At 37.1% G+C, this 72,089-nt stretch overlaps 3 pseudogenes; all 3 read left to right on the top strand.

The window, feature by feature from the left end:
* The first annotated feature begins 27,697 nt into the window (after positions 1–27,697).
* On the top strand, positions 27,698–61,536 carry LOC149252077 (putative galactinol--sucrose galactosyltransferase 1; annotated as a pseudogene).
* Positions 33,605–36,580, top strand: LOC149252079 (NF-X1-type zinc finger protein NFXL1 pseudogene; annotated as a pseudogene).
* Positions 49,243–55,501, top strand: LOC149252078 (uncharacterized; annotated as a pseudogene).
* Positions 61,537–72,089: the final 10,553 nt, after the last annotated feature.

The following is a 72,089-nucleotide window of genomic DNA, read 5'->3' as shown; positions in this document are numbered from 1 at the left end:
CTTGAGCAAAATTCACACTGAAAACGAGTGATAAGGGTGAAATGGGGCTTCTTCGGCCTTTTAACCGATAACGGTTACATTTTGGTGCAGAATTTACAAATGAACAGTGGATGGTTTTTGGTGTTGGCGGGGAGGTGCTTTTTGGGGCCATTGCACCGCTTTTGGAGGGAAGGCAGTATTTCCTTGTGAGCATGCAATCTATCCTGTGGCTACCACGTAGCAGAATAGTGCCCAGGTAAAACCGCGAATCTCACGTTCTCTTGGGCTGCTAACGATTGGAAGAAGAATTTGTGCGATATGGATTTCTGCCCTCAGATCTGGGGGTGGGAGATCGGATGGAAGCCGCGTGGTCAAGTTGCACAGAGGGAATCAAGACTGGGATTTGCAGGGTTCGGGGGTTTAATTACGAATAATTGAAATTAATTAATACATAAATTCAGGATTAAATATAAGCGCGGGTTTAATGGAATGGGACGAGGGGTTACTGTGGTGGGGTTTTTTAACTGCACCAAGGGTTGGTGGGTTAAAAGGGTTTTTTTTGGGGACATATGAATCAGGGAGTTAGTTAACTTATGTGGGGGGATAAAACTTAGGATAAGGGGGTTCTTATGGGTTTTGAAGGGAAATAGGGAAATTATTGAGGGGGAGGTAATATTTGCAATGGGGAATGGGTTGCACACTAGGGAAAAGTGGTTTTTAATAAGAAATGATGAGATAATGGGGAAATTAGTAAGTAAGTATTTGAGGGTGAAATGAAATGAGGGGGAATTAGTCAAACAATCTTGTGAATACCTTTTCACTCTCAAAAATGCTCCTGCACATGAAACATAGGATTAAGCATGATAAATGTGTTTTTGACTCAGCAACCTTTCTTCTACCTACCCTTTATTTATCCTAACATTTTTTCTTCACTTTATTGGGTGCATTTGAGCTTGCAGACCCTTTATTTCCTTTTATTTTGACAAGAAAAATATCTAACTCTAACCTTATAACTTCCAATGGCTAAGATTAAGCTAATGAGCACATTTTTATTCTCTACCTAACTATTGATCTGCCAAGGTTAAACAATTTGGCTACATCTTTATTCTCTATCTATCAACATAAAATTTAAAACATGAATGAGTCAACATTAAGTTGTTTGACCATAATGGATTGTGGCATTTCTAACAAGCTACACACACCCTTATTTTGCACAGTAGAGTAAAAAGTAGTGGCATTTGAATTTGCACACTTTCATGATCTGTTTTATTTCTTTTCTGGGGTTCATATTTTTCTCCTTTTTGATATTTTTGTATTTATTTTTGTCCTTTGATTATTATTTGAGGACATATCCTTTTTACATTTTTTAATTTTTAAATATGGAAAACATTTTGCAGAAAGCAAAAGTATGTACAATATTACAAGACTAACCATAGCCAATTCAAAATTATGAATCCTATTATTATAGCACCCTAATAGTGACTCCACATGGGGATGGAAATTCCTTGTGAAATGTCAAGAACTATAATATCAATAGCCTTTAAATCTATGACTGAAGTTACCTTGTAAACTGTTATTATGTGATTCTGCTTTATTCATACTTATGATGGTGAACCCTTCAAAGCTCAAGGCCTTCTCTCTGGGATTCAACTTCAAAAGATCACCATCCAATCCAATATAAACTCTGTACCGTTACATAAAATGAGTAAAGTAATGTGAACTATTGTTAATCTATGGAAAATTAATGCTTTAGCATTCTACCATTGATAGGTCCTCCTTGTAGATCTATGCCATCTAACTCTCTCAAGAAAAATGCATTGTTACCCATGTAACCATAAATGACATAAGGGCCTTCCCACAGGAAGTCAAATTAGCCATGTTTGCACTTATCTTCTCTTCTTGAATCCCATTCATGTACTTTTTCACCTATGTAAAAATCATCAACCTTACTCTTTTTATAAAAAAATCTTTTTGATTTTATCCTGGATTACTTGTGATTTGACATGGACTTCTTCTCTGGTTTGTTTCAAGTGTATTGCTTGATTTATCCTCCTCTGGATATCATTTGGTTCTACCTGCAACTCCTGGATGATCTTCATCATTGGGAATTCCAAAGAGGATGAAAAAAAAACATCCATTCCATATACTAACTGATAGGGAGATCTACCAATGGACTTTTTGGTAGTTAGTCTGTCTACCCATAAGGCATTGACCAACTTTTTGTTCCATGTCTTTTTGTTCTCTTCCAGTAATTTCTTAATGATCTTGACAAGGCTTTTGTTAGAGGATTCTGCAAGTCCATTACCTTGAGGGTAATAGGTAGTGGAATGGCCAAGGGTGATGTGATATTTTTTAAAAAGGTCTACCATTTTCTTGGATTTAAAAGTAGCTGCATTATTAGTAATTAGCTTTTCAGGGCATCCAAATCTTCACATGATATTATTTTCAAGGAATGAGATAATGAAAAAGTCTGTAGCTTGTCTAGAAGGGATGGCTTCTATCCATTTGGTAAAGTAATAAGTGGCTGTCAAAATCCATTTATGCTGGGCTGAGGAGGCTGGGTGAATTTTTCCAATTAAGTCTAAACCCCATTGTTGAAATGGCACTTCTGTAGAGATGGGTTTGACAAGTAAAGGTAAAAGCTTTCTTTTTCCCTCAAACATCTGACATTTATGACATGAGGTCACATGTTTCTTAACATTTGCAAAAAGAGTGGGACAGTAAAAACCAGCCCTCAAAATTTTTCTAGCCATAGTCTTCCAATACAAGTGTCATCCACAATCTCCTGCATGAAATTCTTGCATAATTTTATCAGCTTCATATTTCAGTAAATAATTCAATAGAATACCACCATTATCTTTCCAAAATAAAGCATTATCTATGATACAATATCTCATTGATTTCATTTTCAAAAATCTAGCTTTAGTTCTAGATAAATCAGGAGGAGCTTGTAAGTTTAGTAAGACAAATATGATATCTGCATACCAAGGTGAATCTGTAAAAGGTTCACTGATCTGTGGAGTCACCATCTCTTCTTGATCATCTAGGGCACTAATGAAATTTATATCTAGGGCCTGACAGTTCGATTCAACCATGATTTTGGCAAAACCTTTGCCTTTGATGAGTTTTGTAGGTTTTATTTCTATGTCATATTCCAAAATAGTGGCAATCCATTTTCCTCTCTTTCCTTCAGGCCCATTTTGTGTCAAAATGTCCTTTACTACCGAATTTGGAACATAAGCAATGATGTGCAAATACAAAATGTATACTCTAAAATCTTTAATAGATTTCATTAAAGCTAATGCCCGTTTTTCCATTACGTTGTATTTTAGTGTTGCATCTCTTAAAGATTTACTGAAAAATGCAACGGGTTGTTCATATCCTTGATCAATCTTTTGCAACAAGATTGCTGCAATAGTATGTTCTAAAGAAAAAGAAAAAATTATAAAATATTTTTGAAAGTCAAGACTTATAAGAACTGGAGTTTTGGTAAGGGACTGTTTGATGGCCTTAAGAGACTGTTTAACTTCCACTGTCCATTTAAGTGCTGAATATTTTCTTAACATGTTATTTAGTTCTCTAATCAATTCTACTAAATTTGAAATGAATCTCCCAAGAAAATTTATTTTGCCTAAAAATGACTGTAGTTCTTTGATGCTTCTAGGATGGGTGATGGTCAAGATTGCCTATATTCTAGCAGGATCTATACTAATTCCATATTTGGATATTATATGTCCCAAGAGTTTACCTTCTTCTAGACCAAATAGTGTCTTTTTGGGATTTAAGGAAATCCCAAATTTTCTGCATTTGATGAAATCTTTTCTCAAGTGACCTAGATGTTCATTATCAGATTTAGAAAGGAGTGCAATGTCATCTTGGTAAACAACTAGGAAATCATGGATTTCTTTAGCATAATCTATATCCATATCTCTTTGAAATTTTGCTCCTGGATTCATTAATCCAAAAGGCATTTTCAAATACATGAAAGTACCCCAAGGAGTAGTAAATGCAATTTTTTCCTGGTCCTTTGGTTAAACTGAGAATTGGTTATATCCATAAAATCCATCAAGCAATGAAATTCTGGATGAAACTACTACCCTCTAAAGAATATGGTCCATTTTTGGGGGAGGATAGTTATCTTTCAATGAGACTTTGTTCAGATTTCTGAAATCAACGCAGAGTTTGATTTCTCCTGTCTTTTTCCTCGTAGTGACTAAGTTTGAGACCTAATATGAATATCTAATGGGATCCATAATTTGGGCATCATACATTCTCTTTACTTCCTTCTCAATAGATGGCATAAGAACTGGATTAATTCTCCTAAGTTTATGTTTAAAAGTTTTATGATCTTCTTTGATAGGTATCTTGTGTTGAATTATGCTGGTGTCATAAGACTTCAGGTCTTCATAACTCCATGCAAATACATCTTGAAACTCTTTAAACATATTTATGTATTTAACCTTTTCATCTAGAGCTAAGGATTTTGATATTTTATGAACTGAGGTCTTTCTTCAGTTCCTATGTTACATTCTTCTATATCTGCTCTTAAAGGGTCCATTTTTGGTTTCCTATCTACATAGTTGGAATCAAACAAATCTTCTAAGGGGACTAATCCCTTAGGAAAAAAATTATTTTTAAGGTTTAGAATTTTAGGATCATCATTTATTATTTCTTCTATTTCTACATTTTCTATGTTATCTACTTTTAGTTTAGTGAAATTAGTGGGTTTACCTATATCTAAAATATTTACATCTATCCCACTATCTATGTCATTGTCTACTATACAATCTGTATCTATATTACAATTCTGAAACTCACCTTCAACATTCATGAAGTCATAAATTTAAGAATCCTTTGAGAAAATCTACCAATATTTCAATTTGTCAGGTATGACAGGCATATGTCTCACTTCTGCAGTGTACTGGTGGTTGGGCTGAAAAGGCAGTTTGCAGGTGCTAGCAAAAGTGGCCAGACTGTGGGCTTGCATATTTTGTTTCCTAGGAATGGCAGCAAAGTCTATTTCCAGAAGGTCTTTGATCAAATCTAGGATAGTCTCTCTATATTGGCTTAGTTTGGGATTATTTACAGAGTGTTCATCTTTGATTTGTTTAATAATCAATTATGAGTCTCCCAGTATAGAAACTCTCTTGGCTCCAAGTTTTCTAACCATTTGTAATCCTAAGATTAGAGCTTCATATTCTGCCATGTTATTTGTGCATTTAAAATTTAACCTAAATGCATGACCTTCATAATGATTATTCTCCATGTTGTGAATCCACACTCCTGCACCTACTCCTAGTCTATTCATAGATCCATGAAAATCCAAATGTCGTAGTGATTCATGAAAAATGTTTTCACTGTCAGGTGTTTTATATTTCTGTTTTACAGTTGTGATTTCCTTTTTGTCATGGTCTGAATTTTACAAGATGAAAGAGTCCATATTAGAATGCATAAAGTATATAGGGAAATTCTATGGTTTTTCTGCACTGCACACCATGTATTTCATCGAGGTCTCTATATAAAGTTTTCTTTGTTGACCAAAAACATAGATGGTGGCATATGACATATCTAATTGTAAATATCCCTGCAATTTTGATCCCCATGAGCGAGATAATAGCATTCCATATTTGGGTGGGATGTCCACAACTACTATGCCCATCAAAATACTCTTTGTTGGGCACTGGACTAGAGTTACACACAAATCATTGATCAAGCCGAGGCATTTAACTTGGCTAGAGTCAAAGGAAAATAAATCCTTATATGGTTTGGTGATATCTAAGTTTAGTCTCTCCATGATTGCCTTCGGCATTAAGTTATGGGATGCTCCTGAGTCTAGCATAGCATTATGTAATATTTTGTCATGAATGTTCAAACAAATGTGGAAAGGAGGGATACCCCCTTGCTAATGGGTGCCATTTACTTTAGGGCCAAACAATAACTAAGCCTGATCATCATTAATATTCACAACATCCTCCCCTTCACCTATATTCAATGTTTGAGTGATCTGTGGTCTATATGATTCATTTTTCACTAGCTCAGTCAAAGGGACTGATATTTCAATTTTTCTATCTCAATTTTAAGGTGGAAAGGCAATTTAGTTTTTCTTGATTGAATGAGATCTTCCTTAGCGAATGTGCTCTGTGTGTTTTTATCCTCTTTTTCAGTGTTAGGCACTTCGGTCTGTATTTCGGCCGTTTTGTTTTGAATTCTCTTATTTGGAATGTTTTGAGTAACAGTTTGAGTTTGAGTTTCAGATGAAGTTATATCTACAATTTTTGGGCTAGAATTCTCCTGAGTTCCCCTAGGGAGGATTTGTAGGATTTTGGTTACAGGAGCTTCTGTTCTCCTTTTAGTTTGGGTCTGGATTGATCTCTTAGTGGGACTTTCATTATTCTTTTTACTTCTTAAGATATACTGTTTGTGAACCTCATATATGGAAGATTCATAGCCCTGTTTAAAGTTGAAGGATTCCCCATATTCTAATTGTAATTGTTGCAACATGTACAATTCCTGTTCTTCCTGAGTAAGAAAAACAACATCTTCATTTTTTATTCCTAATAAGTTTATCTGGGTGTCATCCTCTCCTTCATGGCTTTGTGAACCCTCAGCATAGTTTTCCTGGAAGGGTGGTCTAATTTGCTGATCTAGTATTGCATTCTTTCCAGTGTTAGGATTCTTCCTGAAGTTGGGGTTTCTTATTGGGGGTGGTTGTTGATTCTCCCACTGAGTTTTTCTTTCCATGTTTTCTAATCTATCCATTATTCTCTCTACACTCTTTGCTAAACTATCTATTTTACCATCAGAAGTGGAAGTTTCCTCTTTAATGACAACTCTCTTTTCATTTCTCATTCTAGCTTTCTTAGCTAATAGATTGGCTTCTACACGGACAACATTACTTTTCATTTGTTCCAATGTTTCAAGGTTTCCTTCCCTTAACTGGTATGACATATCAGTGTCAAAACCATTAGGAAATTTGATTAATGCTAGGTCTAGTGGAGGCTTAATATTAGTAGGGATTGCATTGTAGATGTTATTGAACCTAGTACAATAATCTTGAACTGACTCATTAGGAGCTCTTCTAATGTTATCATATTCAGAAAGTATTTGCATAGGGCTTTTCTTTCTCTCACATCTATCAATAAACAATCCATGAAAAACATCTAAGTCTGCAATATGATTAGCAGGTAAAGATTTGAACCATTTCTTAACATCCCCAGTTAATGTTTGGGCAAACAACCTCATTTGGACATTAGACTCATCAATCTCATGCAACTCAAAATAGTCAGTCATTTTGTTCACATGTTGTTGGGAAGTATACTAACCAGTAGCATCAAACAAAACTCTTTTCTTTGATAATCTTGGGGCATGGCATGGAGTTGTGCTGGTAAAATCAAAGGTGCATATATGTTCGCCATGGCTGAGGTTCTGGCTTAACTAGGGGGTAAAGTGCTGGTACTTGAGGAAGGGCTTGAAATAGATGGAGATGAACTAGATGAGGATGAGGAGTTTGGTTGGATAGGAAACTGATGAATGACTCGTTTAGGGGAATGGACTGTGGTGGATACAATTGATGGGGTGGTAGTAAACAAAGGTGTATTTATAGTATTTGAAGATTGTGCAAAAATTTCAGAGGCAGCAGTAGTGAGGGCAGCTAGTTCAACTGATTGTTGAAGGTAAGCATCATCTATATGACTTATCAATGTGGAGGTTAAAGCTTCTAACTTGTCAAAAGTATCCAACACAAATTTATCTAAATCTAGATGTATAGGCACCTTTTTTGACTCAATGAATTGAATAAAATTAGGTCTAACACAGTTTCATGAATTGCATTCTTTGATTTAGTTCTAAACAATGAGAGATCAAATGACAAATCAAATGGAATTTCCTCTAAAGTTGATAATTCCTCAGGGAGTGAATTTGCTTTAACTAACTGGCTAATAGTTGCTTGAGTTTCTACCTTTTTTGGTTTTCTTAAAATCATGTCTGGGCCATCAACTATGGTAGTAGGGTTTGGATCTAGACTTTCCCTAGTATAGTGAGTCTTCTTGGGAGCCAGAGTTTTAACTTTTTAATTGTTTTTATGAAAACTTTTTTTAACAACACTCAAAAAATATGATCTTAAGGGGCAGAAGATAAAATTTATGGTTTCCTTAAAGTTTTATTACACCAAGGATCGAAGTCCCCAGTATGGTCACCAAATATGCTATCACTCCAATATTTCTCTGGAGTGTTGGAGAAAGAAATGATTAGAGGTAACCACAAACCAACTTTGGATATTAGGATCTAGCCTTCGTAATTCCCAGAGAGGGCTCTCTCTTTTTTATTTAACTTTGTTTAGTTATTTTATTTTAGGCTAGTTATGATTGTGCTTGGGTTTTGATTTAGTTTTGGTGGTGGGATCACTTACTTAGATGAAAAGAGGGGTTTCTTTGACCGTTGGGCTATGGGGTCAAATCTTAGACAAATAGGACTGGATCAAGTTCTAAAAACAGTGTCTACAGGGCAAGATAGTAGAGTTACTTCAGATCTCAAGGCTGGATGGTGAAGTGGTTTTCAATCAGATCCAAAGAGAAATTAAGGGTTCCTTAGGCCAGATTATGAAGAAAATGAAAGAGGTCAACCAGGATGGGAGAGAAATTAAGGATTCTCAGATCCGGATATCAGAAGAAAACATGTAAATGATTAACTGTTGAAAACAGAGTGTACTTAAACAAATTCTGAGATAAATTTCCAATTAATTCATTCAACTTTAGATAAAATTTAATTTTGTGAAAAACATAAGAAAATAATAGATTGAAAAAAAAAATACTTCACTGTAATAGCTCTACACATGAATCCTCTAATGCAATCTCTTTATTACTTGCTCCAGTATGATGACTTGAAAATTGGTACAACAACCCTTAGGTTTATGATCAAATTAACTTTACAAATGTATAGAAATCCACACTCAATACTTCGATTTATGAAGTATTTATACAAAAATAATTTACAAAATATCACAAAATGTCTTGGGAACTAATCTAGGAGAAAGAAAAATCTTCATGCAATAAGATAGAGAGAGCTATTGAACTGATGTTTGTTGTCCCTATTTATTAGGCTGTGTTGTCTTTGGTCTTTGATATTTTGCATTTTAATCTCTGCTTTGTTGTTTGATCTTCACGCTAGATGTTCTATTTCCTCTGACCTTTCAACTGATAAACTTTCACCTGATACTCTTTGACTTGGCTGACCTGTCATTATCCTTTTATTGTACCCTTTTACTCTTAATGTACATTTTTACCAATTGACTTTCTATAGTAAGTCATTTAATCTCTCCCATGTTTCGACATTTTGTAATTGGATATTCATCATCTTCCTGTAAATCTCATCTGCCTCTGTATACTTGGTAAAAGTAGGCTTATTCACAAAAAGGTGTTTTACCTCATGTTGGAGGTAAAACAAATTCTCAAAAGTTTGGTACAAGACCTTGCTAGTAGGTATGCCCTTCATGGATGAAATATTCACATGATCTCTGGCTACTTCTCTGATTTTTCTTATGTAGTCCTCCTGTGTCATTGACTTATCATTTATTACCAAGGGATATGGTAAGCTCTTTTGCCTCAAAATTTCAAATTTGACCATGAATCTGTCAATGGCCAGTTGCATGGTTTGGCACTTATCTTCCAGGTTTAACATTAAATTCCTCTTGGTGAGGACCCTTTTCACTTCCAAAATTGTACTTATTCTATCAGGTATCTCTAATTCCTGCAACTCATACGTGTTTTTGGAGTTGAGGAAGCGAATGATCCTTGTAGCTCCCTCTGGCATGTCTCTGAGTTCTGCTTTTACTCTCTCGATAGCCTCTGTAGCCTATTTTATTAAATCAATCTGCTCAAAATTTACTTGGATGGATGACAAAATATCATTGACAGAGTCAATGATATTGGCCCACAATTGTTCCTTTGCCTGACCTAGGGGTTCCTTCAATGTCAGTTCCTTCTCCACGCTTTCTATTCTTTGTTCATCCTAGTGGATTTCTGCACTTCTTCCTTGTGCATAATCTGGGCAAGCTTGTAACCAGTCTCTAGACTAGTCACCTTCTCCTTAATTTTGTTCATTTCATTGGTCTAAATGGACATGTCTTCCTTTGCCTTGACCAATCTACTTGCCTCATCTCCTATTGTTGTAAACTCTGTTGCTGATGTAGACGGTGTAGAAGCTGGTAGTGTTGTAGCCATTGGATCTGTAGGAGCTAAGGATTCTTCCAAAGTAGAAGGTACTGCAGTAGTTATTGTTGGGATAATAGTGGCAGGGGTAGTCTCAAGACTAGTTTGTTTCACCTATATCAAGCTATCCAACTCCTTCTCCATCTCTTTTAGCTAATCATTCAATTGAAGCACCAGGTCCATCATCTCCTCATGATTAGTTTGGCTCTCCAGGACTTATTTTGTTTGTGGGTGTTTTGAATGAGGCAGCTTTAATTGTTTCTTGAGAGTTGTTATATCCTCATTCTTCTTCTTGATCAACTTTTCAACAGCTTTAATGTCACTTGCATCATGGCCCATCTCAATGACCAAGTCCTCCAATGACTTGATCCTATTGTCTTTGGCCTGTGAGGAGGCCTTTTCCAATTTATATTGGGCTATGATATTGTCTAGTGAACCTTGCATCCTATGTGAAGCCATGGCCTTTCACGTTAGGGTGGAGTACATCATTTCTCCAGCCTGCTTGTATAATTATATCTGGTCAATGGGATGAACATCCCTAGACAACATCTCAAAATTGGTTTTTCTATAATCAGCTAAGGTCTTTGGTTGTTGGATAGTTGGCTGCATGAACGAGACTTGCATCTTTCCTGCTTTGATGTCAAAAGCTAGCATCACCCTGTTCTGGTTGGCTTGTGTGTGCTTGAAGTATTGGGCATATGTCTCGGCCTTTAATTTCTCATTTCTCATCTTTATTTCATTGTACCTATCTTTAATGTCTCTTTCTTTATCAGCCGGCCTATTGAAGGAGGAAACCTCAACACTTAGTTGTCTCTAAATCATTTGAGTGTTGGAGGTTGATGGATGTTGTGTTTTTGCTGAAGTAGTTGTGTCTTTTCTTCTTTGCCCCATTGTTTCAGTGTTAGTGATTTCCACTAATTCAATGTTTTCTTCGTGTTTAGACACAAGATTCAGCCTAGGCCTTTTTCTAAGTTCAAAGTACTCATATCTTGTCTACATTGTAGAACTGGAACCCTCCTCCCTATTTCTCTTTGGATTCCTCTCCTCATTGGCTGGGGTCTGTAAAACAGGAGGATTATTCATTAGTTCCCATAGTTTTGGAACCTGCAAGAAAGAATTCTGGTCAATTTTCTTTTCAACATCAATGAGTGTGTTCTATACATCCACTATTTTGTTATCCATGTCAATTAATGTATTTTCCAACCATTTTGATTGGTTGGCAAACTGCTTAATATCAGGTCTTGGGTGGTGGATGAGATGTCCTAATTTCAACTTAAGTCTTAACTTATGTATGACCCCATGAGGGTCATACTGCCACATGAAGCTGTTCATGAATTTCATGTCCTGCAACATTTTTTCAGCCTCAGGTCTAGCTTCTCTGTTATTACATATGAAGGGGCCCAATTGGTTTTTCATTTTAAATTGGGTCTTCTACCTAGCTGCTACGAAGTTTACTTCATTTGAATTGATGATTTGCCTAAAATACTCAAGTGCAAATATCCTCATAGGGAGGTATTTGGGCGGTTTATAAGGATCAAGTTGGCATCCATAAAATCTGATTTCATTGTGGTTCTGGTACAGATACTAGTCTCCCACCTTGCTATTCTTAACCAATTGTAACACCCTTTTTATTTCTTAACTGATTCTAGGCTGAGGGGTACTAGTCAGCATGTTCATGACTAGATGGATGAATGAGTCGATGAATTCCTTATAGGTGAATGCTATGGAGTATTTCTAGATCAAAGGTGTCTGAAAAATAACTGACCTCTCTTTCCCCTTGGTATCCAACTTTTAGATGCTGACAAGGAATTTATCTTCTTGATAATATAAAGACATGTGAAATAACACTGAAGAGTACTTGAAAACTCTTTCAGTTGGCAGTCTGGTGAACTATTCATGCATCATATCTGCAATGAACTGAGCATAGTTGTACATGATAGCAGGAGGCTTTCTTGGGGTGAAGATGGAGAGATAGGCAAGGATAACCTCATCCACATGCTCATCTGAGGCAAGAGAGCATGGTAATTATTTGTCTGCCTCTCTCTAAAAGAATGGTGGAAGCATAATGTGGACCATCTATGGGAGTATGGCAGTTTTCTATGATGAACGTCTATAAAATTTGTATTATTTTAGCCAGGTCTAATTTTACATAAAAGTCTAGCAAGTCACCAACAGACAGTGGGGTTTCATTTGGGCTGGGTTAGACCTGCAGCATTTGGTTGATGGATTTTGCAATGATGGTGAATAATAGCTGCTGGTTGGGTGTAACAATAGCCCTTTGGCTAGGGATATAGCAGGCATGACAGAAATGTATGATATCAGGGAATGGGTGCACTTCTGGGAATAAATACTTGGGTAAATTGGATTCCCAAAGGTAGATGTCATCATTTTGGTTTAGGAATCTATCCTTACTCCAGTAGTGGAGCTTTAGAAGGTAGGCTGGTGAAGCAATATCTTTTATCTAAAAATCTTTGTCTGCTAATGCCAAGTGGTCGATGTCCAGGTGAGGGGTTGACAGGGGTCTCATGTCCAGAGAGGTCTGGGAAGCCATATTTAGAAATAGAGGTACGAATTAGGGTTGTGGTTGCTGGAAAAGTAAGGTATGAAAGATCTGATTCAGTGAGAGGGTAATTAAAGTTTGCAACAATGGGGTTTTGGGTATATAAGTGAATTACTCTTCAATTTAAACAAATATTAATTAATTTTAATTCATTAATATTTTAATTGGACTGATACGCTTTCAAATGAAAGAGCCATTCTGGATTTCCCAAGAATTCCTGGAATTTGCTGGTATGGGCTGCAAATTGGTTTCAATGGTGAATGCAAAGGGTATGGTGGCTTCAACTATGAACTGGATGATCAAATTGGGTGTTTTGAGCTTCTTCGGGAGGCAGATGACTCTCAACTTTGGTTGCAGAGGTTCAGGGTGTCGCAGAATGGCTTGAGTGGCATTCACAGTGAAAATAAGCGAAAAGGGTGAAATGGGGCTTCTCCGACCTTTTAACTGACAACGGTTACATTTTGGTGTGGAATTTACAAATGAACAGTTGATGGTTTTTGGTGTTGGCAGGGAGGTGGGTTTCGGGGCCATCGCACCACTTTTGGAGGGCAGGTGGTATTTCCTTGCAAGCACACGATCTAGCTTGGGGCTGCCACGTAGCAGAACAATGCCCAAGCAAAACCGCGAATCTCGCATGCTCTTGGGCTGCTAATGATTGAATGGTGAATGTGCACGATATGGATGTGCATCGTCAAATCTAGGGGTGGGAGATCGGATGACAGTCATGTGGTCAAGCTACACGGAGGGAATCAGGACTAGGATTTGCGGGGCCCGGGGGTTTAATTACAAATAATTGAAATTAATTAATACATAAAGTGGGGCTTAAATATAACTGCGGGTTTAATGGAGTGGGACTAGGGGTTACTGTGGCGGGGTTTTTTAACTGCACCAAGGGTTGGTGGGTTAAAAGGGTTTTTGTCGGGGAAATATGAATCAGGGAGTTATTTAACTTAAGCGGGGGGATAAAACTTAGGATAAGGGGGTTTTTATGGGTTTTGAAGGGAAATAGGGAAATTATTGAGGGGGGATGTAATATTCACAATGGGGAATGGGTTTCACACTAGGGAAAAGGGGTTTTTAATAAGAAATGATGAGATAATGGGGAAATTAGTAAGTAAGTATGTGAGGGTGAAATAAAATGAGGGGAAATTAGTCAAACAAGCTTGTGAATACCTTTTCACTCTTAGAAATGCTCCTGCACATGAAACATAGGATTAAGCATGATAAATGTGCTTTTTACTGAGCAACCTTGTACATTTGCAACCTTTCTTCTACCTACCCTTTATTTATCCTAACATTTTCTCTTCACTTTATTGGGTGCATTTGAGCTTCAAGACCCCTTATTTCCTTTTCTTTTGATAAGAAAACTATCTAACTCTAGCCTTATAACTTCCAATGGCTTAGATTAAGCTGATGAGCACATTTTTATTCTCTACCTAACTACTGATCTACCAAGGTTAAACAATTTGGCTAGATATTTATTCTCTATCTATCAACATAAAATTTAAAACATGAATGAGTCAAGATTAAGCTATTTGACCATCATGGATTGTGGCATTTCTAACAAGCTGCACACAACCTTATTTTGCATAGTAAAGTAAAAATTAGTGGCATTTGAATTTGCACACTTTCATGATCTATTTTATTTCTTTTTTGGGGTTCATATTTTTCACTTTTTTATCTTTTTGTCTTTCTTTTTGTCCTTTGATTATTCTTTTAGGACATACCCTCTTTACATTTTTTAATTTTTAAATATGGAAAACATTTTGCAGAAAGCAAAAGTATGTACAATATTACAAGACTAACCATAGCCAATTCAAAATTATGAATCCTATTATTATAGGACCCTAATAGATGGTATGATATTGTAATAGTGAATAAAGGCAACATGATTATGGGGTCTAATAATATCCATAATCTTGTTATACAACTTGGTAAAGCTCATAATGAAAACTTTAATTGATTCACCAGGTTGATACACCATGATGTTATATTCTTTTTGCTAATCAGTGGGACTTTGTTGTTGTCTATATATGGACTAGAACCAATAACATAGTTCATCCCAAGTATAAAAGGATCTAGGAGGTAGAGTAAAGAAATTGTCTGCAACCTTCCCTTCTAACATATTCACAAAAAATCACATGGAAACATCATTGGTGTTGGTTCCTATGTTATTACAAGCATTGGAAAAAGAATTACGGTGTTCTCCATGAGTAGATGTTCCATTGCCTGAAAGTTTAGGTAGGTAATCCTTAAACTTGGGTAATGGTGCAGTGGTTGGGGCTAAATCTAGAGGAGACGGTACATGCTAGGGATTGATGTCCTCCTCAAATTGAAACAAGCCATATTTCTTAATAACTTTGTTTGGTTCGGTAGTAGAAAAAACAAGATTATATCCATTATATTCACTTGTTAAAAGGGGTGGATTCATTGGATTTACTGCCATTCTACTAGTATGTTGGGGTATATTCAAAATAGGTACTTGTTGGGCCCGTTTGGAACTAGAATTAGAAAGATAGCATTCAAGTTTTCTCTTTCCATGTTCGATATTTTTCTTTCCTTTCCTAACATCTATTACTGATTCAAATTCAAGAGATTTTTCTCTAAGCCTTCATGAATAATGAGGGTTAGTATGTGTTTATTAGTAGAAAATTATTGATTTAGTTATTATTATTCCTTCGCAATCTTTCCCTATGTTCAACATAAGCTATATTGATGTCTCTAGAAACGACAACCCAAGATCATTTGATTTCTTGTCTAATTTTATTAGTTTCTAACATAAAATTAAACAAGGTGAAATAAATACAATTTTGATTACTAAAGTCATGAACCGATTTGGATTGTGAGGGAACCGATAAAGGCATAGAAACATAAAAATAAAATTGATTACAAGAATTGTAATAACTTAATTAACATGTTCAAGTTATGGAAAACTTTGATAATGATAATTAGCTAATAGAATAGAAAAGGTAATTAACTGACTTGGATTGAAACTCTCTAGTTATTTCTTGAGAAAGTAGGAGCAATGATGCAGTGATATATTCTTGTTGTATATTTAGTACATAGGGAGCATGTCTAATCGTAATCTTCAAACCGTTAGGAAAACTAGAAAAGAGGATACATTTTTTATTAAAAGATAAATAAAAAACAAAGAAATAAATAAAATCAAAAGAGCAAAGAACAAAGATGACATTTTATCAACACCATTTATCACATTATGCTCCTCAATATGTTCATCAAAATATATGTTGATGTTTTGAAATAATACAAGTTATTCCTTCAACATCCTTCGAATCCTTGGTACGATAGACCAAGAAAGATGCGAGTGCAGCCCAGGGTTTTGAAACCTTGTTAATTTAATGAAATAAAATAAATCTAAGAAGTAATGATTATGAAAAAGTAAAACATAAAACAAGTAGAAATACTAATCAACATTAATAGTATCATCATAAGGGTTATAAATATTCGCAATAAATCATTAAGAGAGTTGTAACATCAAATGTACAATACAATAAAAACATGTATTTATGATATAAATTAAATACCAATGGAGTGATTATATACAAAATAAAATAAGCTAAAATCATAAAAGTGAAGAAGACAAATATAAGCAACAAACACAAGGTAGAAAAATAAGGTAAAAATCCTTCATTGAATTTATTTGAGGAAAATGTTTAGATATAATGAGTCTCAACTTAATAAATTAAAATAATTTACCCTTAATTCTTTACAAATGACAATGTTTATGACCAAGTGAGTTAAATGCAAATATCTAGAAACAATGGATAGCCCAAGACCCACTGCAACTGGCTCAAATTCAACTTATTGGACATTGGTATAGCTAATGAAAAAGTATCAATGATTACCAAGGATAAATAAACAATAGTTCAAATAAAAAGAAAAACCCATAAATGATAAAATTTAACAATATACCTTCCCAAGAAGACTAGACTCTTAAACCTCCATCCATTTCTATATTTTAAAAGGAAACCTGTATCACAAGTTTTGTAAGACTCAAAACATCTAATCAACTCTACAAATTATTAAAACTAATAAAATCTAACTAGATCATACCATACTCTTGTGTGAAAAATTTAAGACCCAATTTCCTTCTAAGAGCTACAATTTATAGCTGGATAGATTATGTTGAGATGTTTACGAAACTGTTACATCCGTTTAGTTTTGTATAAAGTTACATATGGAAACTAGTTTTTTTTATTCATAGTTATCTACTTATATTTCGAATAAAGGAATGAAAATAATGAAATACAAGAGATGAACTAGAATGGGTGGCAACATGACTCAAAATGGAGGGAGCACCCATTTTCAATAGAACCATGTCATAAAAAATTTCAAACCACATCACTATGCATGATAAAATTATTGTGCATTGCTTAACATGCATTGCATCACTATTGAATTATTTAAATGATTCATCTTCATTTAAAATTGAGAAAACAATACAAACATATATATAAAAAGAAATATATGTACCAAAATAATTTCTCACATATGTCTTTTTCGTTTCCCAAAAAACCTATCTACCCATTATCCTCAAAGTATCAAAAAAATGTTTGTTGTAGCAAAAAATAAATGAAGTTTAAAATTTTAAATAGTCACCTTGTCATTTTAAAATATTTTGTGCAAATTGAACATAATGAGAAGTTATTTAAGGAAAAAGGTCTTTATGTATCATCATTGAATGACCTGAATAAATCTATAAATGTTTGTCACTTGGAACAACTTCTTTTTCTTGCATTTTTTGATAGACTACGAGGCCTATCGCCTCTAGCATGACCCCTTATGTTTGATCCATGAGAAAATAAACACATTATGCTAATTATGAGTGTAGAATGAACACCGTATGCATAACTTATTTTCCCTCTTTAATCATTGCAATAGGCTGCATTTAAAACATGAATGAAATTAACTATGTGTAACAAATAAAAAAACAATGGATAAGGAGAGGGTGTATGGATAGGCGTATGAAATAGGGATATGAAATAGGACATAAAAATAGAGCTATACAATCTATTTACTTCCCATGCCAAGCTTAAAACATTTTAGCACATTTACATTGAAGTTGTCAATATCTTAATAGAAAAATAACTTTTGATTCTTTTAATGCTCATTATATATTTCAGAGGTCCATTATTCACTATAATAAAAGAAGAGGATAATAGTTTCCATTTGAATTTCTCAAAATCAGGCCCTTTAGATGTTTGCATAAATATATAGTACAAGATGGAACATTTGTGTAAAAAATATGTTGTTATGCAACCATCTCACAAAATAGAAGAAAAGATAGATCAACCACTCAAGAAAAAGTCTATTCAAGGGGGAAACCTCCTTTACATCACATAGTTGAAAAATTCTTTGATGATACAAATGACAAGACCTCCTTTCTATATATATGAGCATAAGGGGTCACAATATAATCAAAGCCTACATAATAATAATAATGTAAGGGCGCAACACTAACAACAATGGTATTTTGTGGGGTACACCAATAACAACATGGGGAATACATCAACAATAACAATAAGGGGAATACACTATTATTATCAGGAGCTAACATGCCCCTCTCCTTCAAAAAAAGTGTTGTCCTCAACGCTTGAGTAGTTTTGGATGCTTCTAAATAAAATTTTCTCTCTCCGATGTGGAATCTTTAGTGGGTAAGTTCTTATACTTAATGAGATACTCTAAAAATGATTGATTCCGTAGTTGTCGGGTTCTTGTTTATGTGATGACTTCATGCTCCAATATGATTTTTCCTTCATTGTTAAGTTATGGCAATATTGTTTGAACTAAGAGCTTGTCACCGATAACCTTCTTTAAGCATGAAACATGGAAAATTGGGTGTACTCGAGAAGATTCAAGCATCTCCAATTTGTACGCCATAGTACACATATTTTTCAATGCCTTGTAAGGAACACAGTACTTGGGTGATAATTGTTTATGCTTCTTATCTTGCTTGAGGGACATTTCTTTGTATGGTTGTAGTCGTAAAGATACCTAGTCGCATACATCAATACTTCTTTCACTGCGATGTTGATTTGCTTTTATTTCATTCAAATCTATGCTAGAGTGAGGTTATCCTTTAAGAGTTGGAGAACTTGTTGTTGATGCTTAATGCGATATTCCACTGCTTGAACATTATAATTTTCTTTTAAAGATGATGTGATAGATGGTGAGTGATATCCATAAAGTGCCATAAATGGGGTTGTTTTCGCTACAGTATGGAAGGAAGTATTATACCACCATTCAGCGAAAGGTAACTGCTTGACCCATTATGTTTGTTTATCAGATACAAAGGAAAAAAGATATTCTTCCAAACATTTGTTCACTATCTCATTTTTCCTGTCAGATTGAGGATGATAAGATGAGTTGTGAGCAAATCGAGTACCAAGACAAGAAAATAATTTCGTCCAAAAATTTCCAGTGAAAATGGGATCTTTGTCACTTCAAATAATCTTTGGGTTTCCATGCGGCTTTTGAATTGTGTCCATAAATGCTATAGCAATTCTACTAGCTCTAAAAGGATGTGATAATGCACAAAATAGTTCATACTTGGTAAGTCTATCAACTACCACCATGAATACACACTTTCCTTTAGACTTGGGTAAACCTATGATAAAATCCATTGAGATCTCCTCCCAACATGGTCTTGAAATGGCTAAAGTTTGTAATAGGCTCAGGGTCTTAATTGTATCAACTTTATTTTGTTGGAAAACAAAACATTCTGCCACAAACCTTTGAATATCATATTTAAGGCCATCCCAAAAAAATTCCTTCTTGATCATGTGATAAATTTTTAAAAATCCTAAGTGCCGTCCTAAGTGGGAGGTGTTTAATTTGAAAACAATATTTTGTTTGAGTTGGGAATTATTATAAAGATATAAATGATCTTTGTACCATAATGAATCGTTTTTCCAGCTAAATGTATTAGAAGTAGTCGGGTGTTGCTAAAACTTTTGAATGAGTGTCCATACCTCTTATTCATTATTACATTCATCCCTTACTTTGGTCAACCAATCAAGTTGGATAATAAAAATGGAAAAAAGCAATGCTTCTGCATTCTCATCCTTTCTTGAGAGTGCATATGCAACAACATTTTGCTTCCATTTTTTTTAGATGATTTCAAAATCATAACCCAACATCTTTTTGACCCATTTTTGTTGCTTTTTTAAAGATAATATTTGTTCCAAAAAGTATTTAAGACTATCATGATCTGTCTTTACCTTGAAGTGTCTTCCCCTTAGGTAAGGTCGCCATTGCTTTAGTGCATGTAGTATTGCCAGCATTTCCTTCTCATAAATAGGTTTTTGTAAATACTTTCCTATGATTTTATGACTTTCAAAATAAATCGGTCTTCCTTCTTGCATCAAACAACACCAATTCCATTTCTTGAGGCATCACATTCCACAATAAGGGTTTTTGTGAAGTCTTGTGTACCTAACATCAATGCTTGCAATTTACCTCTTTAAGATGTTCAAAGGCCTTAGTTGCTTCTGGAGTCAAAGAAAATGTATCTTTCATCAGTAATGTTGTTAGAGGTGTTGCTAATCCCCCATAATTCTTAAAAAACTTACAATAATATCCTGTCAACACGAGAAATCATTCAGGATGCTTTATGGTTGTGGGGATTTTCCATTCCTTAATGGATTTAATTTTGTTAGGGTCTACCTTAACACCCTCGTGAGATATAATATCACCAAAATATTCTACCTCCTGTACTCCAAACAAACATTTGGATTTTTTTTCATATAATTTTTTCACCTCCAATAGTTTGAGCAACCTATCAACATGTTGAACACGATCCTTCCAAGACTTGTTGTAGATTAGTATATCATCAAAAAATACTAACAAAAAATTTCTAAGGGTTTGGAAATGGAATTCATCAAACCTTGAAATATGGAATGTGCATTATTAAGGCCAAAAGCATTGACCAAAAAATAATAATGACCCTCATGAGTTCTAAATTTTGTTTTTGAAATGTCTTTTGTCTTCGTTCTAATTTGATGATATTCTGAACGAATATCCAGTTTGGTGAAGTAAATTTCTCCATTTAATTCATCCAACAATTCGTCAAAGACAAGAGTGGGAAATTGATATTTAATATTGAGATTGTTGAGCTCCGTATAATCTAGACACATATGCCATGATCCATCCTTCTTGTGCACCAATACTACTGGAGTAGAGAAAGAAATTTGACTAGGTTTAATTATTCCGACCTCTAACATTTCTGCGACCATATGTTAAATTTCACTCTTTTGGGCATAGGGATATTTCTAGGGCTTGATGTTAGGAAGAACACTTCCTACGATCAAATGAATAGAATGATCATGATAAAAAATAGGTGGAAGGCCTTTGGGAGTCTCAAATACCTTGGAATGATTGTCCAATACTTTTTAGAGATCTGGAGAAATAAACGATTTTGATGTTTGAATCTCTACTGAGCATAACTTTGTAATTATGGCTCATTTTTCATTCTTTAGAAGATTTTTCATGCCATTAGAGATGATTATATTTCCTATTTTACCTGCAATACTCCTTAATTCAACTTCCTTTCCTTCCCAAAACAAATTCAAGAAAAGTTCTTGAAAATTAAAATTTATCGTCCCTAAAGACTGTAGCAATTCTAGTATAACATCAGAACCACCCATTGAAATGGAAAATATTGGACTATTCAATACATATTCCCCCATGGTTAGCTTGATATTATGGAACTTTCCAGATAAATTTATAGTTCCTCCATTTAAAACCATCACTTGACACTCTAATGTTGGATAAAGGAAGTAATTCAATTCCTTGGCTATCTTACAATGAATAAAATTATGGGTACTACCTGAATCAATAAACACTAAATCAATCAACACTATTACCTTTTTCTTCTTGATATATCATTCTAGTTTGAGAGTTTGAGGAGTGGTGATTCTTGTCAATGCATTACAATATATGGTCATATTCATTTCTTCTTTCTCTGGGGTTGGCTACTAGTGTATATCCTCCTCTTTTTATGTTTCTTGTCCCTTTTCTTCCTCCTCTACACAATCTATGCAAATTAATGTTTTATCAACACACTTATGACCTTTAGTGTATTTTATATCACAATTGTAACAAATCCCTTTAACTCATTTTTCTTCCAATTGTTGTGGTGTTAACCTTGTAGTTTATAGAACACTACGAGTAGCAACACCTCCATATTTATAGTTGTGAGTGGTAGACTTCCTTGTTGCCATAATTTTTCTTTCAACTTTTCTTTGCACCTTGAATGCCTTCTCCAATGAATCAGGTTCCCAAAGGCTAGCGTCGTGTTGGATTTTATCCTTTAAAGACCCTATGAAGACATCAATATTCTACTCCTATAGAATATCAGTTACCCCAATATTCAATTCCTGGAAGTACTCAATGTGCTTTTCCATGGAAACCCTTTGTTTGATACTTATCAATTGGCTAAAGAAGGTGTTTCCCTTTGTATCATCACAATGTGATATCATTTATTCCGTAAAAATTGATTGAGTGAAAAGTGGTTTACAAGAACAAAAAAGTTGATACCATACAGAGTGATTGGGTTCTAAATATAATGATGAAATGTGTACCTTTTGTGTGTGTTTCACATCATGGAGATAAAAATATTACTCCATCTATAGTATCCATGTTACTAGATCATTTCCATCAAAGTTCCTCCTATCTATCTTTCGAATGTGGTGGGTCTTAAACCCAAAATTAGAGTATCTAAAATCATAATTCATGTTTTTTTGTCCTTATCATGATTTTCATGGATTACCTTGTCACCACTACGAATTTGTTCTTGTAGCAACTTTTTCAAACCTTTATTCAAACCTTCCATGTCTACTTTTAAACCTTCCATTTCCCCTTTTAAACCATCCATGTCTCCTTATATTTTGTAACAGCACCCTCCTAGGTCTACCCGAAGTAACCATGCCAACTGGGGTAAATATGAGGAGATATGCTACTACAATCATATTCGACCTCCAATGTCACCTTAAGGAAGTGGAGTGACGTAACATCACCTACAGTCATCCAACATCATCAACAAAACCCCTAGGAGACAAGTCAGCCACTCAAACAACTCATCCCTGTGTGCCGTTGCTATTCTTCAACTCTTAGGCCGCAGTCACTCTCATGAAATGGGAAAGAGAGTGACCAGAAACCCAAAGTCACTTTCACAGGCTAGCCTGCTAGCAATTGTGGTCAAAATTGCTAGTTTTGTGCTAGCGACCTTGGGATTTAAGCTACTTTTTTAGCCCAAAATACTGACCTCTGCCCAGAACTTGTTGTAACTTCTAGAATTCATTAAAAACATAATAAAAATGTTGATCAATCACAAATCACCCTTCAGAATAAGCATGAGAATTCCCAATCAGAACTGACATTTTTTCAAACACTTGGCATCAATGCAACCTACAGGTCTAGGATACAAGACAAAACATAAATGACTGAAACAACTCATGAAACATAACCAACAAGATCAACTCCTTCTCCATTGAAATACTAAATCATCAATTATGTCTTGCATCCATCCATTTGACAGTTACAAGTAAATATATGAAATAACGATGACATGAACCAGTCTCTCAACTATGCTTATAACCAAAATAAAACCATATAAATATCATAGATATGAAAACCATTAAATCCACATATAAATCAGCGTAAAAGTGAGAGAACTTAGCTTTAGTAATCATAATCAAATCCGACCAGGTACAGCTCTTCCATGTACCACCCGACCATAGACATGGCTGAACCAAATCTCTCTTTCATCCAGTCTACCCCGTGCCATATTCGAAGCATGAATGTGGGATCTAATAGAAAAACCAATCGAAGCACAACCAAGGAAATCCAGAGGTTAAACCACCTCCACCCTCATCAATCCATGATCATACCAAAGTCGGTACTCCGATCACAACCGAAATGAACTTGGAATGCCATCTGAAATCCATCACTATCCTTGAGGAATTTTCCATCTCCTTGTCTCTCAGGCTTTACTGCAATCCAAACCCAGATCACTAGACCCTAAATCGCGATTTCTCCCATAGGATTTACCGTGTGTCCCACCAGACCCGGTCAAGGGATTTATAGGCCTTTGGGAATGAACCTTGAGACCACCTCCACCCTTGATTCTAAAATTCATCTAAAAATTCCAAAGTTACAAAACCGAAATAAACATCCCAACATGCCATTTCATTTGGAAAAAGGCTAGGCTAGGTTGAAAACCATTTTCATAACTAGAAAAAACCATGCCACCGACAACAAGAGAACCATACACCAACACGCAAAGTTATGCATGTCCACACTAGCTAGGAAATCACACATGCAAAATGTTACCTGCAACTATTCTTGCTAAAGCTGCTTGATACTGCTTTCCTTTCCTTGTTCCTTGCTTTCTTTCCCTTTCCTTTCCTTGCCTTCCATTTCCTTTTCTCCAAACTAGAGTGCTCCAAGAAAAATCTAAGTGACTAAGAGAGTGAGAGAGAGAGAGAATAATGAGAGAGCTCCAAACTCAAACGTAACAAAAGCTTAACACTAAGCAGCCTGCCAACTGATCCTCATATGCCTTTTTATCAATGAGGCCTATAATTTCTTCATTTTCCATTATTTTCCTTTATTTTCCTCCTCATGTGCAACCTGTTACCTTTTACCTTCCTTTTCTCCTAATTTCCTTTATTTTCATAAATAAATGTTCCAAAAATGCCTTTTCTCCTTTTAATGCCTTTGCCTTAGCCTTTGCCAATTTTCCTTATCCAAAATGCACACATCCAGTGATTCCCACAAGGATATCTTTACACAAAATTCATCTTGGAATATGTGTCCCTTACTTGTGGTATTGTTTTCCTTTATTTAATTTATTACATGAAAATTTTTCCAGGGCTATTACAGAACCCTCCCCCTTGGGGAACAACATCCTCAGTGTTAAACTATACCAATACCTCAGCAAAACCACTGAAACAACACATATTGCCCATGGAGATTTATAACATAGCTCATTGCAATAGTTACGATGAAAGACCTGCTCAAAATCAAAACATAATGACAATATAACCTGATAACAAGCATATCACATATTGGATGTTTATAACACAAGTCATTACGGTATTTATAATAACCACATGTACACATATGCACATTTTATAAACCAGAAAATAAAGGACATGATTAGCATATCAATCAACAAGGGATTCCATAGGATCACACCTCCACCCTCAAAGTAATACCAGGATTCACCTCCTTCCTATGAAGTCTAGAATCCACCATCACAGTCAAAGTTGCACCTAATTTCCAGCACTACAATCATGTACCACTTGTCCTCTCAGTGAATATTTATTGACTCATTGTTATAGGGCACACTCCCAATGTGCAGATGATTCCATATGGGAATGATAATTACCAAAACAAATATATCTGTGACCTTCCCTTCTCTGCTACATAGTTCGTTGGGAAATCTGGTCACCCCCTTCTATGCTGTCAGTCACCTTCCAAGTTCCCTGGAATCCCCTAACTCAGGCGATCCATCCCTTGGAAAGGCTTCCTCAAGTTGGAAGATCAAACAACCAAGGCATATGCCTACCCCAACCATCATACCAGTCATATAATGCTCATGGCAATCAATGGACACTATTGGGTACCAGTGTCCCACAATGGCCCTACTCATGAAGTACTTTACCAACATATTACTGAATGTTCCAATTTCTTTCATTGTTGCTGCCAATTATTCCAGTTGATTTCAACCACCCAATTGGGAATGTTCATGTATTCTTGTTCCAAGCATATAATTTCCATTAGATTTAAATATATTGAAATAACCTCAAATCATACATGATTTGTAGTTTGTCAATAAGGTACACTTGCAATTATGTTCGCTTCCTGTCACAACAAGACAAAATAATTGTTTGATCAAAACATCATGGATACACATATCACATCTAGTTAGCTCAAAACACAACCATCATAGATCAACAACATAAATCACATGTAACCATCATGAACCAAAATCATAGATCACATATAATCATCATAAACCATATTCATAAGTCACATGCATAATAAAACTAAAATAAAATTTTGATACTTATCCTTTCATCAATCCTTAGCATCTACCTTTGTGTTTATTCCGTACACACTCAAGATTGGTTGCCACACCAAACAAACACCCAATGCCTTCCCTTCAACGATGTGCACATACACATAGTGTGCATCACACACATATAACTACACATGTCATACCACACCATGTAATACATGCATCTACACCAGTGCCATATGTACCACATGTACACTATACTACCTATACACTGCAACCACTTGCACAATGTGTGTACAACATCACATGTACACAACACCACTTACACAAAGTGTACACAACACCACCTATACACTACACGATTGTACAATGTGTACACAATACCAAATGTACACAACATCACATGCATGACATGTGCATGACACCAAATGTACATAGCATCACATGCACGACATGTACACAACACAACATGCATATAGCCCCACATGTACAACATGTACACAACACCACATGCTCACAACACCACTTGTACAATCATGCACATAACATCATATGCATAGAAAATTTTAGGGGTGAATCTTAGCCCAAAGGTGAAATTTAAGGGGTTTTATATTTTGGAGGGGCGAATTTTTTATATTACACCCATTTTCTATAGTTAGCTCAAAATTTATTTAAAAAATAAATATTTATTACATTTTAGCCCAAAAAAATAAAAGGCGATAAACAATGCAAAGCCCGATTCACCTGATTTGGCAGATTGGATTTTCTTGCAATCACCCGATTTTGTTGGTTGAAGGTTGGATTTGGTTGTAATCACCCTGATTTCCTGGTTTGCAAATCGAAAATTGAGGCTAGAGTTGAATTCAGGGGATTCTCCTATATAAGTTATATAATCTCCATTCACGCAAGTCGAAAAATGGCATACAACCTCCACAGTGCCTTCGAACTTACGAAAGATGCTGCTTGCACTATGGGCTTGCTTACATAGTGGTATTGATCATCCTTATGATATTATTGTGGAATGAATAGGTGTAAATGGAAATGGGACGATAGGTGGGGTAGGCTTCCTTATGTTCCCATTCACCGATTGATGCAGAACCTAACCCTTAAAGAGTATGCTAAGAGTTCTGACTAGCTAAAGCCCTAAGTTTTTTCTATTCAAGAGAGATTTCTATGAGCCTCCTCTAATAGAGATTCTTTTAGTTGGGTAGCGTTGTGCAAGTACCGAGAGGGGCTAGAATTAGCAACTATGAGCTTGGATCAAAACAATAAAGCGTTCTCCTCGAACCAGTGGAGAGAGTTGCTCAGACTGGATTCACCACTCTACATTTATTCCTAGGCACATATTTCTTATCGGCAGTGTCCAGGAACAGGTGCTTTTGGTTTTCAGAGTGGAAAGCCTGATCATGATGGGGTATCTGCTAACTCTCTTTCCGCAAGAACTTTTTCAGTTATTGTTAATGACTCGTTTTTTACCTAGAGACCCAGTCACCATTTGTACAGGTCATGACTCATTTTCGAGCAAGAGATATTTGTTTATAGACAATATATTAGAGAAAAGAAGTGGATTCACGAGTTTTACACAGGTCATGACTCATTTTCAAGCAAGAGACTTTGTTTTATAGACAATATATCATAGCAGAGAAGATTCAAGGAGACCATACAAGAAATCCATATAAACCTCACCCCTATATTCAATCAAATTCATCTGCATTACTGTGTTATGCTCTGCAGGTCCTCTCAGTGATAAAATTCCTTTAGTAGGAAGGGGGTTTATTTTCTCTTCAATTCACACCTAATACTTCGTTGAAGGGGTGTCTATAATTTCATGATAATTTCATTGTTATATCTCACAGAAACATATAAATTTACACGTGGAGAGAACTCCGAGAGATGTGAAAATGACAAACTCCTGGTATTTCTATCGTGGATAGACAATTGATGGTGTTGGGGAAATGTGTTTTGTCCAACGTTCATGGGAATATCACCTTGACCCCTGCATCAGGGGTGGGAATGGTTAACAATGCGTTTTTGGGAGTTTGTCAGATTAGAGCATTAGTCATCATATTTTTCCTATTGGGCAGCTCGAGTGAGTTCTGCAAATATTGCCTTCAAGATTTGGCATTTTTTATTTTAATATGCATGTGTATTTATTTTTTGGGTTTGATATACATTTCTCAGCAATGGTATGAAATTTTTATTTTATTTTGGGTTGGGATTCCCTCTATTTTTGTGAATTTGATAGTGTATGTTTTGTCTGTGTTTCTGATCAGCTTGTGGGTTGGTCAACCTTTTGCAGTTGGGTTTGTTTTCAATGCTAATGAGAATAATGCTTTCTTTCTTTGTCTTTTGTGATTTGGGAGGTAATATTGAGGGAGGGGTTGTGGACTAGTTTTTGATTTCGAGTAGGCAGACAGATCATGGTTCAAATCCTATCCAATGTTTATTAAGATCCACATGATGACCTTGGAAAATGATTCATATTGATCACTTATGGATTTTCAATGATTATAGCTTGAATGATGGAGATGAGGCACTCTTTGAATCTTCTTGATCAAAAGGATTTTGGAAGTTTCTCAAGCAGGTATTCTGTTGCCTCTGTCTACCGTGAAGAGAGTGTAGATTAGCTTTTGTGTCTTTTATCTGATTTATTTTAGTTTTTGAGTTTTCATTTTGATACAACCTTATTCGAAAGGGTTTCAATATAATTTGTGCCCATTTTATTGTCATTCTTGTGGTTTATTATTTTTTAGAACTTTGATAAAGTTTAGTATTGGTAATTCCCGACAGTTGTGATATTTGGGTAGGTGAAAATTGAAATTCTAACAAGTATATGTGAATTAAGCACTCTTATTTTCACTCTATGTCTGTTGGTTTTCTCTCACCTCCTAATAAGGAATCTACAATGATCCAACATCGTTGGTAACATTTTCCTCTGCATGCAATTTTTTTGTTGCGACTAATGAGAATGGGAAATCCTCAGCAATAAAAGAGATTTTCTATCTGATATCCATTCTAAATTCTAATGCTTTTCTTGATTCTATTTTCTTGTGTTTTTCTTGTGGGACATGGGTGAAGGTTTGATTATCTATTGATTGTGATAGTCATCATGTTGTTTTACTTTTTAGTTTGAGGCTTTTTGTTTATTGATTTTTATGGAGCTTCTCCTCGCAATATTTTTATAATTGTTATTACAAGGTTTTGATTGGTTGTTTGTGTGCATAAATGTTGAAGGTTTGATTATCTGTTGAGTGAGATAGTCATCAAGTTGTTTTACTTTTTGGTTTGAGGTTTATTGATTTTATCAGGGTTACTGATTTTGATTGAGTTTCTCCTTACAATTTTTTTATAATTGTTATTGCAAGTTTTTGATTGGTTGTTTGTGCCCATAAATGTCTTAGTGATGCAGGCCACTTTTCATTTGGTTTTCAAGGAAGCTTGATCTTCTTTTGAGTAGCCTATTTTCCAGGATGTTTTTGATGCCTTTTTCCCGTTGAGGCTACTGAAATATATTGTTTTGCAGTTTTTATGGTTTTTTGTGGGGGTGGGAGTTTTATCTTCTTTTCAGTAGTGTAATTTGTAGTTTTGTAGGTTATATTTGGTGTTTTATTGGGACTAGAAAATTCAAGATTCTCCAATTCGTAGAATGGTTATTCCTTGCAATGAAATTGTTCATGGAAAATTGTTGTTTCTGAAGATTAGGGGTTCAAAATCAAGCTTAATTTGAAGGTTGTTTGTGCTGTTAACTTTTTTTATGTGGCTTTTTTGGGTTAACCATTTGATAAATTTTACTAGCTTTTTTTGTTAAAAAAAAATGTATTTGGGTTCTGTACGATCTTAAGCAATAGAATGCTGTGTTTGCTTTTGTGGTTTACATATTTTTGGGGGAACATGATCTTGTCTTGAGAAGCATAACTACATTTTCTTTTGTGTTTTACAACTTTTTGGGGGAACATGATCTTGTATTTAGAAGCATAGCTACATTTGCCTTTGTGTTTTACACCTTTTTTTTGGGAGAACTTGCTCTTGTATTCAGAATCCTAACTCCATTTCCTTTTGTGTTTTACACTTTTGTTTGGGGAACTTGATCTTGTATTCAAAAGCCTAATTTGAAGGTCATTTCGACTATTAATTTTTTCAATAGTCTGAGAGTTTACATGATCTACTTATGTAAAACCCAAAGTAGTAGAATGCTAGTATTGGAATCTATCGTTTTATGTTTTTTTAGCTGTAGCAACATTATTTGGTCAAGAATGAGTTTCATTAATATCTAAAGAAACTACACGTTCATGTATGATAATAAACACCAAAATGATATTTGGATATCTTGTTTTTTGGTTTCGAACTTTTAATATTTTTTTTTTAAGGACATACTGAATATTACATGCTTAATAATGAAATAAAATATCATGTAGGAGACTACTGTATTAGGATATATTTTCTCTTCAATTTGGATGTTTTCTTTATCATCAAGACTGGGTTTCATTAATTTATTGAAAGTGCATGCTTAAGTATATGAAATCCTTATTATCAGCGCGTTGTATTCAGAAAATGTCAACTTCAATGTGCACGGAGTTTATAATGCATTCTGATAGTACAAGAAAAGCACTTTTTGGGGACTTTTTTGGTTATGTTGATCACAATTCTTTTCTATGGGTTACGATGGATGGTTTTATATGTATTTTTGCAGAGGCCTCCATTTTATGTCTTTATTCGACTTCAAGCTTTGGTGTATGGCACAGAGGATGGGCTCCTATGGGAGAGATGTCTGATTTGAGATCAATTGTTTCTAGTTGAGGGTAGTGAAGGTTCACCTTTGATCACTTGTGTGGGCAATGGCATTGGAGAGCCAAAAATATGTATTGTTTTCTTGCCACTACAAGAAGGATATTTCGGAGCAGTTTGGCAAGAAAATGAAAACAATGAGCTTGAAATATGTCTGGAAAGTGGTAAGAATTGCAGGGATTATGAATGGTATAAAATAAAATTCTTAATATGACTCAATTTTCAATTCCCTGGAGTAAAATAGACATTCTGATTTTCTCTTGAATTTACTTCGTATTTGGCATTCCAGGAGATCCTGCTGTTGAGACAACTCAAGGAGTTTATTCAGTTTTTGTTGGTGCTGGAATAGATCCATATGAAGTGATTACTAGTGCAGTAAAGTGAGAACATTTCCATGTTTCAACTTTCTTATTTAATTTCATCTCTTTTGGAACTTTTCAGATTTCAGTATCAATGTTATATGATTAACATCAATTATTGATAGCGCAGGGTTGTTGAGAGGCATTCTAAAACTTTCTTATTTAATTTCCTCTCTTTTGGAACTTCTCATATTTTAGAATCAATGTTATATGATTAAAATCAATTATTGATAGCGTAGGGTTGTTGAGAGGCATTCTAAAACCTTTGCCCATCGTGAAAGAAAGACGGTAATTTCTCATGGAATTGAAGCTTAGTTCTTTCCAATGGTTTTTGAATTTGTTCTCTGTGTTAAAATGTTTAGCTCACCTTGACTTTTAATTGAGAATGATGAATATCCATGTGTTGTTTTACTAAGTCATTGTAAGTTCTCATTGGTTCTCTGTAGTCTTATGATTTGAATATTTCTCTTGCAGTTACCTGATATACTCAATTGGTTTGGGTGGTGTACATGGGACACATTTTACACAGATGTCACAACTGAGGGTGTAAAACAAGGTTTAGAAAGGTATATTATTTAGAAAGGTATATTATTTTTCTTGCCCCGCTTTTATGTTCTCTAATCATATATCAACTCTTTTCAAGATGTAGTTACACTGTGACCTTATCCTAAGTGTCCAGTTCCAAATGTTTGTGATTTGTTTGTATTTCTTGAACAATCTAGAGAAAGGGGGCATCCCTTCAAAGTTTATACTTCTTGATGATGACTGTAAATCTGTTGAAATGGACTCTAATGGAAAGCCTCGTCTAGTTGGCAATACAACAAAGTAGGTTTGACCTTCTTTTTTCTTCAAATATGGTATTTGAAGACAATAATTCATCTCTTTTTGATATCTTACTAAATCTTCTCTAAATATGAAGATAATTTCCTTTTTATTCTCAAAGTTCTTATAGTCTAAAGATAATTTCATTTTGATGCTCAATTTTATAGTGGAACTCTAAACATTCTATGGGCTCATAATTCAATTTTGTAAATCAACTGACACATATAAAAGATAATTATAAGTTTCTAAAAGATGGAAAGACTAGTAAAAGATAAAGGGATCCTTCTTTGGGCCTTAGACACATTGTTACAGAAGCAAAGAAGACCCACAATTTAAAGTAAGCTACCTTAGCTGTCCATTAGGAATTACTCAATTATACTCCTTATTTATCTATATGATCCAAATCCTTCATTCTATCACTTTCCTCATGAATTCATAAGCTGCATTCTTTGTTTAGTGATGAGTCGATATATTTATACTATCATTTGTATATGCAGACTACTTTCTGCCATAGTTGATTTGGCATGCTACTTTGTTCTCAATTTATATTCAATTTTTATTATTCCAAGTACACTTATTTTTGGCATGCTATGACTAGTTACTGGGGAGGAGTGAAGCCTGACGATTCTAGAATGGAGCATTATAATTCAAAATTGTCATTCTATATTCAGCCTGATGGGATTCTTCTTCACAAAACAGACGAGGCATTGGAATGCATAAAATTAAATGGATTGGGATTAGTCCATCCCAAAATTACGTTTCAATTTTATGACAATGTCCACTTGTATCTAGAAAGTTCTGGCATTAATGGTGTCAAAGTGGACATCCATAATATTATTGAGACATTAGGTGCAGGGCATGGTGGTCGTGTTAAATTGGCCAGCCATTATCATCAAGCAATGGAGGCTTCTATTGCTCGAAATTTCCCTGATAATGGGATAATTGCTTGTATGAGTCATAATATTGATGGTCTTTACAGGTCAGTGCCATAGAATTGTGTATGCTTGCTTATAGTAAACAAACAATTTGACCAATCTTTTCTCTCCCTTGACCATAACAGTAACAAATTTGTATTGAATTGTTTATATAGTTCCAAACAGACTGTTGTTATAAGAGCCTCTGATGATTTCTGGCCAAGTGATCCTACATCACATACCATTCATATTGCTTCTGTAGCCTACAACAACATTTTCTTGGGAGAGTTTATGCAGCCTGATTGGGATATGTTCCATGTAATGCCCCTTATAATATATCTACTATCTGTACTTCCAAGTTTATTTTCCAAGCTTCAAGTCTACGAACAATAGATGATTATTATATATTTAGGACGATAGACTTTTCTTTTGAATCCATTAACCTCACAATTTTGTATATCATTTTTACTAACTTATGACACACGTCTAATAACTCTATCTTTATTCTTGTGATATCTGTCGTTACACCTCTCATTTCCACCAACTCCATTTTCATAGCTTAAAACTCTACGAGCGAGTCCCATGGCTGCGATTTTGTCAGGTATAGCCAAAAACAAGGTATTATTTGCTACGCTTGTTGTCTTCGATGGACTCTGCAATCAAACCTCTATACATAATGCAAACCAGGGAATTCTTGGGAAAGATAATGTTGAGAGTATCGACGATTGTGATAATGATAGGCGGAATGGGGTATCCATCCATGGACAAAATTATACAAATGAGGACCCCATGAATCCCTCGTTTGACAAAATCAACTCACACAATCTATAGGTCAGTAGAGATGAGAAATGAAGGGTTTCAGGATTAGGATGATGGTGAAAGACAACCAAGATTGGAGGGAGAATCTTCTTCATCCTCCTTTGAGCTACGACTCTATGTCAACAAAGCAAGATAGTAGGGAGAAGACAAATTTGGATAGATCCAGTGTACCCAAGCTGGTGTAGACAATTGAATAGAAGCTTAATAAAGGATTTATTAAAGGTTGACTGTATGATATGCTACGAAATATTTGGATGATCAGTGAAAATTTGGTCTTGTGGTAGCTGTTATGTCATTTTTCACCTGCATTGTGTAAGGAAATGGGTAAGAGCTCCATCCTTTATATATTTGTTTGCTGGGCAGAGTCAGGGTTCCAACTGGAGATGCCTTTGTTATCAGTCTATGCAGCTTTCACTCTCAGATGATCTTTGTTACTATTGTTTTTGTGGGAAGGTGCAAGAGCTAGAAGTAGAATATTATATCACTCCACATTCATGTGGAGGACCATGTGGGAAGCCACTTGAAAAGGAAAAGAAAACTCCCAATTGCTCACATAAATGTACTCTCCAATGTCATCCAGGGACTTTCCCACCTTGCTCAGTAATGCCCCCCCCCCAACGTTTCCCGTGTGGTAAAACAACAATTACAAGGAGATGTTATGATCATAAATCAATTGAATCACATGGACAATGTTGCAAAAATCCTCTCAAATGTGGAAACCATTAATGTGACAATGTCTACCATGAAGGCCCATGTAATTCTTGCAAGGTTCTAATAGAATCTTCATTCTTTTGTGGGGAAAAGGAGGAGATGATACTTTGTGGTGATATGGAGATCCAAGGGGAAATAGACTGGAAAATTGGTGTATTTGCATGTAAGAACCCATGCATGAAAATTCTTTCTTCTTAGAATCATAAGTGCAACAAGATATGTCATCCTGGAGAATGTGGAGAGTGTGAACTATCACCTAGAAAGGTCAAATCTTTCCCCTGTGGTAAAACTCAGCTGCAAAATCAGAGGAAGAGTTGTATGGATAGAGTACGAACCTGCTTAGAGGCATGTGAGAAGATTCTTCCATGTGGAATTTTTTTTTTTGTATAAATACATGTCACCATGGGAAATATCCTCCTTTTTTTATTTTTGTTAATAAAAAATGACGATGTGGATCATCATCTAAGACGGTCCCTTGCGGGAAGACCATGGTATCCGTGGACGAGAATGATGAATTCACATGTGAAAAGTATTGTGGACAAAAGAAAAATTGTGGTAGACATAGATATAGTGAAATATGCCACCCTCTTGCAAATAGAGGGCATTCAATTACTCATTCAGGTGATTAGGATCCACATTTATGTCAAATTCCTTGTGGGAAAAAGTTGCAATGTGGGTAGCATTTTTACCAAGAACTTTTCCAAAGTGGCCACTATCCACCCTACCTTGAAACTATTTTCACTGATATTTTTTATGCATGTGGGAAGACCTCATTTTCTCCTCCAGTCCCATGTGGAACACCCATTCCTTCATGCTCATATCCATCCTCCATTCCTTAGATATGTGGCCATCCTAAGACTCATGATTTCCATATCAGGGATTTCCCTCCTTGTAATATTCTTATTGAAAAAGAATGTGTAGGGGGTCATGTAGCTCTGAAAGGTGTGCCATGTGGTTCTCAAGACATTAGATGCAACAAGATCCATGGAAAACCACGAAAATGTGGAATGCATGTGTGTACTAGGACATGCCATCTACCTCCATGTGACTCAGTTTCCAAGGAAAATTCATCATCAGTAGGTAGAATCTCATGTGGGCAACCTTTTGGAGCTCCTCAGAGAGATTGCAGGCATACTTGTACTACTTCATGTCACCCACCTCTTCCATGCCCTGATACTAGATGTGAATTTCTAGTGACTATTACTTGTTCATGTGGTCGATTGACTACAAAGGTCCCATGTGATGCTGGAGGCAACAATACCAGAGTTGATCCTGTCTTTGAAGCCTCTGTTCTTCACAAATTTCCTGCTCCTCTTCAGCTAGTGCAGTCAAATTCAAATAGAGTGCCTCTGGGCCAGAGAAATATTGCATGTGATGAAGAATGTCTAAAGTTGGAGAAGAAGAAGATTTTGGCAGATGCTTTTGACATTTGCACAACAGTTGATCTGCCAGGGGTGAATGAACAAATTTCAGAACTTTTGGTTGAGTTGATCAGGAGAGAACCACAATGGGTTTCAGCTGTTGAGGAAAGGTTTATATACTTGGTTTTGGTGAAAACAAAAGCTTGCTCAAGTAGCATTCATGTGCATGTTTTTGGTCCTATGGCAAAGGAAAAAAGGGATATGTTGAGACATCTTGCAGAAAGATGCACCCTCTCCATATATTCAACTGGATGGGAACCAAAAGGTTTTTTGGTCATATAGGCTACATAGAAGTGAAGATCCCCATACATAGCATAATGCCCAAAGCGTCACTTCCTACCATAGGGGCGGTGCAAGACCCACCTTTCAATTTAGTTGTAGATATGGATCCCAGGCTCCTCCTTGCGTTGTTTGATTTACCAAGAGAACAAAAGTGAGTTTCCTGATTTTGACATTTAGAGGTGAGTGTGAACTTGTATGGCTGAATGACAAGAATGCACTAGCCATATTTACAGATCCTGTGAGGGCTGCAATTTCTCTTAGACGTGTGGATCATGCTTCTATATATTGAGGTGTTATTGTAGTCCCTCATAATGGTGGATTAACCAACCACAATGCATGGGCAACAAAAGATGGGACATCAGAAAAGGCTAATGCATGGAAAAAAATTAAAAATGAGCAATAAAGTGTGTGGATGGAGGATTCATGGGGGAGGATTGGTCAAGTGTTGAAGTATTGAGGCCAGTTTGGCAATTCTAGAGAAATCCTATTTTAACAAGAAGAAATCCATATGGAGCTCTTGAGAAATATAATGCAGGAGAGACTTCATCAACTAATGTAGCCCAACCATCTTCCAAGCCTCTAACATCTATGGGTTCCACTGAAGTTTCATCCTCTCAAGAGAATCAAAATAAGTACTTTTCCAATGAAGTGAATGATTGGGAGAAGGATTTTGATTAGGCTATTTGGTTTACTGTTTTTATTTGGTTATATAGCTTGCAAGGAGAAGCAAAACATTTTGTCTCCCTTTGGTTTTGGTACAGGATCTATAGTTTAAATGTTTCAAGACTAGCTAATGAGTTTTAGAATTTTAAATTAAGATGTAGTAATGGGATACATTCTTACTCACCATTCTTTTGAGATGGGTTGACAATTTCAGAAGAAGAACACAATTTGGTCCATTGAGTCTTGTTTTCTTGGTTTACATCAATTTTACAATAATTGTGGAAAGTACACCTGTACACATGGATTCCTATTATGATAAATGTATTGGTTTTTTAGAGTCGATTCCCTTGATTTAAATTATGGATACAAATATTTTTTCATGCTTAACTGCAATATATTATGCTTTCTCAAGTAAAATAAACCTTTATTTTGCGATAAAATTTACCATAAATAAGATACACTAATAGTTTTACCATTTTAGTATTTAATTTATTAAACTTCAAGTTAATAGGGTAACCATTTCCAATATTAGTCCTGAAGTTTAACATTACAATTTTGTTTTTGGTTATATACTAGGAACTTTCAAACAAGCTTCAAAGCCATGGATGTGCTTGAATTTTGACATGATTTTTCATCTAGCCTTGGGAAGGAACTCTAATCTCCAACAGTTGCCTACTATAATTTGTGATATTGCTGATGTCCATGTATTAATGGTAAAGGCTCTAGGAAAATAATGTTGTTACAGGATTCCACAAGGAACATTGGGAAACTAAGTCTAATATCAAGTTGTCTCTAGAAGCTCTTGAACCTTGAGAAGCTTGGAATTCTAAATGAGGAGATTTGAATTCTAAATTGAGGTTCCTGTTGTAAATTTTTTCAAGTGATTGTTTCACTCTTGGGTGTTGCAATGGCAAGATTAATTCCTGAGAATTATATGGGCAATATTTCTTCACTGGTCCTAAGAATTATTTGGGAATATTGCTTCACTGGTATAATAACATTTCAAACACTAAAAATTTCCAACCTATTTCAGCAACCTCACACTGTCTCATGTGTTGTCTGATTGTTGCAGAAATACATGCTTGGGAAGTAGAGACATAGAGAAGTCAACGTTGATAGAAGTAATGATGGTTAGTAGATTTCTAAATTGGAAATTTAAAATCATTGAAAAATTTTATGGTAGTCACAGGATGCTTCCATTTATCATTGTTGCAAGTTACACAACTTCACCTATCCATTTTCTCAAATAAGAGAGATTCATCCCATCCCCATCCTCAAATTAAATAATTTTACCTCCTACCCTCACCTTTCACCCTCCAATAATAATAGGAATGGTTGATATTTTCAGCTCAAAAAATAACCTTTTGAATTACCTCTACATAGAAAATTATATTACCCTGCATTTCTACAAGCTCCTTGGGACCTTTGTAAGGACTTGTCTCAAAATATCTTTCTCACTTTAGTGGTTAGTAACCTCACTTCCTTTCCCTAGGTCCTCCTTGGTCCTCGGTCAAGAATCTAAAAACATTCATGGATGAGGGCCCAGTAGAGAATGCTTCAACCCCACCAGGGAATGGAAAAGCCCAAGTCTACAAGCCATTCCCTGTAGTGGCACCAAGACCCTACCTAAGATGACACCTTCCACCCTTAACCCCACCTCCACTCTTCTCCCACCCTCAATGATCCAGGTGGCTCTAGAGATACACACAGAACAAAAAGGACTCAGGAAATCTCAAATATCAAAGTGTTTTGATTATTCTCGAACCAGGACTGGAGCGTAGATCTCGTCGTCCTAATCGCCGTAGTGTGAACGGTTCATCAAATTGAGTCCGTATGCGAAAGTTAGAAGTAGTCAAAGTTGGGTTGAATTTTCGATGACCGGGTAGGCTTAAGGAGGTCACAATTTAGATAGAAACTGACCACCAGATACTAGCCAACTAGGGCCAGATTCTGGGCGAATTTCTGGCCTCGTTAAAAGGACTCCTTCAGCTTAAAACATGAATTTTTAAAACTGCATATTTTTTTATATTAATTAAAAAAAATATAAAAAAGGGGGGTGAGGGTCACCAATCTCACCACCCCCCAACCTTCATTACTGCATACATATTAATGGTGGAGTGGTGGGCGACAACCCCCAGCCCCCTCCCACAGAACTCTCAACGCACATATACGGGGGTTGGGCGAGCCGTTGGGGCATCGACCCAATCACCCAAACACAGAACTTTAACAATTAAAATGGAGGTGGGTATGGTGGGTGGGCCCGACCCAACCGTTAATTATTTTTTTTAAACAAAAAATTGTTATAAAGTTTAAAAATATTTTTCAGTTATGTAAAATGGGGGAGGTGGGGTTTGACCGCATGACCTCCTCCATATTAATCGTATCCCCAACCAACTGCCCTACGACGAATTCGTTGAAGAATCCGCTTACACTTTTTTATTGAAAATGAAGTTTTCAGTGTGGTCAGGCAGATGGAGGAACCAGGAGTGGGCACGAATTTTGAGACAGGATGACTCTGTGCACGCAGTTCAAGGCAACATTTTGCAGGAGGGCCAAATTTTCACTTTGTCAGACTTTGACAAATTTTATATGGTTTCAGCACTTCTCGATGCCACGAATGCAATGGTATTGTCTGTTACTCTATCAGAGTTCTGCATTTTTCGACCATTTTTAGTATGAGGGTGGAACCATGATTGCCGCAGAAATAGGGAGCAAAACCATGATCCTTGTAATTTTCCCGAGTGTTACAGGAAAATTTGGGCACATCAACCTCGACTTCTAGATCCATATTATTAGGGTCCATCGAACCCTAATTTAGTTGTTTTCATTCCCTATTGAAGTTAACCTACATCATGCTTGCCTCCCAAAAGTTTCATGACACCATTCATCCAAAAAATGTCCCTAAGGAGATCATCGCAGGTGGCCTTCTATCTGGTTGCAATGAATGGAAGGCACTACACTGTTTGGGTGCTATGCATAGCACCTAGCCTTCGTATCACCTACGATGAGCGAGATCCATTTAATTTTTCAAATGAATCCATTGGATTCCTCATCCAATGGATGCTTCTAGAGGTTTCTAGAAGGATTGGGCTCGCTTTTGGATGAGGAAGGAGATGAATGAACCTTAATCCATTATCCCTTCCTCCATGGAACCACTTCCGAATTTTGGCAAAGCATTCATGAGGGCCATTAATGGCTTAACCTCCTCCATTCAGCTATAAATTGGCCAAGCATTCAAGGTTGGTCTAACGTTGAAACTTCTTGAGCTAAGGAAATGCTGTTGGAAAGAGATTAGTAGAGAGAGTAATGTTATCATGTCAAATTGTTGTTTCATGAGGAGACAAGGGTTTGAAGCTGGAAGGATGATGTTGAATCGAACATGCATCTACATGGGTTGTAATCTTTCCTTCTATGAATAAAGAGTTCTATGACTTTTCCCATTCATGTGTTATGTGATGTATATTGAACTTTCGATTCTATAATATGTTTAGTTAACAGATCGATATGTATGCCTTGATGGTTTTTTGTCTCAGCTTGTGTGGAGGTACCTTTCAAATGAGTTAAGTACGGAAGGGAGCGGAAAAATTAGTCAAAGGGAAGAGGGATTGAGTGAGAGATATAGGTTGGTTCTTTTTCTCCTCTTTCTTTTATCTGTTAGCTATAGGAAAAGCAATGGAATTACTTTAATTGTTGTTCTAGACTTGCTACTAGGTCTAGGGGTTAGTCGTTCGAAAAGACACTAAATTTATCCATAAAAAAATGGTGAATCCACTAGGGATCAATCCTATCCCTTATAGTAGCTAATCAATCTATTAGAACACTTTGACATACTTTATCCTCTATTTTTCATCGAATTTAAGTCCAATTCATTGAAATTGAGTCAATTTTGAGCATAAAATTGTCATTCTGCAATCATTGCAACTCTGTAAATGAGACAGCGCAATGAATGGCACCCTCTGCATTGAGACAGTGCTAGGCATCGCACTATCCTTCATTTTGACTTGCGCTGACTCCTTTAGGATCAGTTTTCCCATCTAGGAGCTGAAACCTTAAGTCAATTTTCAGTTGTTTGAATTGTCTGTTGGATTTAGATGAGTTCTTGTCTCTGAAAACAGTCTTTGTTTCCTTGTTTCGACCCGATTTAGACTGGATTGTTAAATGTTTGTTTATGTATTTGTTTTATCATTTGCAGTCCATTGTCAAAAGTAGTTTCAGTCAATTGTTTTGTCAAATTAAATGAAGTGTCATAAAATCTTCCTTCTTAGAATAATCGATTGGTCTATTTTGTGCATCTGATTCATATTTTCGTTTAAGTGTCAAAAATCTTCGTTTCCTTAAAGTTGAAAGTGTCGTTTAGTCTTCCTTTATCTTTAAGTGAAATTTTCATAAATCGACATTTGTGTGAAAAGAGCTTTTGAATCATTTGTTCATTTGTTTTTCTTAGTGCATAATTCACATTAAGGAGAATGGAAAAGAAAAAGAAATACATATAATTGCATTTTAGAAGTTTGAGTGTGTGTGTGCTTAAAAGGAATGGTTAGGGAAATGCATTAGTGAGTGCTCTTTGTTGTTTGATCCAAAAAGTACTTGTTTGCTCTTTCCCTTGTAGCTAGGATTTTCATTGTCAAAATGGAAAGAGTGCTTCTCATTTTAATTTCATTCTTAGGAATTTTGGAAAACATCACGTGGTGAAACCCAAAGACAAATTTTAAGCAAGATAAACCTAAAATTAACCTCAATTAACCTAATAATGCATTGGAATTTAATGCAAACATCTAGAGGTGTCTAGGCTAGAGACGTGTTCGGGCATCTTAAAACTTAGTGGCTGTCGTTTCTTTGAGTTTGGGTGATTCCTCTTCTCTGAACCGGTAAGTACTAGCACGGACTTGTGCTCCTTGTACCGTCATGTATATAGTGGGAGACCTCAATAGGTTTAAATCCTTTATCCCTAGGAAGCCGAGTCTTCCGCCTTACCGATCACAATGCACCAAACACAACATTTAGGAAGACTGACTGTCGTACGGTAAACCCTTGGTAATTTATCTTTAATTTACCACCAAGGTGTATATTGCAGTTTTGTGATTAGTTTGGTAAACCCTCTTGCTTAGTATCTCCAAAGTAGTCACTTTTGTTCCTTTTCGACTCCTTAAAAGAAAAGGTCCATCTGAGCACTTGTCCCTTCAAGCTCATTAAATAATGAAAGAGACTAGAGTCATCTTTTTCTTTTTCTCAACTCTTAAAAAATGAAAAAGCAAAGTTAATTTCTAGTGTCGTAAAAATTAATTGCCTGCGGATAACATCCTCCACACTTGTTTTTTAGTTGATCTTAGGTTAGAACATATGGCGAAAAATCTGGAGTGCACCAATCAAGGAATTCCATTTGATGGGAATCCTAGTCCTTTTCCTCCGTTTGGAAATATTGGTGCTCCATATATGGCTACATTGTCCGTTCCGGTATTTACCATTGGTTTGCTAGTATGGTTGTTTTCAACCTCTTTGGTTCAAAATGTTGTGATTTCTCCACAATTGAGTACACCTCCAACTATAAAAAATCAACCTCCAGTTGATCCTAAAGTTGACCCTTTGCCTTCCTCCTCATTTGTTTCTTCCTCCCCTTTTTCCTCTTCACCTGGTGAAAGTATTGGTACTAGTAACCAGGTGGCTAAGAAGAAGAAGAAAGGGAAGAAGAAGAAGAAGAAGCAAATTCAACAGAGCGGAAACCAAGAAACCATTGCTTTGAATGTAAAATCTGATGAGAAACCATCCATTAAGCCTCACAAAGTTCGATATCCATGCAAAATTTGTGCGGGAGACCATCTTCTTCTAAATTGTCTTGATATTCCTCAGATCTTAGAAGAATTGTCTTCTCGTTCACATCATCTTGTGTCATCAACTTCTGGAGATCATGTTGGTGACATACCATCAACTAGTGATAGTAAAGTTCATGGAAAGAAGGGAAAAGTCAACTTTACATGTAGGTTATGTGAAGGGAATCACCCCATTCACCGTTGTCCCTATCTAGATGAAGCCAAAATAGTGTTGGATAACCGTCCTGCTTCACCGCAACATCTTCCATCTAGTTATAGGAAACTCTCCCTAAATCCTTCACTAGTTGATGAATTGACTGACCAAAATCAATTGTCGGTCGAACCCACTCTCTTTGAAAGTGAATCCAATGAGTATTTACTTGACCCAAATCAACAGGTCGAGGTATCTGTTGACCCGATTTCACCTTCAGTAAATCATACCTTTCCCGAAGAGAGTGAAAACGATACCACTCAGGTTCTTTTTGTTTCTTCAGATTCAAATGAGCTTGTGGGCAATCCTCCTATTCCATCAAGATAGGAGGAAAATCCTCCCATTCATGTAACTCAAGGGGTTAATCCTCCTGTTTCAACAGTCCCCCCTCCAAGTAGTCTAGTCACTTCCTTTGATTAGAATCGACTGGCAGGATTTCGCCTTCCTTCTTATGTGCCCTTCCAGATCATAGTACAAGTTGGTAATATGATTGTATATGGCACTATTATAGATGAAGGTGTGTCAGTGAGTATCCTTTCCTCAACTACTTGGCAAGTGCTTGGTTTGCGCCACTTGTGCCAGTTACCCAGAATCTGTTGGGTTTTAACAGAGGAACTAGTCAACCATTAGGGATCCTTCCTCAATTACCTATTACTTTGGGACGAAAAACCATTTATCTGAATGTGACGGTAGTCCTAGGACCTTTAGATTATAATTTACTTCTTGGGCGTGACTAGGTTTATGGCATGGGAGCTATTGTTTCAACACTCTTTCGAGTGATTTGTTTCCCGCATGAAGGCAGAATTGTCATCGTTGACCAGCTTTCATTTCTCGGTCCAAATATGGCTCCTAGTCAACCATCTTCCCTAATTGGTCCTTTTGTACCAATGGTATCATCCCTACCATGGGTTAATTATGTGGCAACCTGTTCCATACCTACATCAATTGACGATCAATTCAATGATGTTGTACATCATGTACTGGGGGCATTGGAACCAGATCTCTCCTTCATGACCACTTATGAGTTGTGATCGACAAGGGTTCGAGGATAGTTCCTCGTCTTGTGTCAACCTCGTTAAAAAATGAAACAAGGGTCCGAGGATAGTTCTTTTATTGTGTCAACCTCGTTAAAAAATGAAACAGGCCATTGAGGATAGTTCTTGGTCTCGTGTCAACCTCGTTAAAAAATGAAACAAGGAATATGAGGATAGTTCTTTTACTATGTCAACCTCATTAAAAAAATGAAACAACTCCTATGAGCATAGTTCCTTGTCTTGTGTCAAGCTCATTAAAAAATGAAACAATGAATCTGAGCAGAGTTCCTTGTCTTATGTCAAGCTCAGTTAAGAAATGAAACAAGGTCCCAAGTTCCAAGTCGAGTCTCTCAGTAGATCTCGTAAAATCCTAGTCGAGTCTTTCACTTGATCTCATGAAAGAACCATCATTTCGTCCACCTTATAGCCATGAGTAATCTACTTAGGTGAATGTAATGAAGCTTGGGGGGCATGCACCTAGTGGTAAAGTTAAGTCTCCCTATAGGTTATGTGAAGGGAATCACCCCATTCACCTTTGCCTATCTGGACAAAGCCAAAATGGTGTTGGATAACTGTCCTGCTTCACTGCAGTGACTTCCATTTGGTTACAAGAGACTCTTCTTTTCATCATGCTGGGGGCATGTAAACCAATTCAAGCATAGTTTTTTGTTTTAAGCTTGTGTAAAAATGAAACTGAAGCCAACCATAGTTTTCCATTGCAAGCTTGTGTAAACATGAAACTAATTCCATGCATAGTTCCCTACGGTTCAAGCTTGTATAAAAATGAACCCATTTTCATTTTTAACCCTTGTGATTGCCATTCTATCAGCCTTTTTCGTCAGATGAGCCTTGGTTATTTTCATTCCATCGCCACCATCCCTTTGGCCGATCATATGCTTTCACTTGATTGTTTTACCTTTTTGAGGAACAACTGCAATGAGTGGTTTTATTAGCCAGCCTCTTCACATAAATCAAAATGTTTTGAGAAGTTCCAACATCACGGGAACCAGTTGCTATCCTAGACACCACTCGTTCCTCAAAATGGAGTCCTCTTTAAGCTCTTTTCAGACTCTGTAAACATGAAAAGATTTCCAAGCGCTTGTCGTTTCTAGCTCGTTAATGGATTAGAATCGATATCTACTCAGTATAGTTTTAGCCCTTCTTCGAGCTGAGATAGACTAACTATGAAAAAGCTACTTGTTGGTCAAACATGATCAATAGGTTCTTTCTTGTATTGTTTTATGATTTTTCAAGCTTGAGAGACAAACATATGAAAAAGAACTAGTGGAGTTTCCTTTTAGTCGCTTTTCAGACTCTCTAAATGTGAAAAGGACCAAGTTATCTTTGTCGTTAAACTCGTTAAAAAAAATTTAATAGCAACAAACTTGTCCATCTAGACAAGACTAAGTTTCACCTTCACTAGACTCGTTAAAACATCAGATAGCAATGGATTCACCCGAAGGGTGAAATTATACGCACAAGCATATGTTATCCTCCTCAAGCTTGATTAAAAATAAAGAGGTATTGGTCAAAAATTACTGGGGAAAATGGGAAAAAGCTACGAACACTTTATTGTAGCAGGTTGCTCTTGAACATGACACTTTCACCTCATCACCTTGACTATGTGGGTTGGGTCATTCAGCTTGATGGTTATCACACCATTGGTCTATCATACCATCCATCACTTTGTTTTGGGTCAATGCTACCAATTCACTTCAGTGTTGTCAATATGTACAAGAGAAGTCATTCAGTTCAAAATTTCATCCTTTACAATACAGTAAACCTTCATTTTCATGTATGCCATTCTTGAACCTTGTGTTCTCAGTCAATGTTTCATCTCCAAAATCATTTACCTCATTTCGTGTCGTTTATGTGGGATACATCAAGGCCCTCCTACGACGAGTCACTTCTTGTCGACATCAGCACATCATTCAAGAAGTTGACTTAGAAACACCCCTTCAGTACCTTGAGGCTTGCATACAAGAATGGTAGGTTTCTCGCTTCCGGCGATAGGTTGACATCAATGGCCTTCGACCGAAAGACTTCGTATGGTGTTTGACATCAAATCATTTATTCACACCATGTGGAATGTACTGCAGTACCTTGAGGGTCATTATCATTATCGGTGATTCCTCTTGCGTCTATTAATGGCTTACATCATTGGCTAGTAACCAGACGATGTCTCTCCATGTTCGACTTTGAATCATCTATTCACATGGTTAGACTTGTACTTTGAGTTAACGTTTGGATGAGATTTAAGACCTCGGATCTAGTTTCATCCATCCGAGCTATGATATATTTTTCAAGAGTACTATATCAAATGTACAATGGCCTTACATTCATGGTTATCCATTCATGTGTCTACATCTATAGATGACTATATTTGTACATGTAATGAAAGTTTATAAAGCTGAGCATGGGTATGCCTTCCCTAAGCTAAAAATTATGAGAAAAAATCAAATTATCATTATATTTGTATTGTAACTGATGCAGGTCACCTTCTGCTTTGAAACCTTCTCTCCAATTGGTAAAACATCTCACTCGACATGGTTATTTTCGACTTCATGCTTTAGGGGGCAACTGTTGTAGGAAAATTTGGGCACATCAACCCTGACATCTAGATCCGTATTATTAGGGTCCATCAACCGATAATTCAATTGTTTTCATTCCCTAATGAAGTTAACCTACATCATGCTTGCCTCCCAAAAGTTTCATGACACCATTCATCCAAAAAATGTCCCTAAGGAGATCATTGCAGGTGGCCTTCTATCTGGCTGCAATGAATGGCAGGCACTACACTGTCTAGGTGCTATGCATAGCACCTGGCCTTTGTATCACCTGCAATGAGCGAGATCCATCGAATTTTTCAAATGAATCCATTGGATTCCTCATCCAATGGATGCTTCTAGAGGTTTCCAGAAGGAGTGGGCTCACTTTTGGATGAGGACGGAGATGAATGAACCTTAATCCATTATCCCTTCCTCCATGGAACCACTTCCCCAATTTTGGTAAAGCATTCATGAGGGCCATTAATGGCTTAACCTCCTCCATTCAGCTATAAATTGACCAGGCATTCAAGGCTGGTCTAAGGTTAAAACTTCTTGAGCTAAGGAAATTTTGTTGGAAAGAGATTAGTAGAGAGTAATGTTATCATGTCAAATTGTTGTTTCATGAGCAGAGAAGGGTGTGAAGCTGGAAGGATGACGCTGAATCGAACATGCATCTACATGGGTTGTAATCTTTCCTTCTATGAATAAAGAGTTCTATGCTTTTTCCCATTCATGTGTTATGTGATCTATATTGTAATTTCAATTCTATTATATGTTTAGTTAATAGATCGATGTGTGTGCTTTGATGGTTTTTTGTCTCAGCTTGTGTGCAGGTACCTTTCAAGCGAGTTAAATATGGAAGGGAGCGGCGAAAGTGGTCAAAGGGAAGAGGGATCGAGCGAGAGATATAGGTTGGTTCTTTTGCTCCTCTTTCTTTTATCTGTTAGCTATAGGAAAAGCAATGGATTTACTTTAACTGTCGTTCTAGACTTGCTACCAGGTCTAGGGGTTCGTCGTTCGAAAAGACACTAAATTTTCCCATAACATCGAGGAGGTAATTTTTCTCCATGTTAGAATATAGTCAAGTTTACAGTTGTTTTTCATGGTTTTCCGCATGGATTGCAATGGCGAGGTCAGAACCGCCTTTTGAGTTGTAGATTTCTAGTCCACCCATGGAGCAAAATCTTTGAGGAATCTAAAAGATTCCTTGAGCCCCAAATTCTCAATTTCTCAAAACTCAGAAATTCGACAGTCGATTTTGCACTATTTGATGCCACAAATATGATGGTGCATTCAGATTTCCTGTTTTCTCATTTCATTTTCCAGCCACTTTTCTAAGTGGAGTGCAGGTGTCAACATTCATGTGCGAGCAGTGATTTTCATGCGATTGATGCTGTGAGATCGATGGTTTGATCAACTTCAGTGGTTTGACATACGCTTCTTCAGATGGCCTTGGTTGTGAGGTATATGTAGTTTTCATGTACTTCTTTTGCTATGCATTGTGCTTCACAGGTCCTTACTTGATGTTCGATGTAGGATATGTTGGGTGTGGAGCTTGATTATCTTCTGTATTCAAAGCTATCACTGCATTGGACCCCAGTTCGTAATGGGGCGGCAACGCCACCCATAGCTAAGAATAGATGTAAAATTGCCTTGTAAAATGTTGTAATTCCGTAGTTAATCTGGGTCATTCATTAGGTGGAGATCTGACGGTAGAAGTTAAGTTTAATTTAGGGTTTTCTACCCTAGAAGGCAACCTTTCACTATATGTGAGGGAATTGTATTGCGTCTACAGACATTTTTTGTATTCTGATTAAGCAAGAGAGAGGAGATTGAGAGCAAAGAGGGAATTACAGCGGATATGCTATAGGTTGTATCTCTTTAGTTTGCTGGATAATATAAAAGGAAGGACTGGCTATTTCTCCATGGACGTAGCCCAAACTGGGTGAACCACATATATCTGTGTCTTTCTTGTTTTATGCATTTTCTGTGTTTATATTTCTACAATATTTTATGTGTTCCATTGTTCTGTAATATATAATTTTCTAACAAGATCCCGTTTCTTACTCGTTTTTATGATTCGTTGCTTGATGTGATGTAGAATCATCTATGTGATGTACTTGTTGCCATGATTTGTCATGTTGTGTTTTGAGATCTCTTTGTTTTATTTTGATGGGATCCTCATATTGTCATCATGCATGTTTGCATTGAGATCCCTGTTATGTTATGTTGGCGGGATGCTCATCATGCATGAGTTTGTGTCATACTGATAGGAGTCCATTTTGACTGAGAGTTCCTGTAGTGGAACATCTCTTGGAGCCACTCCTACGTGAGGGAATTTTCCTTGTATGATACAAACATCACCTCTATGTACATCATCACTATTGACAGCGCTTAATGCAGCGGCCTACACCATCTTGACACCAGGGATCAGAGACGTAGTCCCTCCTAAACGAACTCCGTTATCAACAGCTTATGTTTTTATGTTGCTAATGATTGTCTTGTTCCTCTTATTTATAGCATGAAGATGTATTCATTTATGTTATTTTTAAAAATGCAATGTAACACATCACAAAAGTAAAAGGTCTTAGAAGGGTCCTTTGTCACACCCAGACCTGGATCAAGTGGTATCAGAGCGGTCTTTGAGTTGATGTGAATTGCAGCATGAACAATGGAACGTGCAGCGACAGAGGATGAAAAAGTGATGTACGAGACCATGCTCAACATTTCCAAAAGAGTGGATATAATGTATGAAACTCTACAGAAAGAGACAGAGGAAAAGGAGTGATTGCAGCTTCAGTTGCAAGCCACAGAAGAGGCCTTAGAAGAACTGAAGCACAACAAGCACAGTATTCAAACAGAGAACATTGAATTGAAGATGCGTCTACATGAAGAGAAAGAGGAGAAAAATAGTTTGCTATGACAGCTGCAAGCAAAGGATGACGCCTTGGAAAAGTTGCAGCGTGACCCACGTGAAGTAAAAATTAGTTCTTTGAATTCATGTATGTGTCTGGATGATAATTTCACTGTTTTTGAAAATCATACCATAGGAATTGGCTCCGAATTGTTGAATAAAATGTCGTATGAAGGAAAAGGCTTAGGGGTTAATGGCCAAGGCATCACCAACACCATCAAAGTAGAAGAATTTCCCTATCGAACAAGACTTGGGTATGTCAAAAAGGAAGTAGGGGAATGCGCTGAGATAGCTAGTGAACCACCAACAATAGATGATGAGAGGCCCTCATTAGTTCTATACAAATCGACAAAGGAGGTAAAATATGTTGATTTCCTTTTGGTTTCATCATCACATAGTATGATTTCTGTTGGAGATTTGGAGATCCCAGTTATAGGGACAAACATGAGGCTCCTTACCAGGATGAGGCACGAGGAGGAAGAAGAACTTGTTGTTAATAACCAAGGCATAACTCAACCTTTGGAGGTTGTGCACGAACATCGATTTGCAGGCTCAAAATACTCTAAAAGAGAATGCTCGAAGGTGTCAAATTCATCTGAGGCATCATCAAAATTTTTAAGGAAAGAGAATGATGGGAAAACATCCCCATCATTCCATGATAGTTTCCATTGCAGGGAAAGAGCTGAGGCAAGCTCTCATCACCATACTTACACCAGAGACAACAAGGAGAGGTATAACCACTTTCGATCTTCGAATGTTCATTTCGATTATAATCATGTTTTTAATGATGAGTGGAAAACATGGCATCGAAAAACATATACCTTTTGTGGATTACATAACCATACATTTTTTAAGTGTTGGAAAAGAATGGCAGCACACAAAAGGATGAGGTATGAAAGACCCTCTCAATAGCATGTAAAGAAACAGGTTAAGAAAATCTGGAGGAAGAAGACCTATTGCAGTCATTGCAATAGAAGTGGCCATCAAAGAGCCACTTGTTGGAGGCTCCATCTAGAGCAACACCTTAAAGACAAAGTGTCAGTGCAGGAACCAGGTGAAGCAGTTGTTCAACAAGAAAAACTACCACAAGGAGGTGACCCATTCACCTTGATAAGTGAAAAATGGTTTCTAGATATGTTAGCGTTTAATGGTTGTGCTTTTGTAAATCATTTGTTGCATTTTAAAATGTAAAAGTGATGATGTGTTTTCCATCACTTGTTCATCAACAATGATGTCTGGTCTTATTTTGTATCACATGTTGAATAGTGATGTCGTGTTTCCATCACTTGTCAAAACAAAATAGTGTTTGACCTTATTGTTGTAAATCATGCGTTGTAGTGATGATGTGTCTGGCATCACTTGTTGAAGCAACAATGATATGTTGGCCTTGTTTTCGTAGTTGGAGTGTTGTGTCCATCCTGATGTAAACATGACCATCGAGTATGTGTTATAAACTCATGGCAAGTGTGGGACGCTTGGGTCAAAGAAGTTGCAGACTAGTTTTCATGCTTTTGGAGGACCAAAATCTCCTCAGTGGGGAGGACTGATCCAGGTGGCTCCAGAGACGCACATAGAACAAAGAGGACTTAGGAAAGATCAAAAATCAAAGTTTTTGGATTATTTTTGAACTAGGACCAAAGCGTAGATCTCATCATCTTGATCGTGGTGGTGTGAACGGTTCGTCAAATTGAGTTTGTATGTGAAAGTTAGAAGCAGTCAAAGTTGGGTTGACTTTTTACTGACAGGGCAGGCTTAAGGAGGCCACAATTTAGAAAGAACCCAACCACCAGATTCCAGCCAACTTGGGTCAGATTCTGAATGAATTTGTGGCCTCGTTAAAGAGACTCCTTCAGCTTAAAAACCAAATTTTCAAAATTTCATCTTGTTTTATATTAATAAAAGAAAATATAGAAAAAATGGGGGTAAGGGCCACCAACCCCGCCACCCTCCAACATTCATTACCGCATACATATTAATGGTGGAGGGGCAGGCCATGACCCCTGGCCCCCTCCCTTGGAACTCTCAACACACATATATGGGGATTGGGCCAGCCCTTGGGGCACGGACCCAGCCACCCAAACACAGAACCTTAACAATTAAAATGGAGGTGGGTATAGTGGGTGGGCCGCCAAAGGTGGGCTTGACCCAACTGTTAATTATTTTTTTTAAACAAAAAATTGTTATGAAGTTCAAAAATATTTTTCAGTTATGTAAAACCAAGGAGGTGGGGTTTGACCGCTCGACCTCCTCCATATTAATCGGATCCCCAACCAACTTCCCTACAACGAATTCATTGAAGAATCCATCGACACTTTTTTATTTAAAACATAGTTTTCATTGTGCTTAGGTAGATGAAGGAACCAGGAGCAGGCATGAATTTCGAGACAGGAGTAGGCTGTGCACACAGTTCAAGGCAACATCTTGCAGGAGGGCCAAATTTTCACTTTGTCAGATTTTGACAAATTTTATATGGTTTCAGCACTTCTCGATGCCACAAAACAAATGGCACTATCCATTTCTCCATCAAAGTTCTACACTTTTCATCCATTTTCAGTATGAGGGTGGAACCATGATCACTGCAGAAACAGGGAGCAGAACCATGATCCTTGCAATTTTCCTGAGGAGGTCATTTTTCTCCATGTCCGAATACAATCAAGTTTACAGTCATTTTTCATGGTTTTCCGTAGGGATCATAATGGTAAGGTTAGGACTACCTTTTGATTTGCAGATTTCCAGTCCACCCATGGAGAAAAATCTTTGTGGAATCTAGGGGGAATCTAAAAGATTCCTTGAGCCCCAGATTCTCAATTTCTCAAAACTCAGAAATTCGACAGTTGATTTTGCACTATTTGATGCCACAAATATGATGGTGTGTTCAGATTTCCTGTTTTCTCATTTCATTTTCCAGCCACTTTTCTAAGTGGAGTGAAGGTGTCAACATTCATGTGGGAGCAGTCATTTTCATGCGATTGATGTCATGAGATCGATGGTCCAAACAGCTTCAGCAGTTTGGCATTTTCTTCTTTAGATGGCCTTGGTTGTGTGGTATATGCAATGTTCATGTACTTCTTTTGCTATGCATTGTGCTGCACAGGTCCTTGCTTGATGTTTGATGTGGGATCCTGTTTCTTACTAGCTTTTATGATTCCTTGCTTGATGTGATGCAGAATCGTCTATGTGATGTACTTGTTGCCATGATTTGTCATGTTGTTTTTTGAGATCCCTTTATTGTTTGTTGATGGGATCCTCATATTTTCATCATGCATGTTTGCATTGAGATCCCTATTATGCCATGTTGGCGAGATGCTCATCATGCATGAGTTTGTGTCATACTGATAGAAGTCCTTTTTGACTGAGAGTTCTTGTAGTGGAACATCTCTTGGAGCCACTCCTATGTGAGGGAATTTTCCTTGTATGATAGCGACATCACCTCTATGTACATCATCACTATTGACAACAATTAATGCAGTGGCCTACACCATCTTGACACCACGGCTCGGAGACGTAGTCCGTCCTGGACGAACTTCGCTATTAATGGCTTATGATTTTATGTTGCTAATGATTGTCTTGTTCCTCTTCTTTACAGCATGCGGATGTATTCATTTATGTTCTTTTTAAAAATGCAATCTAACACATCACGAAAGTAAAAGGTCTTGGAAGGGTCCTTTGTCACACTCGGACCTAGATCACTTAAACCCACCCCCACTATTCCAATTCTAAGAGAGTTCTGGTTATTATTACAATTTTTTCAATGAGGAAGTTCTGATGGTGGAAGATGCCTAAGAAGGATGGCTGGGGATAACAGTATCACACCAAATCATAAGGAGTAAGTAATAAGAAATTTGCAGAAGAAAAATGGGCTAGAAACTCAAATAATCCCTTTGGTTTTGAACTAATTTTCTGATTATCATTATGTTTAGAGAGAAATGCAGATTGTTAATGCTCTGAGAGATCAGAGAATACTCCATGACAAGTTAGATGTTGGACAATTTTTTTCTGAAATTATGCAAATTGACAAACATAATATCTCTCCCCTGTTTTAGTTACCTTATGACTGAATGGAATCCATCTCTTGTAAATGTCAATGTAGGTTCAAAGGCACTTTTAGTTAAGAATAGAGGTGTAGGGTAAATATTTGTAGACCATATTAGAGAAAGCACAAAAGACATTGGCATCAAAAGCATTGACATCAGCATGCCTTGAAGCCACAATAGCCAAGATTGCAGATTTGGCCTCCAAGCTTCCTACAAAGAGCATGAAGCCAAATTACTCTCCAGTGAAAGTGACTCCATTGATGGACATTCATAGACAAGATCATGGGGACCTAGAGGTGAAGCCCCACGTTAGAGATCATTTCTCTCAAAATCAGTTTGTAGGCCAGGGCATGGAGCAGAGTCTGAACGAATATGAGAGTCCAATTGAGAAGAAAAGGTGGAGAAAACATTTCCATGAGAGCAATGGATATAATTCCGCTACCAAGCTGTGAGAATTGGACATTTGTTCCTCTGCCTATAAAACATAAGAAGAACAAGAAGAAGTGGAAGAGCTCATAAAGCCCACTATTGTTGAAAGGTGTGCTGCAACTAGAGCATTAGTGGATGAGAGAATGGCCATGCTTGTACAATATAATGGCCTTTCTTTAATCTAGGTTGATCATGAACTAGGATTGTACCATCCACATTCCATGTTGGGCAATTGTTGAAAGGTGGCAGAAGGATTGTATTTGAATAGGAAAGGGGAGGGTTCAGTTCCCAAGCAAGGAAGAGAGTTGGATATCAATGCATCTCACTCTCAAAGAATTTGTTTGTCATGCTATTTTTGTAGATTTTGGTCTCATCCCATAACTAATCTATCTATATATATTGACCTCTTGTATGGTATGGAATATCTAGGCTGGTGTCAAGGACACCCATCTATTTGAGATATGTGATCATAGAATGTTTTGGAAGCTACTTAGCTACCTATATATTTTAATGCATCATGTACTTTGACCATTATACCTATATATCTGGGTTTTACATGCTTAATTGGTACTACAAAATGTTAAAAGACTCTGTCTCAGACAAACTTCAAAATTTAATATAAATACTTAAAGCATTTTAAAATATTAATATTTTATATGTTCAAATTTGCAGTTTAAATGTTTTAAGTAACAAAGGTTTCCTTCTATTTTTTTTTTTTTTCTTTAATGGAGATCCTGCTACCCTAGATAAACCTCTACATTTCCTAGTTTCTCCCAATACAAATAATCTTAACTATATAAAAATATAACTAAGACATTGACTCTTTTTGAAGGCACACCATAGTTTATTTGAAACAACAAAATACTATTAAACTTTGCTTAGCAACTTACTTTATTGATACAAAGTATCGTTTGTTTGTTATAGTTGATGGAATATAGTTTTGTTGTGATAGTTGATTTGATGTTAGTGAAAGCACTCATTAAAAAACATAGTTAAGATATTGATTCATTGAAAATGACAAAAATATTGGAATTTTGTTTAAGAGATTACTTAGTTATTTAAATATAAATATAGTTTGATGTCACAGTTGATTTGATTTTAGTGGAAGCTTATCAATCTTATAAAGGGAAAGGTATTTCAATTTTTGAATTAAAAATTAAGTTTGTTATTCAATATAAAATTCTTTGAACCGTATAAAAAGGAATCTCTAACATAAGAAAAGTAGAAAAAAATTGAATACTTAAACTATAATATTTTAAACATTTAATTGGTTGGAATTTACATAAAAAAAATTTGGTTATAGGAATGAGATTTTAATTTTAATGTAAACAACATTTCAATATAAATAAAAAAAAAAATTAAATGAATTAAGATTTATTGTAATTATTTTATTATATAATTTTCAGTTTGATAGATATGTTTTTATTTTTATTTCAATTAAGTAAAAAATATAATTTAAATGAATTAAGATTTATTGTATTTATTTTATTAGTAATATTGATATATCTTTTAGTATGTAGGAAAATAGATAAGTTTTTATTTTTATTTACAATATTTTTTTTTTGAATTGGACTAATTCTATTAATAAAAAATATGGTACAAGATGATACATTCAAGAGAGACAGAAAACCAGCAACTAGAAATGATAGGACTATCAACCACGGTTCTGGAGAAGGAGTGAAACAAGCAAGAAGCTGCAACATATAGGTGGAAGAAAAAAGACTGACTTCTACCCAGAATGGACAAAAGACTCAACACGAAGCTTTTTCACTTTCCTTTTTTTGACTTCGACCCAACCATCCTGGGGTGAATGAGCAATAACAACTTGAATATTGGGGTTCTACACAGGGGGGCCTTCCTTTTCTGAATCAGAGGAGGAGGTCATATGGACACGTTTCTGGGCAATGGCTATATCAGAGGAATGCATCGGACCATCGGTGGAAGGGACCGCGGAATGAGGGGCTTGATCCAATTCTACATCGCTACCTTCATCCTTAGAGCTAGAGGATTCAGAATCCACAACTAGAGGTGGAGAGCATGGAGCCCATCATTTCAACTTGGGCTTGGAGAGGTTATCCTTATTATTTTTTGCCGGGAGAGATGGGTAGGTGTTCCACAGATGCCTTGATTGGTGGCAATGGCAGCAACAGAATGCAGTATTTTCGTAATCCAGTGTCTAGGTCCAGAGAAAGTCGTTTATCTTGAGATTGATTTGGTCTGGAAGTCCTTTTCTCAAATGTAACTCTGCACATATTCTGGCATATGTGTAGAGACCTTTAGTTTCCCACCAGTAATCTCCCATAATGAAACTACCCAAGGTGTTTCCTATAGCTTTATAGACTGCACAACACCATAAGTGGGCAGGTAAGTTTGGAAGCCTGATCCATACAGGTGTCCTGGTAATGACTGCAGTTTCTGGATCAAAATCTGGGAACCAAGGAGTCAAGAAGAGCCCTACAGTTCCCATGAACCAACGACCTTCTTCTAAAGCCTTTTCATAATGCTTACTGTCATCAAATAGAACAATGAATTATCCTTTTGAATAGAAATTGATCTTACAATGATGAGTCCAGTTTGCATGGATCCATGCATAGAGATCCTGAGATTGCGGCCACAGTCCGTTAAATATGCAAATGATGGCTCTTTCTGCAAATTCTTGAAGTTGGTTTGCAAGACCTTCATGGGTGATTTAAACATAGGCAAACTTCCTCTATCCTGTCAACCAAAAAAGGCTTAGGTTTAAGGGCTTCCGGGGGTTTGGGGTTCTCAGAGTGTACTGCATCTTTGTAAGAGAAAGGAGGAGTAGAGGATGACTGTCCCACTGCACCTCCTCTCAAACGAAGGGTTAACACCAAAGAGTTGTTTCTAGTAATGCTGTAAGAATAGAGGGGAAGAAGGTCTTCAAGTTGTTTACCTTGAAAGAGAAGTCTCTAAAGGCCTAAAGGGATCCCAATCCGTCGTTCTAGATCCAGTTTGAGATCCAGCACCAAATCTGAAGAACTGACCCATTGCACGATGGTTCTGCCTGTAGGTTGAGAAATTTGGATCTGGAAGGAGTCAAAGAAGTGCCTAGACTCAATGCCAGGGCCTCTTGTGCATCCGAGAGAAAATCTGCCATGGCGATGATAGGGAGGGGATTTGTCCTCTGCAAGCATATCTGGCGAGTTCGAGAAGCAGATCCGCTGCTTGCTTACGATAGAGATGAAATATGAGGGATCTTCAGGGTAGATCTTGTTTGCGTTGTGAGCTACTGTAAAGATGGCGGCTTTAAAGCCATTTGGAACATTTGCAAGGAGTGCAGCCACCCAGACAGCGGCACCATCTATGCCAAAGAAAGCCCTGTGAAGAGGCTTGCTAACCTGTCATTTCAGCTCTACAACCCAGTTGATGTGTATTTCCAGCATTGGTACCTCTGCAGGCAGATCTGGCAGGTTCGAGAGGTAGATCTACTGCTGGCTTGTTGCTGAGGTGAAATCTGTGGGATTTCCAGAGTGGGTCTTATTTTCATTGTGAACAGTTGTGAAAGCGACGACATCAAAGCAGTCTAGATCACATGTAGGGAATGCAGTTGTCTAGATGGCGGCATCATCTATTTCATGGAAAGCCCTGTGCAAAACCTTGCAATCCTGTGGATTCAAGTCTACAGTCTGGCTCTTGAATGGAAGGCGGCCAGCACTTGGAGAGGCTGAGCCGGCGCAAACCAGAAAAGCCAAGCTACAAACCCTAGACACTCTTTTCGCCATCACTCCAAACTCCAACCTTCGACCAAAAAAATAGCTTTAAAAAAATATCTTTATTTTTATTTACAATATTAAAATAAAAGAAATTAAAAATTAAAAAAATTGTAGTCATCGCCATCATGAGAATAGGATGATGCTAGGTCCCTATACTACTAGTGTAACCCCTTATTGTTATTAGTACAACCCCCTTATTATATTGATGTGCCCATGTAATCCCCATATTGTTATTATTGTGCCACATAGAAACCCACTATTGTTATTATTGTTCCCTTGCATTATTATTGTTATGTCAGCTCTCATCATATTATGACCCCTTAGACTCCTATAGATAGAAAGGAAGCCTTTTCATTTGTATCATCCAAGAATTGTTCATTTGGGTAATGTAGAGGAGGTTGCCCCCTAGAAGAGGCTGAATTCTAAGGCAATGATCTCTCTTTTCTATCTTTTTGTGAGCTGCTTTCATAACATTTGGTATCAGAGCTTTGGATTCTAGGGTTTCGCTGCTCCAAACAAGTCATCATGGCATTTTCACTATAAATTTCTTTTTGCGATGTTTCAGAAGCTACAAAAAAATACTCATTTGAGACGAAATTGTTTTGAACTTTGGGTCTGAATTTCAGATCTTGTCTCACTATATTTTTGGAGATATGATCTGAGGATGTTAGGGTTATTACAAGCTCCAGAATTTAATCTAAAACAAGTCATCATGGAATTTGTGCTACAACTCTTTTGCTACAAAGTTTTAGAAGCTAAAACAAATATCCATTTGGGAAGAATTCGATCAGAACCTTGGCTCTGAATTTCAGATCCTATCTCGCTATATTTTTGGAGATATAATCTGAGGAAGTTAGGGCTTTTGCAAACCCCTGAATTTCATTCCAAACAGGTCACCTTGGGAAAATTGTCATAACTTTGGCTCTGAGCATCAGATTGAACTTTTGTAAGAAGTTGTAGAAATAAGACGGACTGTAGCTTTTTGGGTATCATTTTCAGAACCTAAGGTTGAAACAGTGACCAGTGGCACATCGTACAAGTTCGCTCTACTGAACCATTCTATAATAAGGTCACTGTGGGAGATTTGGCATAACACTTTCTTGGATAATCAAATTTTGATTAGACTTAATGGGCTAGAAAGAGATCTCAGAGAACTACCGCAGGAAGAAATTTCAGAACTTGGAGATCTAAAATTACAGAGTTAGAGTCATTTCAAGATCGAGATCCTAAATTCAAGAAAAATCGAGATGAGGAAGTTTGATGGCAAGGATCTGGTAATTTGGATACTACATATGGAGAAATAATTTGATCTACATGGTGTACCACTGTTACAAAAGATATGTATTTCATCATCTTATTTAGAACAAGATCAATTTTTATGGTATAAAGGGCTTTTTTCTCGTAAACCACTTTTTACATGGTCAATTTTCACGGAGGAAATTATAGCACATTATGAGGATACAAAGAGCAACACCTTCTTTAGAGCAACACCACAACAATTGGAAGAAAAAAGAGCAAAGGAGCCTTGTTACAAAGTGGAAAGAAAAATTATGGAAATAAGGAAGTCTACCCCTCACAACTATAAAGATGGAAGTGTTGTTTCTCCTGGCCTTCCACAACCTACAAGGGCTACACCACAACAACTGGAAGAAAAAAGAGAAAAAGGGCTTTGTTACAATTGTGATAAAAAATACATTAAAGGTCATAAGTGTGTTGAGAAGAAATTATTTTACATTGATTGTGTTGAGGAGGAAGAAAAGGATCAAGAAACATCAAAAGAAGAGTATATACACTAGGAACCAACCCTAGAGAAAGAAGAAATGAATCCGACCACATCTTGTGAAGCATTGGAAATAATTACTACTCCTCAAACTCTTAAGATAGAAGGACATATCAAGAACAAAAACGTTCAAGAAGTGAAAGACCACATCAAGAAATAAGAAATGGAACCGACCATATCTTGTAGTGCAATGGCCGGAATTATCACTCCTCAAACTATCAAGATAGAAGGACATATCAAGAAGAAAAATGTTCAAGAAGTGAAAGATCACATAGAGAATCAAGAAATGAATCTGACCATATCTTGTAATGCACTGAAAGAAATTACCACTCCTCAAAGTCTCAATATAGAAGGACATATCAAGAAGAAAAAGATTCAAGAAGTGAAAGATCACATCAAGCATCAACAACAAGTTCTCCATCTTTTAAAGGATAACACCACTTTGGTGCAAAATTGAATGAAATAGCAGGCAGATCAACATCGCAATGAAAGAAGTTTTGATGTAGGCAATAGGGTATTTTTATGGTTACATATATACAAACAAATGTCCCTCAAGAAATCTATTTATGAGAAGGAAATGTTGGCAATACTACATGCACTTAAGAAATGGTGACCTTACCTAATGGGAAGACACTTCAAGGTAAAAACGGATCATGATAGTATTAAATACTTTTTAGAACAAAGATTATCCTCTGAATAGCAACAAAAATGGGTCACAAAGATGTTGGGTTATGACTTTGAAATCCCCGACAAAAAAGGGAAGCAAAATGTTGTGGCAGATGCACTCTCAAGAAAGGATGAGGATGTGTAAGCATTGTTGTGCGCCATTTCTATTATCCAACCAAATTGCATAAATGAAACAAGTTATGAATGGAAGAAGGATGAAGAAGTGTGGCCACTCATTCAAAAGTTGCAGAAGATCCCAGCTCAAACAATATTTCCAGAACTTGACGGGGAAGGAAAAATCATATTGGAGCCTGGAGCAGTCACAGAAACAAGAACCTGACAGATATGAAAATGATCAATTTCAGAGTATCTCATCAAGTGGAAGAGCTTACCTGTTGAAGATTCCACATGGGGGGACAAGAATTTTATACAGGAGCATCAAGAACTACTCAAGCATTGAGGACAACAATTTTTGAAGGAGAGGGGAATGTTAGGTCCCTATACTACTATTGTGACCCCTTATTGTTATTAGTACAACCCCCTTATTATATTGCTGTGCCCATGTAGTCCCCATATTGTTATTATTGTGCCCCATAGAAGACCACTATTGTTATTATTGTTCCCATACATTATTATTGTTATGTTGGCTCTGATTATATTATGACCCCTTAGACTCCTATATATAGAAAGGAATTCTTTCCATTTGTATCATCCAAGAATACTTAATTTGGGTAATGTAATGGAGGTTGCCTGCTCGAAGAAGCTGAATTCTAAGGCGTTGATCTCTCTTTTCTATCCTTTTGTGAGCTAGTTTCATAACAAATGAAGCATTGAGACGTGTTAGTTGTATAATCCTTAACTAAAGTGTGTCATCTTTCTTTGGAATCCCATAAGTTAAGAAATGACCAAGTTTAACAATATTTTTTTTCCGATCTCGCCCCCCCTCCCCTTTTTTATATTTAATTTTCAAATACCTATATATAAGAGGAACACTATTTTTTTTGGAAATTTGGGAAAACATATATAATAACATTTACATATGCTCAAGTGTATTGAGGTTGCATATAGAACTTAACCTAGTATTATTTTGTGCTTCACCTTTGTACAAGAAAAATGCTAGACAAAAATGAGGTACTGCCCAAATACTTGTTACAAAAGATTACCCAAAGCTAAGACATTGTATTAGAGAAAATGTAGAAAGATTACATGCATATGTGTTTTATGATGTATTCGTTTCCATTTGTCACAAAAATGGTACATGAAGGAACATCTACCAAAAAAATAGAAACTAGATGTCTCCTTCGAAAATTCATTACATTTAACATAGAGAAGTAAATGTATGTTCGAAAAACTCGTTCAGATCTCCATAAGATTGGCAAACTCATGGATATAATCTTTTATGTGTTATTTTGGATTACCAATCTCATGGATATAAGATTTTAAGTGTTATTTTTCATTATGATTTACTATGAAATCTTGGAGATATGCTTTCCTGCCTTCACTGTTTTCATTAACTGCACTCCCCTCAGATATATGACCACCATTTTATTATAAAAAAATGGTGATACACAATAGTCAATGTGAAGCTCAAAGACAATTGCATCATCCAAAATTGAATATTCCAAACCAAAATTCACTTATTATTTTCTTGATTATGGAAACCAAAGTACAAATTCTTCAATTTAAGAATCCTATCAACCTTTCTTTGCACCTTTTGGGGCAATTTCTAGTTATAATATAGAGTCTTCATCCAATGGGTGAATACCATGTTGTTGCCCGAGCTGTTGGGGGGTGCTCAATTTATGTTAGGTAAATTTTTTGATTGGTTTTAGTCTTAATGGTTGAAAGAGGTATATTCTACAACCTAGATATGGGATATGTCCATGCTTGAGTGTATGCATAATGTTCCAAATGAAAAAAAAGGGAAGATTCTTTCTTATGATGGATCCATCTTAAGCTCTGGATCTATTTAGTGCTAAGAGGAAGCAGAAAAATCAAGGCACAAACCTCAATGTGTTTGCATCTTGAAGGAATTTTTCACTACGTTGTGGTTTTCACCTTGAGTATGAGGAACCACTACAACCAAATAGATAGGCGGATTAAGTTGTTTCTGCTTTGCACATTTGACCCTTGTTTTTGTTTTGGAGCATGTTTCTCTTAACCAATCTGGTTATCCGGGGCAATTATGTTTCTTGCTTATTATATAGTTTTTGGGGTAAACATCCATGGGGGATTTGAATTGGTGACTGAGTGTCTTAATAGTGCATCTATTCACCGTCAATCCAAAGCCTTGTGGGCATAGTTTTTCTATACTAAATTAATGAGAATTTGTTTTTTCCTTGGATTTATATTTGTAGAGACAAACCTGATGAACACGACTTTGACTTTGACTAAGTTATATCTTATATATAATTAATATGTATATATACATATTAATTTTTTTGTCCCCTTGTCCTATCAAATTTTTCATCTTCCCTGGACATTGCAAATATTGACTATTGCGTGCAACAACTTCTAGAAGTTGCAGAAAATGATATCACGAGAGAAGTCGCCGAAGAAAAGGAAGTTGAAAAAAATTCCTTGAAAATGAAGGAGACAAGGAGTACCAAATATTTTGAAAGTTTTCAGTTAATTCCTTGGAGTATTACTTTCTCGCATGCTAGTACATTTTTGGTACATGTTAGATGCAACCTTCATAGAATACTTACACCAAAGGAAAAAGTTAAGATTGAGTCCATGTTATACTATTTAGCAAACCAATCTCCAAGCTAATGCATCATTAAGTCAGGAAAATTTATATTTTTTTGTATATGGATTGATTGAGGATGGTATGGATGAAGGAAATATGGGTAGGAAGACTGTTTTGTTTATTAAACCTATCCTAGCATCTTCAAGATCATTGGACTCATATAAAAATTCAATGAAGGGACCTACTGATGATAAGCTAGATACACCCAATAGGTATTTAATTTTAATGTTTTCATTGAGACTTATTAAGAACCATATGAAAAAACTAAAAGTACCTAAGAGTGATTAATATTTAATAGTGATGTTAGACCCTTTTATACAACTATTAGGGAATTGTCTCAAATCTAAGTATGAGGGAGTTATATCACATTTTGTGAAATGTTTGATTTGACTATTGAGACTTGCCCTTCCATCTATTGATATTCACAGTAGCAATATTACCTCCTTCATTTTTAAATGGTCCTACATCAGGAAAGAGTGATAGTCCCTTAATGTAGTATTCTATTGATTTACTTGTTATGCTTTTGAGACTTGAAAATACAACCATCTCAAATGATGCATTAAAGATTCTTCTCAAACGTCCACTCTTTATAAATTTAGAGAGTATCTCAACTATCATTGCACTATCACTTTTGAAAGAAATTGTTAGGCGAAAACTGTTGGTTCCATATCTATATGATTTAGTCACTAGAGTGGCATGTTTGATGGTAACTAGTTAAGCTCTTATGATTCTCCAACAATGTAGTCAAGTTATTTTATAGTTTATTCTTGAATACCCTCTTGGTGCCAAGCGACTGCAACAACCCTTGGATTTCTTAGTGATTCGCCATTATTTTACAAGATAATATAATCAGGTGAGAGATTCGCCAAAAAAAGTATATATACATATTATATTATTAATAAAATTTCCTTCCATTTTTCCTATGTACCATGGGGATTCGACTGTTTATTATAGACATAAATTTAGGGAGGTTCTTAAAATTTTCCTTGACCATATGTACATAGCACCATATGTAAAACATGCATAAAACACCACATGTACATAGCGCTACATATCCAACATGGACATGGCATCATCTGTACACAACACTGCATATCCAACATTTGCAGAGCACTATTTGTACCACCATGTACATAACATTGCATAAACAAGATGTACACATGCTATATATACACAACACCGCATGCGCACAACATCATAAATGAAACATGTACAACATATACAACATATGCACAACAATAGTACCTCACACCCAAAAGCACACTGTCTCTACCAAGAAACCTTGATCCTAGTGTCTTATCTATGCTTGTCCGAGCATGTCAAAGGCCACATTGCTTTCATTTTGCTGATGTATCCTTCCACATTACCTTCCATAAAAATAAGCATAATACAAGTATACAATATCAATTATGTTGTAGCAGCTACAACTACGCCCCAAAATTTTGGCTTGCACCAATTTCAGAGCCTGCCTTGAGAGTTTCACTTGATGACTGCACACACTTGGGTTCACTCCGTGAGCTCGCGTGAGTCTTTGCATCCACCTTGCTTGTTCATTTCATTTAAGTTTCTTCATTCTGGTGTCTAAGTCATGCTTGCAATCATGTTCTAGTTATGCTCAAAGTCTTCACTTCATATGCGCTTGTTGTGTTCGCTATGAAAGCATTTGTCGCACTCACACACGAAGTCACATTCACTGTCATGCAAGCATCATATCGATCAATGAATGGTCAATCATGAGTGTCACACTTGTCACTTGCACCGTCAGTCAGTCATGTTGAACATGTGTTTCTGGATGGTTTGGGTCATTTCATCATCGAGTCATGCCAGTGCGTGTTCGTATGATCACCAATGCATCTTTTGATCATTCACACACTTAGCCATTTTTGTTGAAGTTTTTACGACCAAACACCCGTCTGATAGCTGGACCATCACCCCACTTTCGACTTAATCGACTGTCAACCAAAAAAATGCAGAAGCACCAGGCTAGTCTTTTCAATTTGTGCTGCTCGCATAAAATCCAGTCAACCCTCATGCTGGCCACCCGGACAGTCGAACCTGGCAGTCAACGCGAGGCTAACTCCCTTAAAAAAATTGCGTAGAGGCCACTGACCTTACCCACTCAGCTGACTGAGGAAATTGCATAGACATATTGGGCAGACACCAAGTACCCATCCTTGTCTCGATCAGAAAATTGCGTAGTTTTCCTAGTCAGTCATCCCGACAGTCGACCCACTCCTCATCTCGGAAATTGTGTAGTTTAATGAGTAGGACTTCTACTGCCCAACAGTACGCTCAGCTCAGAAATTGCGCAGAAATGATCAGCACAAGGGCCTCCCAGCCTCAATGCAGTTTCCCCTGCGAGTAGCTCCCAATAGCATACTACCAGTTCCCTTTACGAATTGTGTAGTTTCTGCTACCAATGACTGAGCAGCCAACTGCTAGTTCCCTCTCAAAATTGTACAGTTTTGGATGTTGGTGACCCGTGAAGCAATCTACTAGTTCCCTCTAAGAATTGTGCAATTTTGGTTGCTAGTCTCCCGGGAAATTCCTCCCAAAAACTATGTAATCACTGCCTACTAACCCTCCTCATAGCCATACTTGTTCCTCCATAAAATTGTCCAATGTTGGCCTTCTAGCCCCTACTGCCGCTCATTCCAGAAACTATGCAGATCCTGCCTACCTTGCCTTCCTGGAGCCCAGACTGTCCCTCCCAAAATTTGTGCAATTTTGTCTCCCAACCCAGCCGGACCTCACAAACAGTCAGTGTCGACTCGGATTGCCCATATTCATCACCTAGTGACTCTAGTTTTGTTTGCATCAGCAGTTCCTGGAGCCATCATCCCACTTCACAACCTTGCTGCCTCTCCCGGTCACATGCGTCCTAAATGATCATGTGTCATGGTAGACTAGGGGGTCTTGGATTTGATGTCGTCTTGTTATGAGTGACTACAGGTATAGGTACATCAACAAACATGGCAAGATGACAAATGGGATGAATGAAGGGAGCACATGCAAAAGGACATGTTCACTAATGGATGAATAGACGAACATGCACCTTCACGAAGATATGAGCCTATCAAGCCTTCCAACATGCAAGAAAGGAGCAACATGCCAAAGATTCATCAAACAAACCAAATATCATTGAAGACTCTACACACTTCACCATGTGGACGTGAAGCTGTGATACACCATGAAGACATCCATCACCCAGTAGCACTATAGCTCGACATGCATTCTAGGAGAAACACGAATGTACTAGCACAGTCATGTCGAGTCATGTCATGAGTCATGTTGCCCACATCTCTACTATGGGCTATGTTGTCAATCAATGTGATGTAACGTGGAAGTCCAAGAGACCCACTTGTTGAACAAAGAGTAATGTAAGTCAAAAAGTCATGGAAGTCAAATGGTCATGAGAGTAGTCGAACAACCACAAGGGTTAGTTTCACCCTTGGCTATAAATACCCCCTCATTTGTACATGCAAGGGACTTTTCACTTCAGCTCCTCCCACATAGCCAAGAGAGTCTGTAATATTTTCTTTGAGGAGTAAGCAGTGGCTCCAACGCCCTGCACTCAAGGTTAGTGATGTATGGTGTAACGATGTGTCTTGGAACTTTCACTTAATTTTGGAGCCTGCTAACAGGCCAGCATGTTTGCACACATGTATTGTATCTATTGCAAGACTAATTTTTATCACTTTTAATGCATGTTTCTTTAACACGTGTTCTACATCTGAACTATTTCACCTATTGTAATACATAATCTATTAATGGAAATGTGTTGTATATGATGTTAACGTTGTTTTGCCCTTGTAGACTACTCTCTTGGACATCTAACAGACCTTTCACATGAAGCTTGCTGTAACAATCGTTTCACCTGTTCAGACTCATCCATTGAGTGTTGTACGTGTTATATGACCTTGTATGTTGTGACTGCCACAACCATGTCGACTGCTCCTCCAGAAGTTGTGCACGTCCTGTTGTGTTTTGTGTTCCTAGACGAGTTGGGACTGCATCCCAACCAACCTCGGATTCACTTTCACCCTCCCCCTTTACAGTGAAAGAACCATTGACACAAGTGATGCTTACACTCACCAGGCATGTGAACCTCACCTCCAGAAGATAAAGTAGACCACTCTCTTATGTGCACAAACAAGAGTTCAAGAAAATCCTTAAGACAATGGAAACCGGGCCATCATACTAGATGGGAATCCCACAGCAAATGATGTGAGGTATAGTTGGGACTTCATACCAGCATGATCGTTGAATGTTGGTGGGTCTAGCAATGTAGACATTTATGGTGCTAAAAGGAGGGAAGCCAGTTGTACATGGATGAAATCTCCCTCACACTCATTCATCAACCATCTGGTCAAGGCAGTAACTTGCACTCCCTCTCACCTACACACGACTCTACAGTTGGTTACTCCTCACCTGCCAGAATTGAACACGATATTTCATATCAAAAAATTCTCTTCATCCATCCCATCATTCGCCAGTTCACAAAAGTAGTCAGACTGATCCCCAATGCACATCATCTTCCACACGCATCTAGGAAGCCAAAAGCCACTCCCATAAGAGTTGTTGTATCATCGATGGAAGAAGAAGTTATTGCCATGCTTGAAGATCTAGAAGAAGCTATTGAAGATGGAGAGGAACCTCCAATCGTCCCGTAGGAAAAACAAGGTACTCTTGGGATCTTGGGGTCAAACTTTGTTATAGGAGGTGGAGGCGGAGACGAACCGACCGACTTAGATCCAAAACCATCAGACTCCGAAGGAGAGGAATAGGATGAAGAAGAAGAAGAGATGGCTGACTCGAATCTTGAATGGATCTCTCATGGATCATTGGCTCTCCTGGCTGTTCTGCACAAGATGTCGAAGCGAACAGAGAGAGTGAACATCAAGTTCAACCCTGACAGGATAGTGAAGGTAAAATACCACTTAGGCAACTTCTACCTACAACTGCATACCCTTGAGTTACGCTATGACGACATAGCATGTAGATTATTCCCATGTACGTTGGATGGCTGCACAACTTCTTGGTATCATAGCCTTCCACCCAGCTCCATACAGAACTGGGGTGCTTTCAAATGTATGTTCGTTGAAAATTTTGCTGATGACAAGACCCCAACCATGCTACTCAAAGGGTTGGGAAGCCTCAAGATGGAGGGACACGAGAAAGTGAAAGACTTCAATCAGCGGTTTATGCATATTTTGAACAAGTTCACAGTAGACAGTAAACCTCATGATTCCATCACTGTTGATTATTACACATCTGCACTTCCAACCACCATTGTGCAGTTCATCAAGCGAGTTGTGAAGCGAACACTTTTGGAAAGTTGCGAAGAGGCTATTGTTATTGAAAAGGACTTGCACGCAATCAGAGTCATCAAGGATGATGAATCAACGAAAGACTCCAAGGATGCAAGTAGGAAGCCCCAAGAAAGGGTGCGCAAGGGTAAAGACAAGGAAGCAACTGATATTGAGACCCTCACTCGCCTTGTCAAGAACTTGACCACTGAAATGTCCAAACTCAAGCAACGGAAAACGAACACAATCGGAAGTAGTCATGCACCCAGACAGAGACAGGAAAATATTTCATGAACCAACTCATCAAGTAACAACTGGCTCTCTTCCAAAATTGCGCAGAAGCCTATGTTCCAACTCGATCAGTCCACAGATCTTAAGTTCTATTCCTTCCATGAAGAGTATCATCCCGAGAGCTCTTGTTCAGATTGGAAGTGAGTCATTAGCTCTGTTTGCAATCATACACTTTATGTGGAAGGCAATATGCAAGAGCAGTCAAAAGACAATGATGATGACAAAGAGGTTGCACCTGATGAAACACCAAGTTCTCAGCATGTGGTGAACTCATATTAGTGCTCGTAAGTCATCTCGAAGATGAACACTGAGAAGCAACCCTAAAAGCAAAATGATCCTTACAATCTTAGGAGTAAAGAGGTTCCCCCTACACTTGGGGAAATGCAAGAGAAGGTGAGACTACTGATAAAGAAGGTCGATCCACAGACCGCCTCAAAGAAACAAACACAAAGAAAGTCCAGGAACACAGCGGTGAATAAGAGTACATCCATGAGCAGTAAGTTGCAAAACACTCCGTCGGACAGCACAAATATCCATTCCACCCTGGAAACCTCGGTGAGTCTACTACCTCTGGACAACAACATGTTTGATGACATGAAGAAAACTTGAGCGAACATTAATTTGTTCGAGTTAGCCAAATTCTAGAGTCAGCGAGATATTTTGATTCGTGCATTGGGATAGACGAAAATAGACAGCACATCATCTACCAGCAATCGAGCAAGCACACCTCCTGTGTCACTTTCCATTGTGCTCAATACACTTCGGATGGAAGAAGAAAACTCAGGTTGCCCTCCATTCCTGCTTTCATTTGAATATTTCAACTACAATGTTCACAACTGCTTAGTTGATTCTGGCACGACAACCTAAGTTATGCCTCTCTCCATTGCTAAGAAGATCAATGCACAATGTAGGGAAACATTTGCAACAATCATCCAACTTGATCGGACATCAGTACCAACCATTGGTGAAGTGCGAGATGTGATCATCCAACTATCTCATGAAAATTGAGTCCACCAATGCATCAACATTTTTGTTGTGGAAATACCGAAATCATATGTCACGCTACTCAGCAGAGACTACTCCAACAAGCTAGATGGATATTTCACTACATAATGGTCTCGCACGTGGCTTTCATACAAGGGAAAATGTAACCAAATCTAGGTGTTATCCGAGAGGTATATGAAACACAATGTCACTCCCCTTAATGGTGAGAACGAATCATTGGCCTTCACAGAACTCATGTTTGGCAACTGCCTCCTGGAAACAACATTGGAGTGTTATCCTACATGGCCAACTCCAACCTCATCAGACATGTAGTTGGGACTCCTTCCTTGCCCAACTGATGGTAATGAAACTTGTAGAGTTTATTTTTCTAATAGTAGAAGTAGTAGCAGTAGTACTAGCATGCCAAATGGTCCATGTACAGATGACCTATGGGCCACGAGGATTGACAAATCAGAAATACATGATGGCTTAAGGACTGAGTGTATCTCAGTCGTCCTAAACAACAAATGATACATGATTTCGAGTTGTTTGAAGTTCGAATGCATAAACAACGATGCTGAGTATGAAGCTATTGTGTTGAACATATAAAGGACCACCACTATGGATGAACAAAGCATCCTAGGAACCTATTGTGATCCAAAGATGGCCAATCTCAGTGCAAGTTACACATCGCAACAGTGACAAATCTTTGACCGCTTGACTAAATAGTACAAGGATTGGTTTGCATGGGTAGATTATGACCTAAGTACACACTGCACGTGAGTAATCCAACATGAGATCCTAGGTAAAAGAGGAGACAAGCCATTGCAACAAAGACTAGGTAACACATAGATGTTGTTTGCACTCCTTTTATAGAAAAAAATTGACTAACATTTTGGGTGATTGGATTAGTTGCAAAGTTCGTCATCATACTTGGATTTCTAGTTTAAATCCTGCACGTAAGAAATCTAGGAAAATCTACTTATGCATTGACTTCAGAAAGTTGAACCCTTCCCAGAATAAAAACAACTACCCTATGCCATTATCTGAACCCATGTTGCATGCAGTACCTGAAACAGTGGTGTTGTCTTCACTTGAAGGTCTTCTCGAATGCCACCTGTTTCCAGTAGCAGAGCCCGGTGGAATTGCACTAGTCTATGAGAAGCTTGGACCACACATGTATCATTTGTAATCACTTGACAGGAGGATTGACAACCTTCCTATCAACGACCAAGATCTCAAGCATTACCTTCAATAGGTCGGGCCGCGCCTGTGCCATATACATAGTCTGGTTGCTACTTGTTGTTTTTCTTATTATCTTTGTTTTTGCTTTGTTTGATTCTGCTTACTATTTTTGTTCACGTTTGTTTTTTTTGTTTGATATATTACTACTTTTGTTTCCACAAATAAGTGCTACCAATTACTACGTTCTGGCTTTTGAATAATGTGGCTAGAATTTAAGGAAACTTGTGACACTGCAGCCCTTGGCCAGTCTTGTGTCTGCCTTCTATGTGCTTGGTTGTAACCTTTGGCCAATGAAGTCCTGATGGAAAATATTAATAATTTTCTAGGGAAGTTTCAGTCCAACCATGAATCTATGTCCACACTGGGAAGCCCCATGCCTGTACTCAGCCTTCTACTTTGTGTGTTCAATCTCATCCAACTAATAGAAACGGAGGAGGGGAAAATCTAAATGAGCAAACCTATGGCAGAGGTCTTACATGCTTCTCTGAAGAAACAACCTCTTCTACTCTCAATAAGTCGGGATCCCTCTTCTACCCCAAAAATAAATAGGTGTCTATGCATATTCCTCTTGAAAAATACAAAGGCGAAAGAAGAGAAAGGCTTCCTACACAGAGAGGTGAATAATACAAGTCCACTGGGGTACTGACCAAGCTCGCTGGTAGTGGAGAAATGTGTGTGTTCTTGTGTAACTCCATCGAGGTACTGTCCAGGCCTACTAGGAGCGGAGCAACACTGGAGATGAAAACTTATACTCTAAAAATCTTCAACTCGTGAGCTAAACTATCCTTCCCGGATTCGAAACACTGAGATCTAAGTTGAGCTTTTGATTTTGTTTGACTAAGTTGGAAAAGAGTGAACCATGTATGTCCATGGGGTAAGTGGCAAAACTGAAGTAACCCGCACAATGATTCAACACTCCTTGAAAGACCAAGGCCCTGTGCCAGCAATGAACTAAAACAAAGAAGTTGGAGTTCTACCAGTGTGTTGCCAAGTGTTGTAGCGGCTATAACTACCCTCCAAAATTTTGGCCTGCACCAATTTCAGAGCCTCCCTTGAGAATTTCACTTGATGACTGCACACACTCAGGTTCACTCCGTGAGCTCGTGCGAGTCTTTGCATCTTCCTTGCTTGTTCATTTCATTGAAGTTTCTGCATGCTAGTGTCTAATTCATGCTTGCGACCATGTTCTGGTTATGCTCAAAGTCTTCACTTCGTATGTGCTTATTGTGTTTGCTATGAAAGCATTTGTCGCACTCACACATAGAGTCACATTCACTATCACACAAGCATTGTCTCGATCAATGAACTGTCAATCACAAGTGTCGCGCTTATCACTTGCACTGTCAGTCAATCATGTTGAACATGTGTGTCTGGATGGTTTGGGTCATTTTGTCATCAAGTCATACGAGTGTGTGTTTGTACGATCACATATGCATCTTTCGATCGTTCACACTCTTAGTCATTTTCGTTGAAGTTCTGATGATCAGAATCCCCTCTGACAGCTGGACCATCACCATACTTTCGACTCGATCAACTGTCAACCAGAAAAACGCATAAGCACCAAGCTAGTCTTTTCAAGCTGCGCTGCCCACAAGCAATTCAATCAACCCTCATGCTAGCCACCTGGATAGTCAGACCCAGAAGTCACCTCAGGGATGACTCCCCTAAAAAAATTGTGCAGAGGCCACTGACCTTACTCATTCAGCTAACTGAGGAAATTGCAGAGATAGGTGGGACAGACACCAAGTGCCCATCCCCGTCTCCCTCAAAAAATTGTGCAGCTTTCCC

Source organism: Pinus tabuliformis, chromosome 7, assembly GCF_031772625.1.
Source record: "Pinus tabuliformis cultivar Carrire ecotype Pingquan chromosome 7, CPIR1, whole genome shotgun sequence".
NCBI classification, from domain to species: domain Eukaryota; kingdom Viridiplantae; phylum Streptophyta; class Pinopsida; order Pinales; family Pinaceae; genus Pinus; species Pinus tabuliformis.
The sequence above is the reverse complement of the archived record's forward strand: the minus strand, read 5'-3'. Positions and strand labels throughout refer to the sequence as shown.